Raw genomic sequence first — 68706 nt, forward strand, 5'->3', positions numbered from 1 at the left:
TCCTTCTTTCTCCCCTTTCTCTCAAGTCAAGTCAAATAAGCTTTACTGGCATGTATGCTGATGTTACATTGCTGATGCTAAATTACATATAATTGTTAATTATTTCAGTAAGCAAACAAAATAATCACAACACAGCAAATATCTTAAACAGAACACAACAGTACACACTTTGAGAATATACATTACTATTCAAACGTTTGTAATCTCCCACAAAGCTTGAGATATGTCAGATGTGTGAGAGGACTACTATAAATGTCTGAATGATCTTTCATGCTTTCAGCTTGTAGAAAGTCCTCTTTACAAATAGATGTTATTTAGTTTAGTACATGGAGAACAAACCGCTATCCAACGGTTCAACCAGACTGACAACTGAAAGAGCCGAAATAGACAAAGATCCGTCTGAGCAACAGTTCAATATTTATCAGCTTTAGTGGTGAGATACTGGGTTACTGTATTGGTGCATTTTAAGACCAACAAACAATTGAGTGTGTGTTGAGTTCTGGTCATTTCAGTCCAAGAGATAAGGCGGTTTTCTTTTTGATTGCGTTGAATATTTTGATGCTCCTGCATCTGTCAGGACACGGTGATTAAGTGGACTCTTTAATGTGTTCCTCCTGGATTTTTAAAGTAAAGTAGTGAAGTCATTTCCTTCTCTCTCTCTCTCCCTCTCTCTCTCCCTCTCTCTCTGCAGTAAGTACCAGTCGGTGAACATCAGCACTAACCTGTATGTGATCAGCCAGCCTTGGCTCTACACTCTGGCCTGGTGTGCCGGAGCTCAGTCCGTCACCACCAACTCCATCCACATCCTGTCCAACATCCACAAGCCGCTCTTCCTCATGGTGAGTAGATTATCAGATATTATGATCCCTGCTGTCCTGAATACGGTTCACATCATGTTTCCTAAAGGTTAGTTTAGTTTGGCTGCATGAAGCTTTAACTGTAATGTTACTGTGATTACTGCATTGGTCCATATTACTGTGGGACCACTGTCACACACTTTTTAATGGAGTTAATGAACTGACAAAGTACACAGAGATGGATACAAGCACAGCAATTTTAATAGCTTTTGACCTATTAATTAGGGAAATACCCGCGCTGACGTGCTTATATACACAGCCTTAAATACAGATCGCTTCCTGAACAGATTTCACGATCAGCAGATGGATTTATGAGTAGTTTAGCTTTTGAAATCATGCTAAAATCACATATCCGCTATCATAAAATCCTGTGGTTGGTTCATTTGCTTTCACACCAGCACAAATGCATCGTACTAACTGGGCAAACGGATCTGAGTTTGTTTTAACCAAACCAAACAGGTTGGGAGTGAAAGCACCCTTTAGTCTGAGGGTGTTTTGTGATTAAGGCTCCAGACTTGTACATTTATATTTTAGACGTCTATAATTTGCTCTGATCCGCTGTGACTTTCAATGAGTAGGCAGGTAGGAGTTGGGTATCGTGGGTGTTTTGAGGATTGAGCCTGTGACACTTTGGTTACATAAACATTCGCTCTCAACACCTACATGTCTGTGTAACTTCTAATGAGTTTGATTACGTTTTTGATACGAGTGTTCATGTCTAAGCCCAAATGAAATAATGAGATTCATGTTCACACTTTGTTCCAGTAAATGTAATCAACCCTCTCTCTCTCTGTGTCTCTCTCTGTCTGTCTGTCTGTCCCTCCAGACTCAAGAGGAATATAGTTTGATGTGGATTCTGACTGATGCTGTGTCGGCTCTCCTCATTATTGCAGTTTTCATATTCCATTGGTGCGTAGACACACACACACACACACACACACACACACACACACACACACACACACACACACACACACACACACACACACACACACACTTCGTCTCGTGATTATTATCCTTCCCTGCTAATTGTAGCGTCTGGTGTTGGGGTGGTGAAGCTGTGCACGGCTGAGTCATCCTGACTCCTGCTGATGAGGTTTCATTATTAATATGTAATCTGAGAAGTCATTGTGGCCAAATGATTTGAAGACAAATGTGTGCTTGATCAATGTAAGGACGGAGAGACAAGACAGGTTAGGGATAGTTTGGGTGTTTTGAAGTGGGGTTGTATGAGGGAATTGGCTTCAGTTCCCTATCAGAAAGGGCTGTCTGACAGCGAGGTAAAGTGGTGAAAATACTATAATATATAAATATATAAATATATAATATAGCGTAAACTTAAACTGATATTGATTTTTTTGGGTGTCTATTTTGCTGCTGCCCCCGTCCACAGCAGTACATTGCTTTGCTCCCGTGCTGGTACTCCTGTCTGTTTCTCCAAACTCCATCTACTCTTGGTAATACACTGACTATTGATAAGTACCTCATTCAAACCCCACTTCAAAACACCCAAAGTATCCCTTTAAGTCAGGGGTACACTAATAAACACATTGGAAATTCTTGTCTCAGTGTGTAAAGAAATCAGGTTTGTAAATTTGTCTTGATCCAGAATAAAACCTTAAATGAACATTGTGTACTTATAAACACACTCTTAAGCAGCCAGTATGTTTCAACAGAGGTGCTTGTTCGATGGTCAATCAGCTTTTTGAAACCTTCTCCCCCCTCACACATTTCCAATGTTGGAACTGTGTACTTCAATTTCTGTAACTTTCTGAAACAGACAATCTGACATTCACACCCACCTCACTCAGCGATTGGCCAGGTTTGCAGAAGTGAGACAAAGCTCTTTTTTTTCATTCTTTACATTGTTTTTTTTTCCTGTCACTTATCGCGTGTACAAACCAGTACTGAGGATCAGAGCTGGAGACTAATGGCGTCTCGTCGTCCCGGCAACGATTGAAAGTTTCCCGGATAATGCTGCATTTTGAACAACAAATCTGTGTTGAAATCGGCCGGAGGAGGACTAGTTAACTTTAGCTGTTAGCAGCCGGTGAGCAGCACAGTCCTGCTTGGCTAAATAACGGAGCTAACAGATAACGTTAACAGAAGTTGCATTGAGTTACATTATGATGCGTTCAGTATTGGGCGAAGGTAAATTATAACATTATCATGATGTGTATGAATGTATCTTGTAAAATGCAGTTTTTGGTGAGAAACTTGAGGCAGATCATCAGGGATTAATAATAAATTCATAAAAAACTATATGCAAACAGTAACAAAGGAGTGGATGTTGAAGTACATGGAATTTATTGTTTTAATTTAGTTTTTTACCGTGGTATCGAATTGGGTATCAATAATCGAGGAATTTCAATGGTATTAGTATCGACTACTAAATTTCTGGTATCGTGACATCCCTATTTGGAACAACTATAAACACTTCAGCCTTCTGACGTGATCGCACGACTCGTTGTACAAGCTAGTTGTTTTTTAGCACAACCAGGCCGTTAAACTGAGGATATGAAAAGAGTGTGAGCATGAATGTCAGTGAGATTCATCCAGATGAGGCTCTTCACCACAAAGGGCTCCATATTTTTTTTTTTTTTTGTGGATTTATTTTTTACTTTTATTTGATGTTATCTCTTCATCTCTTTCATCATCAGTCGCTCTCTTCTCCCTTTTATACCTGGGGCTTTAGTCCACACTCACCTGGACCCCCTCACACACACACACACACACACAGACACACACCTTCAGTGTACACATCAAAGCAGTTACAGTGGTACATGTCGTCTCAAAGCACTGTGGTAAACACAAAAACACACCTGGTTTTCCTCTACTGCTCTGATCTCTCTCTTTGGTGTGTGTGTGTGTGTGTGTGTGTGTGTGTGTGTGTGTGTGTGTGTGTGTGTGTGTGTGTGTGTGTGTCTGTGTGTGTGTGTGTGTGTGTGTGTGTGTGTGTGTGTCACAGGTGGCGAGAGAGAGGTCTGCCATTCTGGTCCGGCAGCCGTCAGCCTCACGAGAACGGACCGTACAGCAAGTTCAGGACGGGTATGTATTTCTAATAAATGTTAAACGTTTGTTTTCGTGATCTGCATCACCGGCTGATATTCACTCTGTTAACTGTGATTTTGGGTCCTTAGATATTAGGATATCTCGTCTCATTGCAAAAGGCATATAAACTATTAGAGAAAAAGCTGTTGATAGTTAGACAACCTACCAACATGTTTGCATCTGTTTTTTCTTTCACAAACAAAAGATAAAAAAGTAAAAACTGAATATAGTTTTAAGATTACTTGTGAATTTAAAACATTTTGTCTGGAACCAACAGCGGTACATTTTATATGTCTGGACTCGTAGAGAGAGTCTTGGTCAGCTTGTTGTACATTTTGGGAAATACTCTTTCTAGGAGTTAGATGAGAACATCAATATCAATTTAATCCCTGCTGATCAGCACAGATTTAGGGTTAGGCTTTAATGTATGTAGTCTCTAAATGGTCACAAATGTGTATTACATGATCTGAAAAATAAGATTTACAAATGTGTACTCGTACAGATTTTTAGCTTCAACGACACAGATTCACAATTTTAGCTTTGCGCATGGATCACCTGATATGCACGGATCAGGTTACATTTGTGTGTGGAGTTTTGAGACTATTTTCACATCTCCAGCTCCATATGGTTTATGGTTTGAATAAAAAAAACTGCTCGGTGATGGACTTGTTCTTCTGCTGGAAAAAATAGCCACTAGAGGTAAAAAGCGGATGCCGGTCGAACCTAATATTTATTCAGGTTGTGATGTGTGTATTTGTAAAACTGTTTTACATGTGTTCAAATTGATTGAACACAGATTTCTGAGTACCCCAAATTACGCACAAATCGTTTTTCATTTGTAGATCATGTAATACTGGTATTTGTGACCATTTTGAGACTAATTTCACTCCATATTAATGGAGCAGCTGGTCTTCATTAAAAGAGGAAAAACACTTTTCAACAGGTTTGAAGTCAGAGTCATATTTAAAAGTTTTATTCAGAGAAGCTGGAAACTGTGAGGACAGGACTTTTTAAAAATGCTGCTATTACAAACACATCCCTTAGCTAACCCTGACCCTCTCCACTGAACACACACAGATGTCCTTGATATTGATCTTGTCAGATGTCAGAGACATTATTTAATGATTATCGTCTTTGCATGCAGTGATGTCCTGCTGAGTGTGTTGTATGTGTGTGTGTGTGTCAGACTCTTCAGAGGTCATCTGTGTTCGCTGGAGCCCCCTCCACTCTGACCCCCCCGCTGGAGCCCTCATCTCCCTCCCCCTGGTCTTCAACCCATGACACCCTGCATGTCAGCCCTGCATGTCAGCCCTCCGGGAACCTTGTATGAACCCTGAACCCTGATTGAACTGTACAAGCTTTTATATTTACTGTAGAAAACTAGCATGAATAGAGAGAGGTGTGTGTGATTTAAACATCTGTGGGGATTAAGATTCACAAGGCAAGCAACAGCAAAACAATTGTACATAAAGAGCTGCAAGAGACATCACAAACTCCAGAAAAACTCCACTAGAGAACTACAGTAAATGGAGTCTGGTAAAAAGTCCCTACTACAGTATATGTGTCTTTGCATGTTGCTTCTTTTTGATCACATGGCTGTCACCTGGTTATTATTAATGTATACTTTACATCACCTGTGCTTGGCTACCTGCCTCCCCTCATATATGTTTCTGTTGCACCCTTTCCTGTCCTCCAGTATGGCCTCTGTTTTACCCACAATGCTCCTTGACATGTGAAGTATAAACTAACTCTAAACTATTTGACCTTTGCCCCCCCATCCTTTGCAGAGCTGAGTGATGTGTGGTCCATCTCCAGCGTCAACGTCCGGCCTGACCTACGGAGCACGCCCAGTTCACCCAGTACCCCTCACCTGCCCACCATCACAGAGGAGTGACTGGGAGAGAGAGATATATATATATAGAGAGAGAGAGAGAGTGGTGAAAGCTTGGTTTAAAATCTTAATATGACATGGTTGGTACCAATGGATTCCTTACGTATAGCTTTAAAACTGAGCCCGCTAAAACCTAAAATTCAGAAGTTGCATTTTAGAAATTAGTGGCGTTAAAACAAATTTGCGTTAACGTGTTATTATCGCGCTGACTTTGACAGCCCTAGTTTAACAGATAACAGTCTTCAAAAAAGATGTTTACATTACATTTTTCTTTATTTAGCTGACGCTTTTAACCAAAGTGACTTACAATAAGTGTGTTCAACCATGTGGGTACAACCCCTAAAATTGCAAGAATCACTCAAGTAGACCAAGAAGAGAACAGAGAAACATGTTGAGGTAAAGTAAGAGACAGCAGACCCTCTCGTCTTTCTCCACTTCCTCTCTCGTCCGAACTGTCCGAACTGTCCGAACTGAACCGCTGAACCGTACCTCATTCACTGATCAGCCATCAGGGACGGAGCAGAGAGACTCCGGAGCACCAGTGTCCCATTTCCACACTATAATCTCATAGATGCCATTAAAAAGCCTGGGCAGTGAGGACAGATGAACACTAGCCCCGAGGCTGACACGCTTGAGAACATTTTCATCACCAGCTGAGCTCATCAACGCAAGAAACTGAACCTCACAAAAGAAAGAAGAAACCAATGAATATATATATACTGCTGTAGTGATCCATGAGTCGCTTTCACTCTTTCCGTCTCGTGCTTCTAGTTGATAAAAACCAAAAGTTTGTCAAAGGAAGAGCGGCGGAGAAGCTGGAGCAGGAGACGATGATAAAATAGACTCCACAGACTAGGATCCACACTTTTTCCATTTCCAGCTGTACAGACATCAGGTGCATTAGACCAAACCTTAAACCATCTCTGTGTCTGTGAGCTGTTGGATGCGGTGTATGAGCTGTACACTGTTGGACTGACAGAATGAATGTAAACCCGAGGATTGAGACGGTATATTGTTATCTACTATTTATGTTTTGTACTAAAGTGAATGTATTATCAAGCAGGGCCATGTTTCTCAAAAGCATGTGAGGAATGGTTTTGCTGGGAGTCATCCCAGTTTGGCTACAGGTTTGTGCCAAATTTAGTATCAGCTGCTCTAAATAAAGATAAAGATGCTTTTGAGAAACCCGACCTTGGTACTCTTTTTACGAGGCAGTGAAATCTGCTTTTCCCTCAAATATACGCACACAGTACTTTGTGGAAGTATGACTATATGGTCCGTCTATGCTCTGTTGTCCTAACTGCTTTTAGATCTGAAATCTAGTGTCTTGTCTTATCTTGGCAGGTATAAAATCCATGATGAGGTTAGGGGCCTTGATTTTCTGAGAGGGTTTTGCTGCAAAGTATTGGAGATGGAGATGAAGCAGGACGTGCTGCAGTTAGTGCCATTAAAAAAACAAACAGCTTTGTTTTCATTCTTTAGAATCACTTTATTCATCCAGCACATGAATTTATTTAAAAAAATATAACAAGTTTCTGACAAATCTCCTTGGATGCAGGAATCTACTGCAATGAATCAGTGTAACAGTGTTCACAGTGCTCGCGACATTTAACCTGCAGTTAGGGCTGAACGACTTTGAAAAAAATATCTACTTGTGATTATTTTGACTGATATTGTGATGATATGTGGTGCCTTCAAATGAAACTCGTGAGCTTGTGTTTACAACATGTGAAGTCGTGTACACGATATGCTCGGCGTTCAAGTGGTTAAGTCGTGAGAACACCGCTGCTAAGCAACGGCAATATTAACGTTACTGTCGGCGCCTAGAAGCCACAGAGGCTAACAATTTAGCAAGCTAGCAAGCTGATAACATAATGCAGGAAATGCAAAGGCATAATGACAGAGGACAAAGATGAATATCAACAATTTCCTCAGAGATATTACAAAATTCCGAAGAAAAACAATATACGACTAAAATTACAATATATTGATGACTAATTATGCACCGAAAAATTTACTTCCAAGGCCTCCGCCATTTCTGACAACGTCAACAAACACGTCACAACTCGGTAACTCAGAGCTTTCAGAAACTTTGTGAATACCATAAGAGAGGGGTGTTCATATGGACTCTTCTTGAGAACACGGTAAACACGACTCCATTTGAAGGCACCAATGAACGGCAATATTAGAGGGAATGATCATTTTACATAGTTATTCTCATTTTCATTGAAAAACAAGTGATTATGGTGTGATTTTGCAGGGATCTGTACCAAACAAAGATTTTTTCTTTCTTCTTTGTCTGCAGAATATGATGTGTAGGTCAGGACATCTCTGCAGCACCACAATATTTAATTTAAAATGGTATTTGGACAAATATTTTGCCTTTATCAAATATTGTGCCTCCTGCAATGTTAAAATTGTTGTAGGTCATATTGCAATTTTGATAAATGTTGATTAGTTGTGCAGCCCTACCTGCAGTCTAGATGCATGTGCACATGATTTTACCCAACCAGCGTTTTCATTTAGCATTTAACCAACCAGTCTGAGTCATTCTTAGACTCAATGTTGGACTTTATAAGTTTAGGATGTATTTTGTCTGCCTGACTGAGGTGGAAACATATTTGGCCGCAATCAGAAGTTTCTGGACTATTTGTTTTGTCTTAAAAACACCTCTGAATGAGATCATGGTCAATGAATTCCTCCGTCCTGAAGTCAGAAAAATAAAATGAACATCTAGAACTGAAGTTAAGTCAGAATCACACGACTGTCTAAGACTGCAAAATGCAACTTAATGTACTGTATTGTATTGTAATAAGTGGTTAGCACTTAGTTGAAGTGTATTTGTGTTCCTGTTGAGAATATAGTAAGCTAATCATTTTAGCTGCAATCACTAGAGCTGCACAGCCATATTTATTCTATTGAATATGATGTTTCACACCGTTGGACCGCTCATTTTTAAGTGAGCGAGTCTGGTGACAGTGCAGCATTGCGCTGGAGATTTTCTTTTGGAGATGCGTTGCATTTCGAGCCTTGCATGTGTTTTATAGATGCTTTCTTAAAGTGAGATTTATTTGTTTAGTAACAGACTCTTAAATTGTGGTGAACAGCAGAGAAGTGGACAACATGACAGCAGAAAGTTTCATTTTTATCTCTAGCTATCATACACATTTGATAGCTGCAAACTCAGTCAAGCAAGAAAGAAAGATATTTTTGCAAACGTAGTTGACGCCCTGAGAGCAGAGGTTAAACCTCACATCTCTATATTTAAGACACCTCCACTCCAGGCTGGTGAACTAAAGTACTCGCTGCATGAAAAGATTCTCTTGTTTCTTGGCAAAAATTTAAGAGCAAGGTTTTGTTTGATGATCTTATCGACTGACCCAGTCATCATCAGTACAACATAATGTGCTTTGTTGTCGTGATGCCAAATATATTTTTTACAGGTTATGTTCGAGGTCAGTGCCTGTGTAATGGAATTATTAAATGGAGTCATGAATTTCCCTCCACTAGTATAGTTGGCTCCATCAGTGGTGGGATTTAGGATTCCTGGTTTGATACTGGAAGGGCCCTGACTGGAAGCTGTGGTCTTGTTCAACACCTGTGTGCCCTGGGATTGGCTCGTACACTGAGACATTGGCAGTTATCATGTCCTTTAAATGTGTACAAACAAGTAATGTGAAGACATGCACACCGCAAAAGACAATTTCAGTCAATCTTCTGTCTAGAAACCTGAAATGATGAGTGCAAGCACCAACTGTCATCTTCTCTAAAATTACAACACGTGTATAAACACTGAACATTGTCTTTGAACAATGAACTGCAGTACTTGGTGCTGAGGAAGCCTACGGTATAAATAGAATAATATAATATAATGGGTATTATTATAGTCCAGATGCCATTTTTTCAAATGGTTAAATCTCTGTAGCATTTTACATCTTGTGCTGTACTGAACAGCTATTTTTTAATTTTATTTTATAGAAGCATTCCCAATTCTTGGTTTCTTTTTTTTTTTTTTACTGTAACTTTTCTCTGATTGTAAATGCTACTGTCATCTGGTATTAAAACATTAGAAGAAAGGTTTGGTTGTTAGTAGAACTGCCTGTGGTGTCTTTTTTTAAGTGTGCAGACATACATTACATAGCTTATAGTGTGTTCTTTACAAACAAACAACTTACATTTCAGTGATTTATTACAAATAAATGTTTGTACAAAATGTTTCTGAGGGCTGCTTTTGGCCCACGGGTCGCACTATACTATGACTTTTTAATGACATTTTGTATTACACACTATACTATGACTTTTTTTATGTACTTTTTATGACATACTATGGGATGGCTTTTTTATGACTTTTTATGACATAATATACTATGAATTTTTAAATGGCATTTTGTGTGACATACTATGACACTTTTAATGAAATTTGTATAACACACTATACTATGACATTTTGTATGACATACTATGGGATGACTTTTTTATGACTTTATGGCATACTATAAAATTATATTTTTATGTAATTTTTATGACTTTATGGCATACTATACTGTGACATTTTTAGGTAATTTTTTATGACTTTATGGCATACTATATGGTGACATTATGTAATTTTTTATGGCATACTATACTGTGAGATTTTTTTATTACTTTTTATGACATACTCTACTATGACGTTTATTATGCCATTTTCTATGGTATTATAAAAGTTTTTTTATGACATACTCTACTATGAATTTCTAATGGCATTTTGTATGACATACTATATTATGACATTTTTAATGACATCTTTATGACATACATTTTTTATGATATTTTGTATGACATACTATGGGATGGCTTTTTATGACTTTTTAATGACATAATATACTGTGACTTTTTATCACATACTATAGTAACCTATGCCATTTTCTATGGCATACTACATTTTTTTATAACATAATATACTATTCATTTTTAATGACATTTTGTATGACATACTATATTCTGACATTTTTAATGACTGTTGGAGTCATTTCAATGGTGGCCAAGAAGAGGCGCTGTGGGCATGGCTGATGGCTGTGGGTAGCCATAGTCGTCTACAGAAGTGTAGAGGTCGTCTAGAAGGGAACCCGCAAGCTGGTTTCTCGCGAGAGTTTTTGCACGTTTTGCGGGCTACCTTCGAGACACGACCAGAAGCGTAGAGATGGTGATTTGACGCAGGTGTGGCGCAGAGTGACAGCTTGCTCTAATGGCGTTTGATCCTGGTGTTTTATTAGGAGAGATGTAGCTTGTAACTTATATTAGAATGTGGAGATCAATGGATTGACATCCCCGACTGTCAGTTTTGGCTTTTGGCAAGTTTTCTGGTGACTGCCATCGCCACCGGAGGACTACTGAGCAACGCGCGGTGGACACGTGGGAGCAGTGATGGACACCGGAAGTCGGAACCGGACAGTGGACAACACACCGGACAGTGTGGACGGCTGGACGCAGTGTGGACGGAGATAGACAGCGGAGGAAAGTTTCTTCTGGACCAAGATTAATAGGTAGGCTAACTGTTACCACAAAAGTAATGATGGGGAGATGAAGCTTCATGAAGCTTTGAAGCTTTCCATCAAATTGGTTCAGAAAAGGGTTCATTTCTCGAGGCTTCATGTGCACACGAAACCACTTGGTGGTCAAAGAGTGTAAAACAGGCAGATATGATCTTAACCATGTGATAAGATAAGATAAGATATTCTTTTATTAGTTCAAAGTGATAATTTATGTTAAAGGTCCCATATTATGCTCATTTTCAGGTTCATACTTGTATTTTGTGTTTCTACTAGAACATGTTTACATGTTGTAATGTTAAAAAAAAACGTTATTTTCCTCATACTGTCTGCCTGAATATACCTGTATTCACCCTCTGTCTGAAACACTCCGTTTTAGCGCATTTTGACGGAATTGCAACGGAATTGCGTTGCTAGACAACAGTGTGGGTCCATGTGACCATTTCATGAAAAAAAATTCATTAAAAAAAGTCATAGTATAATCTGTCAAAAAAATTCATTAAAAAAAGTCAGTATAGTATGTCGAAAAATTTCATGAAAATAGTCATAGTATAGTATGTCGAAAAAGTCATAGTATAGTATGTCGAAAAATGTCATTAAAAACAGTCATAGTATAGTATGTCGAAAAAATGTCATGAAAAAAAATCATAGTATAGTATGTCGCAAAAATTCAGGAAGAAATGTCATAGTATAGTAAGTCAAAAAATGTCATTAAAAATGACATACTATAGCAAGTCGAAAAATGTAATTATAAAAAATAATAGTATAGTATGTCGAAAAATTCCATGAAAAAAAAGTCAGTTTAGTATGTCGAAAAATTCATGAAAAAAAGTCATATTTTGGTATGTCGAAAAATTTCATGAAAAAAAGTCATGGTATAGTATGTTGAAAAATGTCATGAAAAAAAGTCATAGTATAGTCTGTCGAAAAATGTAATTATAAAAAAGTCATAGTATAGTATGACGAAATTTCATGAAAAAAAAGTCATAGTATAATGTCGATAAATTTCATGAAAAAAGTCAGTTTAGTATGTCGAAAAATTTAATGAAAAAAAGTCATAGTTTGGTATGTCGAAAAATGTAATTGAAAAAAAGTCATAGTATAGTCTGTCGAAAAATGTAATTATAAAAAAGTCATAGTATAGCAACTCAAAAAATTTAATTAAAAAAGTCATAGTATAGTATGTCGAAAAACGTAATTGAAAAAAAAGTCATTATATAGTATGTCGAAAAATTTCATGAAAAAAAGTCATAGTATAGTCTGTCAAAAAATTTAATTATAAAAAAGTCATAGTATAGCAACTCAAAAAATGTAATTAAAAAAGTCGTAGTATAACATGTCGAAAAACGTAATTGAAAAAAAAGTCATAGTATAGTATGTCGATAAATTTCATGAAAAAAAGTCATATAGTATGTCAAAAAAATTCCTGAAAAAAAGTCATCGTATAGCATGTCGAAAAATTTCATGAAAAAAAAGTCGTAGTGTATTATGTCGATAAATTTCATGAAAAAAAATCATAGTATAGTTTGTCGAAATATTTCATTAAAAAAGTCATAGTATGTCGAAAAAATTCATGAAAAAATGTCATAGTATAGTATGTTGAAAAATGTCATTACAAAAAAGTCAGTATAGTATGTCGAACATTTTCATGGAAAAAGTGATGGTATAGTATGTCGAAAAATTTCATGAAAGAATTTCATAGTATAGCATGTTGAAAAATGGCACTAAAAAAATTGTCCAAAAATTTCATGAAAAAAAGTCATAGTATAGTATGTCGAAAAATGTCATGAAAAAAAGCCATAGTATAGTATGTTGATAAATTTCACTACAAAAAAGTCATAGTATAACATGTCGAAAAATTTCACTACAAAAAAGTCATAGTATAACATGTCGAAAAATGTCATGAAAAAAATGTCATAGTATACTATATTGAAAAATGTCATTACAAAAAAGTCAGTATGTCAAAAAATTTCATGAAAAAAAGTCATGGTATAGTATGTCGAAAAATTTCAGGAAAAATGTCATAGTATAGCATGTCGAAAAATTTCAGGAAAAAAAATTATAGTATAGTATGTCAAAAAATGTAATTAAAAAAAGTCATAGTATAATGTCGATAAATTTCATGAAAAGTCATAGTATAGTATGTCGAAATATTTCATGAAAAAAAGTCATAGTATAGTCTGTTTAAAAATTTCATTACAAAATAGTCATAGTATAGCATGTCGAAAAATTTCATGAAAAAAGTCATGGTAGTCTGTCGAAAAATTTCATGAAAAAATATAGTATAGTATGTTGAAAAAAGTCATAATACAGTATGTCGAAAAAAGTCATATAAAGTCATTGTATAATATCTTGTAAAAAGTCATAGTAGTATGTCGAAAAAATTCATAGTATAGTATGTCGAAAAAAGTCATAAAGTCATAGTATAACATGTTGAAAAAAGTTATAGTATAATATCTTATAAAAAGTCATTGTATAGTATGTCAAAAAAAGTCATGGTGTAGTATGGCGAAAATATTTATAGTATGTTGAAAAATAAAAAATAATCTCGATTATCATTTTGGCCATAATCGTGCAGCCCTACTCAGCACCACTCAAGTCAAACAACAGACACACCGATCATAGCTGCAGTCACAGCCCAGAGACCTGCAGGTGGATCACTGGGAACAAAACAACCCCTTCTCATCCGTGAAATACGTGTATCTAACCGAGAAGACTTGTGCCTCGGTATCAGAAACCGAGGGGCGTGACAAAGCGGCGATATTTGACCACCTGAACGGGCTGCACACCCTGTGCACTGTTATTAGCTGGAGGTCACACCCCCACATTATACATTTTAACTATTTCGACATACTAATAGTATTTAATGACTTTTTAATGATATTTTCATGACCTTTCTTATGAAATTTTTAGTGGCATATTATACTATGATACATGGATGTTTTGCAAATCCTGAATAAGTTAGATGTTATCAGTCAAGTCAGGTGATGATGTATCAGGATAACCAGGCAACCACCCAATATTATTTTACTATAAATGGAATAACATGGCAAAGTTGACATGTCAGCATATAAATATATACTAGTGAACAGTACTGTTGTAGTATCCTGGTAAACATGATACTAGCACACAGTGCTACAAAAAACACAAAAGCCATTAAATCAGTGTCTCAACTGCTAAATACATTGTGAGCAACAGCATGAATAATTCATTCAGTTCAGTTAAGTCAAAACAAAATTTATTTATTTAATGTTTTATACAAAAGTGAGAGCACACATTACACAGACCATTGAAGCACTACAGGAAGTCGAGATAATCGAGTTACACAGTTCTAGACCATATAAAACAGGCAAAAACACAAGTTTGCATTAGTCCACAAAGAAAAACAACAAACTGAACATATCAAATGAATTGGTTGGCACTGTTGAAATACCAGTGTATTTGTTCATCATAAAAACAAAACAGTGCAGGTTAAGGGATGCAGGGTTCGTTACATCAACAGGTAGCTGTACAAGTGAGACATCGGCTTGGTGTGTCAAGGCCTTAAGATGCTTATCAGTGCCACAAAGGGTTAAAGTGAATAAGTAAACCCACTTCTTCCACATGTTAAAGCCTCAGTGCCACAATGGAAAAACAACTGGTCGTCTGTTTTTAAGCAACCATATTGGCGGTAAGGCCACTGGGTGAGCGTATTTCAAATATTCAAAAATGTTTTTTCAGCAGATATTCTGTCTTCTGGGGAAAACAACTTACTTTTTATATTTATCTCAGAAACTTTTAACAGACCAGGACCGCATGTATAAAAGGTGTTTTAAGAATGATACTGAACTTTGACTTATTTTTTTATAGCAACTGTAAGTGTGATTCTTCAGTGGTGACCCATCTCAGCCTTGGTGTGGAGGTATGTGTTCTCTTAGTACTTCTATTCTTTTAAAGTTACTTTAGGAGATCTATGAAGTACATTTTATTTGTAATGATTTGCTATCAGTTCGGTTTGTAAGTTTCTTAGTAAACAGGACAATTTTAGGCAACTGTGCTGAAAAATGTGTACTTTTAAACCAAAGACGGAAAATCTAGACCTCAGACCCATAAATGCATCCGCAAACTTCAGCATTTATTAAGACAAATGACATTTGCAAAAACAGTAAAAAAAAAACTAGACGATTGTTGAGTGTGAGAGTAGTCAAAATAGTCTCAACCAGATATCGACTTACTAGCTTTTTCCAGTGCTTTTTGACTGCATCTCATGGTTTTCATCACTGGATAGAGTATTTGTGTCTGATGTGAATGTCCAAACATATTATCATGATACTAAATATTTAAGACTGAGAGGCAGCTAAAAGCCCCAGAAAAAGCTAGTACTTGGATCTTATTTTGTCAAACTACAGGAATGTAACAAAAGCCCAATAAGAACAGCAGCAGCACTCCACAGGAATGCTGGGTAATGCAGTCTCAACAGAAAAAGAGAAACAAATAAGCCATGAAATGTAAAACTAAACACAAACAGCTAATATTAATCTACGACATTAAAGGTGCTAAATTCCATATTCGGAGCAAATCTATGATTGAGGGATTGCCTCCACGCGGCTCTCAACATGACGACGGCTAGCAGCTAACTGTGCTAACAGCACAAACAACGGCGACAGTGCTATCCTGGGGGGGGGGGGGACTGGAGGGTGGGCACTATGCTTCCGCGACAACGCTGTGGGTCGGGATGGCGCAAACCACCGTATGAGCGCAGTGCAGAGCGGCGCACTCACAATGACAGGCATGCACGGCCGGCCTGGATATGTCAATAAAGCAGATAGAAGCTCAGATTACAACACACAGAGAAAGAGACTTCATTCTCTACTCAGGTGTTTGCGCTATATTAATGCTCTGAATTTCAAATTTAGCACCTTTACACAAAAAAGGTGTAAACATAATCCATGAATTAAGTATTAAAAAATAAAACCTCCATATTAAACCATAGTATAGGCCATAAATAGCAAAGCTATGGGCTGGGACCCAAAACACGCTACAAAGTGATCAACTGTCGTAGGTCTGAAAACCATCAAGGGTTAACCCTAAAGTTACCTCACTAACACCAAATCCTGCTTCGTAGCACAGGCCTCTGTCTGTTTCTAGCGTGTCACACAGTTATAAATAAATGAGATTGGTAATTGGAAATGAGATCTCAACGCAAATTGAGTTACACTGTTTGGTTCCAAGGCCAGATAGATAGATAAATGTAGATAACATAGATAAATGTTTTTGTTTTTTTCTAAACCCAAACAAAGTTACTCATAAGTGATAAAAAGATTAACAATTAAAACCGTAAAGAAGAGGCGAAACCTGAACTGTTTCTGACCTTGTTTTCTGCGACAAAATCACAGCCAATACTTTATCTAAGAAAGAACGTAAACTCAACAACTTTTTGATTTTGTCAGTCTTTCAAGATGCACGAGGCAGGAAAGGAACGAGACTAAATGTCTATAGCTTCACTAAAGCTCCTGCGACACTCTAATGTTCACTACACACGAAACAAAAACTAAATAGTCGGATGGATGAAAACGTTTTGATATTTTTAGATCCTCATCACCGGTGCCACGAGTCAGGAGGGTCATGTTGTTACCCCAAATTAAACACGTTTACCTTCTGAGACTCTGTTTCAGGCTCAGCTTTACGTTAATGTCTAAGCTGTGCTTTGAGCTGAGTGCTAACGTTAGCATAGTAACAGCGTTTCTGCAGTGTTAACCAAATTAAATGGAAGACTTTTTAAATACTACATAGAATTAAATTGAATACCCTTTTCACAATCATACCGATCAAAGAAAGATAGAAACCAGTAGGGACGATAAGGTCTACAATTATTATTAAGTACATGTATTTATTGATATTCATCTGTATATAAGAATAATTCCTTGTAAAATAATTTATTAACAAAAGGCAGAGTGCAGAATGGATGGATTAACCAATTAAAACATAATTGAAGTTTTTGCTAAACTCAACACTTGTCTATTATGAGTCAATAAGCTTCCTAGCTACTGCGGTCCACCACTATCACTTGTAGTTTATAAATGTATAAAGTCCCATGGCAGCCCGCCAAAAACATAAAGTTTACTGATGTATTTTTAAGGTAGCAAAGTCCTTCAAATGTTCAAGATCTGTCGAGATCCGAGTGTCCTCAGTTCGATGTGAATCAGCCAAATAAGGACATAACATGACAGCAGTACTGACTGAACACTATTTCTTGTACAAACAGGTCTGGCTGTTGAATCCTGAACTAATCCAGGAAGACCCACCTGTGGACGGAGAGTTTGGAGGTTTTAAAGGTAGTCATCCTCACTGGATGGCTCGTCCTCATCATCATCATAGCTGTAGTGGTGATAATTGCTGGGGCCTTCACCGGGGTCGTCGCTGCTGGCGGCCGAACTCTCCCCGGTGAGCTTTGACCCTTCTGAGCTAGCAGAAGGACTGCGGCTCATCCTCCACAGAGTGTGGGCAAAGGTCCGCCCCCAGCTGCAGTGCTGGCCAATAGGGCGCAAGAGCCGGACGAGTTCAGCGGCCTCCTGCCAGTAAGAAGTTCACTTGCTGTGGCCCCGCCCGGAGCGCTGCTTGTTCATGGTGGTCAGCATCTGGCTGATGTAAGAGGTCAGCAGGTCGTCCATCTTGTAGCCCTGCAGGTGAGATGAAAATACACATCAACACAATTACACAGCTGATATCTTCAGTTTAATGATGCAAGTGAACTGTTTTTTTTAGCATGTTTCTTAATTTACGTCAACATGAATGTGTTTCAGATTTGTGCTCATTCATACGGCTGCATCTAACCTTTGTTTTAATAATCAATTAAAGGTGCTAAATTTGATATTCAGAGCATTAATATAACAGCAAACAACTATTTTTAATGTAAAGATATAGAGGGGTAATGTCTACCTTTACAGTATCTGTGTGCATGTGTGTTGCTGCCACCTACCAGCGAGGTCTCACACAGAAGTTTGCTTCCTCTGACCAGGTTGCCGATGGTGATGTGGAAGTAGGTGTTCCCACTGCTCCAGTTGGAGATCTTGGTGAAGGGGTGAGTGATCAGGATGTCCTGCACGAATACACAGAGAGGGGTAAGTCTTGGTTACCTTCAGGACCTCTGACTGACGTACCTGAGTGGTTAATGAGTGTAGCATCAATGGGACATGACAGAAACGGTACAGGTGATATAAAAATGTGTTTACTGTGTGCACAGTCCAAACTGAGCATTAGAAAAATCCTTTAACATCAGACAGGTGGGGAGTAGGGATGTCACGTTCCCTCTCTATCTCCTTCAACAACAGGATATATTCAAGTTTCTTGCCAAAAACTACATTTACATACAAGATTACATTGGAACACATCATGATAACGTGAGAATTTACCTTCACCCAATACTCATTTTTACTGAATAGAGCCTGAGCGCATCATAATGTCCCCTCGTCGGCAGGATGAGAGCTAGTTAACATTAGTTGTTGCAGCCGGTAAACAGCTCAGTCCTGCAAGGAGCTAACATTAACTACCTCTCGTCCTGCTGTCAGTTTACTGCGCCCCTAACACATTTTCTATCGTACCCTGGACGATGGGACACCGTTCGTCTTGAGCCCCAACGGTACCTACAGAATTTTTGCATCGACTTGGTACCAAAGTGTCGCTTCTCGTGACATCCCTAGTGGGGAGGGGAGCAATAATTATTTCTATACAAACACAAACCTTTGTCTTTGGGTCGATCAGACTGACTCCATGCTTGTTGATGGCGATTAGCAGGATCTCCGGGAAGTTGGGCTCTGTGGTTTGCTATAGACAAAGATTTATGTTGTTATGATGTCTAAATATCCATTGATCATCTATTATATCTTATTTATTTTTACATGTTGAGTAGTAATGTTTCTTTGCAAAGTTTGTTAAATATAAAAATGTCTCATTTGATCAATCAGATGTTTCCTTTAATCTCATATTTTCCGTGCATCTCTTCCTCTTACAGTAGGTGGTAGGGATTAACTAACATGAGTGGTGCTGCTTAACGGTTTATCAGTTTAATCCACACCATCTCCGACATCTGTTTGGCTGTAACTGTTCTCAGAAGCAGCTCCGGAGGTTTTCAAGTGGGCTCCATGAAGAAGTATTCAGATCCTTTTCTTAAGTAAAAGTACTGATACCACACTGTGATAAGTAAAAGTCCTGCATTGATTGCATTTGTTACTTAAGTATGTTAAGTATAATCAGGAAAACTAAGACATAAGAGAAGCATCCAGTAAGAGCTACAGACAGGAAGTGACAGGCTCAGGTGTGTTTACCTTGACCTCAAAGAAGGCGGAGCCAAAGGTCGGCCATTTGTAGATGATCTTTAGGAACATCAGTTTGGCTTCTTCTCTTGATTTACCGGCCTGCTTGTTGAAATATGCAACCAGCGACTGCAATCATGACACACAGAGTATTAATTATTAAACTCAGTTCAAGAATGAGAATGTTTATCTTGACTTACCCTTTTCCAGTCATCTGGTGACATCTGGCGAATGAGATCCTGGGGAACCAGCTCCCGAAGCATCTTGGGAATTGTAGGAAAGTGGGATTTGTCATCCTCAAACTTGACGCGGTAGATGAGCGCTGCAAGTTGGAAAACCTCTTCTCGTGAACACTTATGGTAGCCACGGAGGTACTTAGGCAGCTCCTAATTAAAAGAAGAGAGTGAGGGGGAAGAAGTGTCATTATTTACTCAAAGGTACAGTTCTAGTACAAATAAATTATAAATCAATGAAGTAAAAGTATTTTCTCCTCCCTTTAGACCGACCTGGTAGTAGTGAAAGATGGAGTCTGCGAAGGAGTCCTTCCCTGGAACTGTGTTGGTCCACAACTTCTTCATGAAGAACACCTGATAGGTCAGAGAGGGAACGATTCCTACAAGGTTGGATGGGGAGAGGATGAAATATAAGTGTGATCAACCTTAAAACTCTGGTGTAATATTAGTATGTTTCTAATTGCAGGTTTGTCCGGCCTCCTTCATAAGTCATGTTTCATAAACCCTACAGTTTGTGTTTTTACTTCCTGCATGTTACGCAAACTTGAATAAACAATAAGAGCTTGTGAGTAGTCAAGTGTCTACTTATGTGTCGTATTTCCAGTAACTGCCACCGTGCTCGTTAAGACAGCAAGAGGAGGTTTCTTCAGAGCACGCTAGGACACGTATGATTAATGGAGGTTTACTTCCACAGAGGTAAAACAGGTGCAGGTACCAACCTTCTTTGGCTGGTCGAGACTTCTTGATCCAGTCTGTCAAATGTCTGACAAAGTCAAAGAAGAAATCTCCCTCTGGCACACTGATCACCTGCAGACACACACAAACATATATCAGAATCCTGATTCATATTTGATCAGCGCTGCCTAGTTTGACTCTTTGATCAGAGTTTGCAAGTTTTGCATGCAGTGATTGACAGCTGCCCAGAGAGTCAGTAAATATTTCTTTTGGCATTGAAGTTTCTTAACTGAACATAACCTCCACAACAAATGCTTGGGTAGAAATGTATACATCAGGAAGATCAAAACCCCATGTATCCTTAAAATATGAATTATATTCAAAAACTTCATAATGCTTGTTTTAAAAAGTGCCAGGTCAGGTATATGCTTTATAAAAGGAGGTCAAAGAACATTTGTGACCGCACAAAATGAAGACACAAAAACACCTGAAACTCGAATTAACGCCTCGTGGTTGTATGCCTCCGCCAACCAGTCAAGTTGACATCCATGTCTGTCCAAAATGTCATCACTTCATCATTTTATCCTGTTAGACATTTGTGTGAAATTGTCATATTAATTCTTGAGTTATGGCCGGAAAACGTCAAATTTGAAGAAATTCCCTCAAGGTAGGGATGCTAATTTTGAAAAAAATTCTGATTCCGATAACCGACCCTTGTTAACCGATTATTCACCGTTAACTGACACGATAGAGATAATATATAAAACTTATAATGTCACATTAAGTCTCATTTTGTTGTGCTTCTGAACACTCCTTGACCTCCGACCTTGTCTGAGATCTTGACGAAGAGGCTGAATCCTTCAGGAGATTTGAGCAGCAGTCTGGTTGAGATGTTCTGGCAGAAATCCTTTGCTTTGGTGCTGGACTCCACCTCGAACGCCTGCAGGTTTGAGAAACAAACAATCTCAATTTTCGGACGCATTCTTGTTGACCAGTGTAAATTCAAATGACTATATGTGTGTCTTACTTCGTCCGTATCGTCAGGGAAGTAAACTTTGTGGAAGATCTGGGTTGTCTTATGCTGGATTGCCTCCACTTCCACCAGATGAGGGGGATACTTCCTGGCTCCGTTACTGTTACCATGACAACAATGGAAAAAAGGCAGTAGAAAGAAATTCAGTCCAGTACAATATTGGCTTCCAGCATAACATGGAAATCCTCAAGTAAAGTACAAGTACCTCAAAATTAAGGGGTCAGACTGGTGAACCTAAAGTTATAAATAACATTCAACAATAACTGAGACCCACTAGCATGTCAGGAAGGAGGCTAAATAACACTCCATAGTTAGACCAAAGTTTGGCGAGGAAAAACTGGCATGGCTATTTTCACAGACCTCTGACCTCAAGATATGTGAATGAAAACAGTTTCTATGGGTACCCATGAGTCTCTATTTATTTTCTCCTATTCTAAAAATGGTGTATCTGAATATTTCTACATACTGGAGTCCCTAAACAGTCTTGGAATTACATAAATTGGGTATCACCATAAAGCTGAGACTCTTGTGGATCCAATTATATTCATGTGTGATGATGTTAGTCATCATAGACATTTCACATAGTGAGCCCATTTTTTTAAAAACTTGACCTAACTGTATAAAATGACCTGTGGTGACCTCTAGGATAATCACAGCCTCATGAAACTTTACAGCCACAAACTAGAGACCTAGAGCATTCAGAGGATGGGAGGCTTTCCTAGCTAGATTGACAATAAAGGGCTTTCTGAGCAGTTTACACAACAGAAGTGCTCACCATATAATCACAGAAAAAATGCAATTCTTGCAGAAATCTCCAAATGTTAAAAGTGTTTGAAACCAAATCACAGCATGGCTTTTTCGATGGTGTTCCTCAAGGTCTTGGTGTCTTAATGTGGTATTCTGGAGGGATTATTGATCATTTTAATAATTTCTGGAGTGGTAAAAAATGGTTAAATTTAGCACCAAATCTGCGTAACAAATGGTATCAACCCAAACATTCATCAACATCATAAGTGAGCATGTATATACTTCTATTATAATGTTTTAAGCTCCTATACACTCTAATTAATTCATGTTTATTTATGATTTTTGACTAAAACAACTTGACACACAGTGCTGACCTGCATCTCAAATTAATCTCAAGGTTCAATGCTTTCAGATGATGTACACCACTCCTATGTGACATCTACTGTTAACCTGCTATCTCCCCCTAAAGACCTCCTGTACCCCCCTAAAAAAAAGACAAAAATGTGTCTATGTTTTACCGTAGAGCTTTGTGCAGCCTCTGCATGCAGTCTCCAGCGAGCGGGTGGTGTTTCTTGGACTGGAGGAAGCGCTGGATGTGCGGCAGCAGCACGTTACTGGGAGGAAACAAACCAGTACACAACCACAGCAGCTCCCAGCCTTTCTCCTCACTGTACCTGCAGCAGCACAAAACTCATGTTCAGCTTCTGCTTTTAAACATCTGCTGGTTCTGCCTGCTGTTCTACTGCAGCCACAGTGATGACTGGATGATTAATGTATGCTGAATGCAACAAACATCTTCATTCTGTGCTTTAGTTTCTTCTACATAATGCCACACAACACCCCTTTTGTCATTTGTATAGATTTTAGAATTAAAAAGCGAGTCACCTTTCCATAATATTTAGTCTAATGTTTTTTACTGTATATACTGGCAACAATTTTCAATTTTGTGAAAACATTTGGAAAAATGGTTACCATCATATCTTTCCAATAAGCCAAAAGTTGCAGTTCTATACAAAGTTTATAAATTTGCAATTAAAGTCAAAAGAGTATTTTTTTTAAAAACATAATATTTGGGGTTGGGTTATGTTTCAATATACCTCAGTATTAGATTCATGAAAATCCGGCGAGACTTGATGGAAAAGTCTTGAGATACAACTCTAAATGAAAACTATGAACCGTATTATTATTCTTATCTTATGAAGTGCAGTGATTAGATTGATTATGGCGTCAGTTTACTCACTTGACGTGGTTGTCAGTGAGCTGTTTGATGATCTGACAGTAGATCTCATCTTTCACAGGTTCGGCCTTCAGCGCTCCTTCAAAGATCTGGTCTGTCAACTCGTTAACGGAGCGCGTCCGCTTGGACGGGTAGTCGCCCATGTACTTCATCATAGGTGGGACAAATGTCAAGGAATAAAACTTCGTCAGACAGGCTGCAGAAAATGTTGAAATGGTCAAATAATCATTCTTAAACCGCGTCACATCAGCTGTTTTAAAGGATATCTATGAAGGACATGCAGGCATCCTGAGAAAGCTCCTCGTGGTTGACGACCTTCTTCAGCAGCGCCAGCTTCAGCGGTTCTCTGGTGCAGCTCCACATCTTGTCCTTGCCACGATTCTTTGTGACCATCACCCTGCTCAGGGTATGTTTGGGAGGCGGCCTGGAAGGAGCGGGTTACATGTGTGACATGTTGACATGACTGCGTGTCGTTCAAAATCGAATTAGTCGATCAAACATTTTGCCAAATGGCGAGGTCAGGTGAGATTAGAAAAATGCAAATTTGTCTTTGACATGGCTCACAACATATAATATACAATGGTTGTACAAGAGGGATCAAATACATGCAGGTGTAGAGTGAAAAGTCCTTCACTATGTGTTTATAATGTGAGATGTAATGTAGGAGATCTGTGAGCCTCAATGTGATGACATGAGGAAAGGTTCTCTGGACCTGTGATGATAACTTCTGAATTTTCTGAATTTAACTGAAGGAACTTTCCAGATAGATAATGAACCTCATGCAGGAAGTGATACAAGAACAAATTTATGCCTGTGAATGATTTGTCTTAAAGGTAAATGAAGAACTGTAAAAGTCCGAGGACTGATCCCTGAGCTGCTCCATAACTGAAATGACTTCAGGAGGATTTACAGTTGCTTGTAAGGTGGGAATAAACCCTAAATCTAAAACAGTAAGACATTCAAAGTTAGATTGTTTTTTATCCCAGTATGTGTGTGTGTACCTGAAGTAGTCATAGGAGAACTCCTCCAGCGTGTAGGGTTTCATTCTGTCGTCACCCTCTGGCAGGACGAGCTGCGAAACCCGAACAGACTCCTGTCGCTGGTCCGGTGTCATGGTTACCAGCGCCTGATTGGTTGGATTACATCGGATTACGTTTATTTGACAGATTTAAAGTGATGTACAGTTGGTGTCTTCAAACAAAAAGGAAGAGCCAGATGTTGTCAGATTAAATCAGATTAGATAAACCTGTTGTCACAGCAACATGTTAACAGGTTTTCAATGTTAACATGCCAGCGTTTCAGTCCAAAATACAGACAACAAAAATGAGATTGCTGCTGGTGAAGGACACACAACGTTCCCTTATTTTATTACATAAAAAGTTCCTTTCTCCAGTGCAGAGAAATCTTTGATACACTATTCAAAATACAGTAATTATGGTGTGAGGGAAAAGTAGAATAACAAAAGCATCACAGGTTTGAACAGCTTTTTTTGTTTTTGCTTTGTTTAATGTAGTTTCCTTGTGGTTCTGTTATTCAACTTTCACATATTTTTGTTCCTGTTGTCTGCCATGGACTTAAACTAATATAAAATCTCTTCATTGTTCATTTTGGTCCACTACTTCTATGTGTTTCTTTGGATTCAGTTGGCTTTTGTTGTTACTGATATTTATCCTAAAACAAATCTCACTAATAATCAGATATTTTGCTGAAGTGGTTCTGAAACTACTGAACTTCTGGTTAAAGTGTGGCACATTTTACTCGAGCTAAAACTACTTTTTGAAATTAAAAAAATGCTGAAATTAAGTTCCAGCATCCTGCAGAATGAGCTGTGCCAATAACATGAAACGGCGTATCTCCATTAAAAATAACGAGAAGAAGAGGAAGTCTCCTTCTGACAATAAAGTTCATGTCATAAAAGCCCTTTGATGTGTGCGTTTTTTTCTCTCACCACTATTTCTGGCTGAGGTCGGGTCACGGTGGGCAGGACATAGACGCAGTCAGCTGGGAAATCTCCTCTCTGATTGGTTCGTTCGTTGACACCGTGTGCCCAACCAGAGTTGAGCACCTGCTCGCCGGTGTCCTGGTCCAACAGGATCAGGTCTCCCTTCATGAAGCTCAGAAACGTGGACTCTTCCCCAGCTGTGGGGGAAAAAAACACAGTTCGAGGTGAAATGACTAACTGGCATTTCTAGTGTAAACTTCTTTCTTCTGTTCTGTATGTTTACTCAGGAAAAGAACAGAATATTACTGAAAAGGGGTTGATGGAAATCTGTCTAACATATAATGTACTCAAACAAGGCTATTTTAATTTAAACACTTATTGAGAACATTTAGGGACAAAACTACCAAAATACTTCAGTCCTCATGTTAAAAAACAGAAACAAATCCTTCTTAAAGTTAAGAGTTAAAAAGAGGATCACAGCCACACACGAGTCAAACCACCAGGTACTTAGACTATAGACGATTAGTCAATGAATCAATTAGTTGATCGAAAATCAAATTAAATCAACAATTTCGATAACTGATTGATTTTTAAAGTTATTTTTCAAGCAAAAATGCCAAACATTACCTAGTTTCAGCTTTTTAAATGTGTGCATTTGCTGTTTTACTTTGGCATATGTGATACTAAACTAAATATCTTTGGTTATTGGGCTGTGCTTTATATTCTTATTCTATATGCACAGACAAAAAAATTATTTCATTGTTGAAATAACATATGACATTTTAGGGCATTTTTTTTACCCTGAATTTCAAAATGATAAACTTTGATTACATTATTCTAAGTAGATTTAATGTATGTCACATGTAGATTTTCAGTAAGTACCTACAAAGTAATACTGTGAACATACAGTACAACATATTTCCGTTTTACTTTAACAACAGAGTAAAGAATTTTTTGTTTTGATTAACTTTTAAAATCTGAAGAAATGTGAACTAGAACAAAACCTTTCAGACCTAAAAGGATGATCTGAACTTTTAGTTATTAAGTTATTAATCATGTGCCGACGCGTGTCTTCCCCCCTCAGACTGTCACCTGAGTAGCTGCTGTATAAAATACTCATCATAATCCATAATGTTGCCACTCTTCCAATCCATTTCTTACATTTTGAGGAAACAAAAAAATAATACACAAAATAAAAAAAAAAAAAAAAAAAATCACCATCACCATTCAGGACTTACTGGGGTTCGGGTTGTCCTGCAGCGCGACCACAAACTTCGACCTCTTCCTCAGGCCTTCCAGGAAGGTCACCACCAGGTCGCGGATGTCCTCTGCGTTGTTGGAGGTGAAGGTGTACTCCTCTCCTTTGATGGTCGCCAACGTGAAACTCTGACTCTGTAACTTTCCTCCACTGAAAGAACAAGAAAGTCCTCCAAATTAAACGATAAAATACGTTGATTGTCAGCGCTCTCCAGAACAACACATAATCAAGCATTTTTCTGATCAGCAGGACGACATCATTTGTGACCATTTCCTAATTTGACACAGCTGCATTAAGGTTTGGTTAAGTTTAGGCACGAGATGACTTGGTTAAGGTTAGGGAAAGATCATGGTTTGGGTTAAAATAACTACTTGGTCGAGGTTAAAGGGCCTTAACGTCATGATTCAAAGAAGCAAATGTTGACTTCTGTAGGAAACTGACTTTGTGGCTTTATAACAACGTCACCTCACGAGTTTTAATCCCCACAGCTGTAAAAGGCTTTGACACTTGAATGAAAACAAATGGGCATTTGCTGAAAAGACAAATACTGCTGTTGTTGAAAGAGTAGAGAGAAAGGGGAGGATGTAGACAAAAGAACATGTAGAAATGGAAACACATAATTAACAGAGAGCCAGAAATGTAGAAAGAGATAGCCGGAAGTGGATGAAGGATGAATGAAATAAAGGACAGGGAGAGATACCAAAGGTTAAGTGACTACAGCTCCCAGCATGCCTCACCTGCTGCTGGAAACTGCAGTGATTTCTGGGAAGGAGAGCTCTAGGAGGACCTGCTCCTGCTCATCTACAAAATAAACCCCGGTCCAGTTGACGGCGACGATCAGGTCATTTTTAGGCAGACTGGGACCTGAGAGGCAGAGAGAAGAAGAAGAAGATATGATTCACTGTCACAGAACCAAGAAGACAAGATTTATAAATATGTTCAGTAATTTTGTATTTTATGGGTCAGCGTATTAACCCCCATCCCATCCTATCCAATACTTAGAATAGATTTGTGTGTGTGTGTTGCGTCTGTAGGTGTATTAAGAGGTCATAGACTCTCACCTGAGAACTTGAAGGCTTCGTAGAAACGAGAGAAAAGCAGAGGCCACTTGTGGCGTGAGAAGTCCACCACTTCCTCCTTCACCTTCTGAGGGTCAAACCTCTTCTGGGTGTAGATGCCCTGAACAGCCCGAGAGAGAGAGATGTTTTATTATGTTTAAGTGTGAAAAGATCTATGAGGTGTCTCAGTGGCAGATGGTGTTACATGCAGTCAATTCTTTTCTTTTTCTTAATTATCGCCCTCCAATATGAGTGCAAACAAACTGTGCAGAACATCCCCTGAAGATTTAAAGCCCATCAAAAATGGTTCACAAAATAGTAAAATACTGTCAGGGTTTTTGATTTATTATTCTAGTTTAGATGGCAAGCAGAATTGATTGTGTTAGTGTTAATGTTTGATTTTATTTAGATATTTTATATATTTATTTTGCTACTATACATCTCAGAAATTCTCCTCGGACTCTGAATTAAAAGTAAGAGGTGTCTCTTATGATTAACTAGATTACTACGTCTTACTGAATTCATTTTCAGTTAGCACAACATGCTAGGCTTCATTACATTAGCCTCTACCTTTCTTGCTTTTCATCTCATTTTAATCTAATAAAAAGTTCAGATACATTTTTTTTAATGAAAATGCAGATCTGAACCAACCAAAGGTTAACTCTACCAGTTAGATCATTTGTCCATCACAGAAATGTTTGCATAATGCAAATAAAAATAAGTTTTGTGTGTACTCGACAATATTTACAGACATTTCAAAATATACAAAAATGCATTTCTACATTTAAATTACATTCATTAATCTACATGCATGCATCACCAAATGACTTCCAATGTGCCACAACTCAACATATTGTCAAGTTCCCATGAACAAAAATGTATTTCCTTTCTAATAAGACTACAGCAATACTGCTAGCTGCTCTTGTGTATAAAAGCAGGTATAATGTTTACCATATTCGACATCTTAGTTTAGCGTCAGCATGCTTAAAAAGTTCACATTTCATCCATAAAGTTATGCTGTTGGTGGCGCTAAAGGGGAAGATAATGGATCACCAAACTCAGTAGGATTCTTCCTCTGAGGACCATGAATGTCTGTACGTTTCAAGGTAATCAATATATTATTATAATTTAAGTCTGACCCTAAGTGGTGGACCCTTTTAGATAAATTCACTTGGAGGACGCCGACAGATTTTGTCCCACTGAGGAGCACCTTTTTGTGCGCAGCCATGATGAAATGAGCCCATTTCTCCACCGTCCTGGAGGTGCTGATCTCTCTGTCGGGGATGTAGGAGGGGATGAGGCTCAGCAGGCGCTCCAGAAGGATCTCTGAACCGTAGTCAACGTAATACTGCTGAGAGGCCAGTTCTGCCAGATCATCCTGGAGACACAAAGAGACAGATATGCTAAGTTTGTTTGGACTTGGTGTTCTTACCCAATAAGGGTGCAAAAAAAAAGTAAATGCAAGGGAAATGTAAATAAAGAGAAGCAGACGGAAGGTAGAGAAGCATTTTTTAGGATCTGAGGCAACTGAGAAAAACATTAATATGAACTTATTCTATGAGATATTCAAAATGCCCTTTTAACATATTTTACTGTAAAAGAAAGTGCATAAGTGTATTTCCCAAAATGCCAAACTACTCCTTTAAAATAAAGAACGAAACAAAGAGAAACGCACCCGGTCGCAGCGGTACTCTCCGAACTTGACGCCCCTGACAGTTTGCTGGTAGATGAGGTTGGTGGCGACCTGGTCGTCGGCGGGGTTGTGCCAAGGCGTAAAGATCTCCTTCCTGAAGAACAGCCTCCAGGGGGCGTTCCTCTCCTGGGCTCCCTGCTCCTTCGCGTACTGCTCGCACTGCGACACGGCGTCCATCACATGGTCGTTCCCGCTGCCTAAAGACGAGACCTGCAGGAGAAAATACATTTACTTTTGCAACTACATACAAAGATTTAGTTTCACTTGTGCTAAATGTTGTAATTGTAAGTTTGTAATTATTTTTGCCAATTTGCACTTTTTAACTCAGGGTTTTTAAAATGTATTTGTGACATCACAAAAGCATCTCGCATGTCCAGGTGTTTGACTCAGATGTAAGGTGAGCAAGAATAAACTTTCCACTTTCATCAGATGAATGTGAAAACAAACTGCACGAATGATGAAGCTCAAACATCACAGTAAAGTGACAATAAGGAAAACATATTTTTAACCGGATAAGGCTTTAAGGTTAAGGGCTCGGCAGTGCCAATGATGGTCCTCACACGCGAGTGCCCACCTTGTCAAACAGTGCGATGTAGAGCGAGAACCCGAAGCGGTCCTGCAGGTTGATTTTGTCAGACAGGGCGCAGCACAGCTCCTTGGCTGTGGTGGCGGAGTCCGTCAGCAGTGTTTTGGTCGTGCCGTCCATGAACGTCACCGGCAGCATGATGGGCTTCTTGGACTTGGTGGCCTGGAGATAGATTTCACAACTTTAGCCGAGTTGGTTTCCAAATGAAAAAACCTGTTGCTTTAAGCTACAGAATCAATTTCAAGAGATTATTTATTACATTACTATCTGTACATACAGTGTAGCATGGGTGTGGTCCCATTATTAAAAACCATAAAGCCAAATTTCTGCTCGCTTGTGAGGAAGATTTTTTATATATGCATGTGTGTGTGAGCATTTCAAGTTTATCACCTTTGATTGGAGAGTTGTACACTGGATATATATACAATTATAAACAGGAATACAATTATGTAACATTGACGGGTGTGTATATCTAAGAACACTGTGATGATTTATAACATTGAAGCATTCAGGAAAAACAGACATAATTCAATGAAAACATGACATGAAAAGCTAATTTTACAGAAAGGAACCTTACAATAAATTAAATTATTTTTGTTAAATCAATCCGCTCTGTGTGTGTGTGTTTGTACCTGCAGTTCCAGCCAGGATGGAGGTTGTGTTCTCGTCCCGTTGACAAACGTTCGCCTCAGTCTCTCTTCACAGTACGGAGCGTAACCCGGCGGCCCGCTGTTGATGAAGTTCCTCAGGTACTGTAGGTAAAAATACAAAAAAAAGTTTGTAAATTCCTGAGGTAGCATCAAGAGGGCAAGATCAGAAAAAAACATGATTTACTGTAACTGACAGATTATTGATACATACTGTAGGATCAGATTGTACACAAATTTAAACATATTAGCTTTGTCAGAGAAAAACAAAAACAAACCTCAATTCAGGAAGCAAACAAACTAACGTTTCCCTTCTGTGTATTTAAATTGAAAATAACTTAAAAATTAAAAACTTTTAGATGCGCTTACCTTGACAAACTTGTCTGAAGGGGCGAAGCAGCCGACACACAGAGAGATAAGGATCCAGCCGCGAGCGTGAGAACTCTTGGACGGATTCTGACTCAGCTGCTTACAGATCTGACAGTAGATCTCATCCCTAACACGCACACACACACACACACACACACACACACACAACACACACAAGTTTAGATAGGTTATATTAACACTACACTTATATATTAGGGCTGTCAAAGTTAACGCGAAATAATGCATTAACGCAAATTTGTTTTAATGCATTAATGCAACTTGCGATTTTTAGGGTTGTAGCAGGCACAGTTGTAAAGCTAGAGTGAATATATTGATATATGAAACTAGAAAAACCTAATGAATCCATTGGTACCAACCATGTCATACTAGCTTGTTGCAAAGGAGGCTAAATAACACTCCAAATGTATGCTAATTTTTGGCGAGAAAAAAACATGGCTTGCCCATATTCAAAGGGGTCCCTTGACCTCTGACCTCCAGATCAGTGAATGTAAATGGGTTCTATGGGTACCCACGAGTCTCCCCTCTACAGACATGCCCACTTTATGATAATCACATGCAGTTTGGGGCAAGTCATAGTCAAGTCAGCACACTGACACACTGACAGCTGTTGTTGCCTGTTGGGCTGCAGTTTGCCATGTTATGATTTGAGCATATTGTTTTATGCTAATTGCAGTACCTGTGAGGGTTTCTGGACAATATCTGTCATTGTTTTGTGTTGTTCATTGATTTCCAATAATAAATATAAACATACGTTTGCAAAAGCAGCATATTTGCCCACTCCCATGTTGATAAGAGTATTAAATACTTGAATCTGAAATGTTTTGATTTCTTCTTCTTTTAATTTCAGGCAGACCAGACACGGGAAGTGCATTGCTGCCTCCCGCCGGTTTAAAACAACAACGTATTGATGCAACGGAAATTATGTACATGTTTATTTGCATATAGAGCGGGGAAGTGAGATCCGAACACAAGAGGTCGCTGGAAACTCATTCTAATGCCAGAGCTGTGAGCTGTCCACTTGTGATCGGATCACCCAAGACGCATATTAATGCCAGGAGTGAACAGGGCCTGTGTTTGTGTGTACCTCAGTGCTGGTCTCAGGATCCCGTTGCCGATGATGAAGTGAAGTTTCTCCAGGTTGGATGTCGGCCGGTCCTCCAGCATGCTGTTGCCATGGAGACCGTACTCACCATCGTTAAGGCGCTTGGTGACCTGAAAAGCATCAAACTGTAACTTTTCTACTTCTCTAGCATGCCATCTAGAGATGAAACCACCAGAAAAGTAGTTTGTATTATCCCCTTGCCTCTCTCTCACCTCCTCAGTGATCTTGGATTTCTTCTTCAGGGTGAGAGACACCAGTTTGTGTCGGACGCTGTTCTTCTTGTGGCTGTCACTGGGAGGCGTCTGAAGGCAGAACAAGACAGGAAACAGCTCATAGACTAATCATAGATGCTCCTGCTAGCAGCTATCAGTCTTCTTCTTCTACTGGTACTTTGCTATGTTTCTTGGTGTATTACAGCCACTAACAGTAGTGTGAAACTATGTGGAAACTGGTGAAAATTAAAAGTTTTGATGAATCTAGTGGAGTCCAAATTCCACATTCTCCAAAATCATCATCATTGTTTCACTCAAATTCAAAGTATGAACTAACAGCAGCAGAAAACAGAGCCGCTCCAGTTAATCATTTATAAACTCATAAACTATATAAATCTCCTCCTCTTCCTCACCTCGCCTTCCCCCTGCAGCGCCTGCAGCTCTCTCTTGTAGGTCTTCTTTCCCAGCGTCTCGTAGATTTTGGTCATGACGGGGATCTTCTCGCTTCCGTCGCTGATGGCCGTGTGGTACTTGGGCTCCGGCAGATCTCCCATGAACCTCAGCACAGTGATCCACACCGCCAGAGCAGCCTGGACAGCGACATAGACGATACATATATATCAAGTTTATCAGGTGAAATGTTATCTACAGAAATGAATGTTTTGCTTGTTGCATCTTTACTAATATCACTGCTCTCCAATGGTACCTAATGTTTGCAGTGGTGGAATGTAACTAAGTACATTTACTCAAGTACTGTACTTGAGGAAAATTCGAGCTGCTTGTACTTTACTTGAGTATTTCCATGTTATGCAACTTTATATTTCTATTCCACTACATCTCAGAGGGAAATAATGTACTATTTACTCCACTACGTTAGTGTGACAGCTTTAGTTACTCGTCAGATTACAATATTTCATCCCCTTTCTGTCCAGTGAAAACAAAACAAAAAAATATTTTGAATGTTTATGATAACCCTTTGATGTCCTCGCTAAGGAAAGAGCAATGGAAAAATGTTGTCTTTGCATTTTTTATGTCCCTGGGGCAACAATAACAACAATCAATGTTTTTTTATTAAACAGGGCCCACAATTCTTTTAAATATACGCCTCCACCAAACAGTTGAGATGACGCTTCATGGTAAAAGAAAAACAGAAACCATGGTACTGTTATTATGCTAGTAATAAAATGCTAATGTAGAAAATACTAGTTTATCCAAATATGTCAATTTGTTACCATGAACTTCGTAGTATTACCAGTACTAGTATTATTTTCATGTATTTACTCTAGTCCTCGAGTCCTCATGTCTGGAGCTATTTAAAGACACAGTGATATCTAGTGGATTTCTTTTTAGCATAACATCAAAGCTGACCTACCAGCTGGTCTCCCTCGTCGTCGTGGAACAGCAGAGGCTGTTTGAGAGGCCGTCGGACGTAGGTGTGCGTGGTGGTGCCCTGGAAGTAGGTGGCGGCATACTTGGCAAACTTGTACTCCGATAAATCCTCCTCTTCGTCGTCCTCGGGCAGAGGAAGAGCCTCGTCCAGATCCTCCTCCTCCAGCTCCTGATGGTGATGGGTCCGCTCCAGGTCCTGCAGAGGAGACAGGGCTTTCATGTGTTAAACCTCCAGACTGAAACTTTGGTGACTGTTCTCTAAGTGAAGATTCTCGGACCTCTCAGACAATGTCAAAATAATGCACCGTCATAGCCCTGTTAATGCAATACGGTTATTAATTCAATTTCATACTCTCCCAAACTATTTACATGCCATACATTCTCCCAAATAACTGACATTTCTTTTCACTCCTTCTCATCAGGCATCATGCATACATAACCCCTCTGTGCTACTATCTGCTTACTTTGAAGTGTTTTTATTATATTATACATATACTATGTTAATGCACTTGAGAGAGAGAATTGTTAATTTTTTACCTTATACAGTTAGAGCAAAACCTTTTGTCGACTCACCTCAAAGCCGGCGGGGGCTTGTCCCTCCTGGCCCGGTAGAGACGTCGTCGTCCCCAGGAAGCCGAACATTTTGTCCACCATGTCGGAGTCGTTGACGGGCTCCAAACGGGCCTTCTCCATCTGCTCCACCATCTCCTTCTTCCTCCGAACCTCCTCCTTCTCCTTCTTCTCCCGCTCGGCGTCCTCTTTGGCCAGCTGGGACAGACGCTCCTAGTGAAATAATTATATCACATTTGTTTTACACGTTTAGTTTATTAATAATAACAATAATATCTGTAAACAAATAGGCGACTTGGTTCCCTCTGATGTTTTCACATCACAGACGATGAACAAAGACATTAAAACGTGAGTCTTGCAGAGATGGTTGCCATAAGAGTTACTGTACAGAACTATACTGCACTGATACTGGGCAGAGGTGTCTCTGTTAAAGTGTGTCTCTGTTAAAACATACTGAATAAGACCAGGGAGATATTCTACACAAGAAACTGAAGATATTCTGAACTTGAATAAGGCAATACAGTTCATTTTAAGATGATACATAAACTGAGGTTTTGAAAATGTCTTCAAATGTCTTTGTTGAACTCCTACCTGGTGTTTGCGTTCAGCTTCGGCCTTCGCTTTCTTTGCAGACATCTGATTCCTCAGTTTGGTCTCTTCAGACAGGCGCATCTTCTCCGCCTCCAGCCTCCTGCGATACTGAGGGGGGAGAGAAAAGAGTCCACTGTTAGAAAAGAAGTTACCAAAACAACCCTGGCTCAGCACCAGTGGGCTGTATTGCTGCTGCGTAAACATGTAAAAGAAGCATTTCAATGTTGTCACTTTAATATTTTATATACTGTTCAATCTAAACTAAAGCTGTCAAATAAATGTAGTGGAGTAAAAAGTACAATATTTCCCTCTGAAATGTGGTGGAGTAAAAATAGAAAGTATCATAAAATGAAAATAGTCAGTACTAGTACAGTACTTGAGTAAATGTACTCAGTTACATGTGTGTGTGTGTTTACCTCTCCCTTCAGCCTCTTGTACAGCCGGCGGGCGATCATGCCTCTGGTGTAGGCCTGGACGGTGATGACGGCCCACAGCCGGTGTCTGAACGCCCGGCGCACCAAGAAGCCCCGACAGCGACCCTGGAAGCCTGTGATTCGCTGACGGGCAACGTGATACGACGCACACAACTTCCTGGAACGAACCAGAGCCTGGAGGCGAGAGAAACCCGCTCGCATCTGAAGGGACACAGAAACAAAAACAAGAGAAGAAGAAAGATTTATTTTAAACCTTTTCTGATCATAATGAATTAAGCATCTGCACTTTTGTTTACACGTTTCTATAAATTATTTGTTGTGTTTATGTGCGATAACACAGCGATGCTCCTCACAGCTCCATAGTTCTTCCTACAGTGATAACCTCTCCACGTCTTCTGGATCAACACAGCCGACTTCCTCATCTTCAGGAAGTTTGATCTGATGAGAGGGAATTAAAAATCTGAAATTACTCTTCTTTGAATCTTTACATGACAAAACATTTTAGAAAAGTACATTTATCAAAATCTGATCAGTGGTTTTAGAGAGTGACACATGAGACTGGAATCAGGTTTTTAAGGCCTACCTGTCCTTGAAACCTCGAACGACCTTCTGGATGAGGATGACCTTGTCTGTGATGGCCTTGTCTCTCTCGATCTCCAGCAGCATGTCGTGATGATCCTACACAGCAGGAGAGAGAACTCATAAATAACAAACACAACTGGTTCATTAGTTTTAGAGTCTAATAACTAAATATCATATTGTATCTGCACAAAACCTTTGAAGTTTTTAAACCCTTTTTGCAGAAACATTATGTTCAAACTTTGGATATTTTAGCTGGCCAGTAAGTACAGACAACAAAAACCCAGCAAAAGCAAATACTGCGCTTCTGTTTCACAATTCAATTAGACAAATAATTGAAAATGGCCAACAGCTGCCTAATTAGATAACTATATAACATTTAAAGAGCTGTGGGCAAAACAATGTCCTGCTGTGGTGCAAACTGACAACTAACAAGTCTCCAGCCATGCTGGCAGCTCTGAGAGGCTGATCTTAGATACAGTGGTGCTTTGAGCTAAATGCTAATTTTAGCATGCTCACAAGCTCACAATGACAAAGCTAACATGCTGAATTTTAAAAAGGTATAACTTGGGCTGTCAATGGATTCAAATATTTATTTGCAATTAATCGTATGATTGTCCATAGTTAATCACGATTAATCGCTAAGAAATCACACGTTTTTTATCTGTTCAAAATGTACCTTAAAGGGAGATTTGTCAAGTATTTAATGACTTTATCAACATGTGAGTGGACAAATATGCTGCTTTATGCAAATATATGTATGACATGTATGTAGACTCGTGGGTACCCATAGAACCCATTTTCATTGACGTATGTTGAGGTCAGAGGTCAAGGGACCCCTTTGAATATGATCATGCCAGTCTTTCCTCGCAAAAAAAGTTATTTAACCTCCTTCTTGACAAGCAAAACTGAGCCCACCACAACCTCAAAATCGCAAGATGCTTTAATACGTTAAAGAAATGAGTGGCTTTAAAAATAATTTGACAAACTTTGACAGCCCTAGGTATAACGCTTACTAAATTCCCGATCTAAGCTTTAGCATTTTAGCATGCTATCATTAGCTAATCAGCACCAAACACACAGTGCAGTTGACGCAGTGTCATTAGTATTGCAGGTATTTGGTCATAAACCAAAATATTGGACAAATTAAAATGTTGACCTGCTGGTGGCGCTAGAGGAAAAGTCAGGGGATCACCAGAGTCATTAGGCTTCACCCTCTGGAAACCATTAATGTCTGCACAAAATGTCATAATAATCCATCCAATAGTTGCTGAGATATTTCAGTTTAGACAGCATTAACACCCCCAGAGCCACGAAGCTGACATTGGCTAAAAATGTGGATATCTGCCTTCCCAAAATGTTGAAAGTGAACTTGTTTGTCATTCTGAAGTCAGGACACGGTAAACACAAAGCTACAGCAACAGCACTTTTCTCCCTGCATGCTTTAATCTGACAGCTTTCCAGTTTGCTAACATGACACCTAAAAGAACATAAACTTCTCTATCTCTTCCTCCTGTGATCCGTCCATCCGTCCTGTCGGGGGAAGTGTGGGTACTGCCCTGCCTTCAACCCCCTGCCCTTTCTCCTTCCTGTTCTGCTTCCTGTCCAGCCGAGCAGTAAGAGCTGACAGAGATGAGCATTAAATCCAGAAGAGCCAAAGATTTGTGTGAAAATACGCCTGACTAATCAATGGCAGTGACTGGTGAATCCAAACTAACCAAAGTAAAGTAAAGTAACCAAGTAAAGGCAACCGGTTTTTTTCCTGACAGCGTTTTACGATTATATTTGGGCATTTTTGCAATTATTTAAAGGCTGGCAGTGTAGAGACCGACAGGAAACGAGGGAGGGAGAGAGCGGTATACTGTACCGAGACACCTAAAGCTTAGCCTTAAAGTTTAAACTAATAATAGCTGCAGAGTGAGATATTAAACTACATGTTATCAGCCAACTGGAGGCCAAAATAAAACCAAATTACTCTCAAGGTATAGAAGAAGCTTCAGAGTACAACATGTAAACAAACTTTAGTGTAAAACACTGTCTCTCCATGCGTCTAACTCTCGATTTCGCTTGATCAGAATATAAACTAAAGCAGCTGTGGAAACACAATGTTTCAACAGGGGGCGCTGTACAGGAGCCACACTGTGAAAACAAACTGCTGAGCCTAAATCATCATCAGCTGATATTTTCCTTTAACCTCTGGGGGAAAGAAGTGACAGTGTCACCATGGCAACCAGCTAACGGATGTGCCTTTACCAGTGACCTCTGGACAACATCTGGCCTCACTGGGCGGGAAACCAAAACACACACACATATATATGCAGTACAAATACTCATATAACGTTTAATAACACACAGAAACATGTACACACCTGATGGGAACTAAAACAACTCTCTTGTCCACTAACACACACACACACACACACACACAGAGCAGAAAACAAAACACACACACTTTCCCATCAGCAGACATGTGACTAGAAACAATCGCAGCAGAGCCTCACTACTGGGATGAACTGGTTCATTACCAGTCAGCTGCAGCTCAGCAGCTTAAACAAGGACTTCCTCTGTATAATGTGTTGAACGCTCAGAGAAACAACTTAATTATTTTTATATTTACTATAATAATGATATAATAAAAATCTCTTTCTGAAACAGACTACCAATCTTCTTATCCAGCAAGATATATAACTTTCCTTCATCAGACAGTTGATATATAGAGACATTGAGGTTACAGGAGTGAGAGGATGTGACAAATTTAACAAAAGTACCCCGCTTGAATTTAACTGCAAATGTGCAGTTAAATGACATGTGTCTAAACCACCAGGACGCCAGATTTGGATTTTCATGTACTCACTACCCTCCAAAATGAGATGTAATAAATCTCTTCTAGTGAAGGTAATTTAAAAAAGCAGAGTTGGGGGTAAATTAATGATTAAAAACACTAATAGATGATTGATATTTATAAAAGATAAATAAACATTTTCCCCAGGATGCACCCAAATTTCTTAGGGCCTGTGTCCAACAAAGCGTCTTTTCCCCAACTGAAAACAGAACTGCCCTTTAATGCAGGAGTACCTTGAGGAAGATCTTGGTCTTTCCCATCTGCCAGTCATCGTCTCTGCCGAGCACGGCCACAGCGATTCTCTGACAGGTTCCCCTCAGGTCCTCCTGATGGCCGAGAAACACAACAACAGAACGAGAGAGAGAGAGAGATAAACATGTGGGAACTTTGAGTGTGCCAGCAGCCAGCTAGCAGCTCTGTGAGGCTTTGAGCTAAATACTACTAAATCTCTAGTACTGAGTATTTTTTCATTTTAAGAACTTGAACTTGAATAAACATAATAAAGAAATTATGGAGAAAAAAATAAATAAATATAGACCTAGCATATATCACCATTGAGACAATATGGAAAAGTATATATGATACACATTTTTATATCGTTTTGATGATATATATCACCATATTGCCCAGCCCTATGACACGCACACACATACACAGCAGCAGAGGGAGGGAGGAAACATGTCAGGTCCAAGGAAAACAGACTGCTGTTGGGATTGTGGGAAAAACTACATGGTGAGTAAACACAGTGTCACATGTGGTGTCATCTGATCTGATCTGTTCCAGGCGTCAGAAAATACCGTATCACAACAAACACACACATACACACTCTGTGTCTTAGCTGGTTTAGCTTCAGTTTGGTGTACAATGATTTAAATCCTATTAAATCATTCTGGCTTCTGAGGGCGCTTTCACAAGCAAACATTTAGTCCGTTTTAATTGAACTCTGCTGCGGTTCGTTTGGGCAGTTGTGAACGCAGTAATCGTACTCTGGTGCAGACCAAAACAACCGATTCGAGACCGCTTGCGAAGGTGGTCTTGGACCGTTTCCAAGCGATGGACACAGGTAAACGACAAGTTAACATGAGTCGGAGAGGATGAATTGATGTTTGTTTGACTGGGCCGAAGAGAACATACAGAATATTCTAAATAAAGTCCACAAAAATAGTGACGTTTAAAAAGTAATTTGAGAAAAATTGGAGGAGAAGGGATTCACAGAAGATCAGCGCCGAGTCAAATTGAAAAAAATGTTGACAGCAATATTTCAAAGTCTGATTCCCTGCGTAGAAGTGGCAGCTCTCGAGATGACACACGCCCCTCAGCAAATTAATCTTTCTATTTGGTCCATTTTAATTTATGCACTGTGAAACCGAACTGGACTAAATATAAAACGAACCAAAAGTATCTATTTCACTCTGATTCGGACTAGCAAAACGGACTACGACTGGTGAAACCGCCCCTAAAACATATTTCTGTACTGACCCAAAAAAAAAAAATATTTTGTCTTTCTGAGCTCATTTTCTGTGACGGTGTTACTCCTCAGCTGCTTGACTGATGATTCAGTCCACAGTCTGTCTCTGCAGTTGAAACTTTGGACTGGTTTCCATCAATTTATTTCCTTTTTAGCATCAAAAAGCATCACATGAACCCTCAGAAGCTCCTGCAGACACGTCGCCTAGCAACATAAAACAACCCATAATGCAACAGTCTCTGTAAGAGCTTTACAGCGGTACTGTCTCTATTCAAAAACAATATCTGCTGTTGAGAACACATAACTGTCTAGTCCTCAAAAATGAGACAACATTCACTTTTTCAAACGTAATTATTTTGAACAACAACAACACACACACACTCTACCTGTTTGTACGCCGGTTTGACTCCCGGCATGAGCACCCGGTAGCGGTCGACAAACTCCACGAAGGTGTAGCGGATGGGATATCCTGCGCGGCGGATACGAATGGTCTCCATCATACCCGAGTACCTCAGCTGTCGCACGCACAGCTCCCTGTCAAACAACTACAGACACAAACTCTGTGAGAGGAAGGGGCGAGTTTACCGACCTCCAAAAATCAGGTGATACTTCAGATGTTATCTCAAAATGGATTTTGTTTAAATTAGAAGAACTTTGAAGGAATACTTCACCCCCAAAAGCACCATTTGTATATCAGTTACTCGCTGTGTGTTACCTTGAATTCTTGAAGAAAACTTTCTGTTTTTCTTCCATGCCTCCGCAGTGAACGCAGGATAAAAAAAAACCAGAAATGGCGAGATACAGACGAGTAGCGAAGTGTTTTAAATAGTCAGGCTTTAGCGAAGATGCATGTGTTTGGGAAGCAGTGAGTATACGTCTGGATAAGTTTGTGTTTTGTATTGTTTGTTGTGTATTTGTTGTTGAGTTTATGTATTTTAAAGGCCCATCTAGGGACAGGCATTGAAAATTATCTTTGGCTATAAATGCTGTGGTGTGTGGCGTTGGTTTAAGCTACAGTACATGTTTGTCCTTATACAAATAAACATTAAAAAAATGACTTGAGTTGCTTCCGAAATTCCATACTAACTAACTAGCTATTTGGTACGCTAAGACAGTATGTGAGATATTTTAGGATGTCCAAACCCTTAGTATGAAACCAATAGTACCTGAATTACATACTATTTCCGGTGAAATATTACAATATGCAACGCTGGACACTACGGCGGTATAAATATCCCACAATGCAATGCGGTAGTGGCGACAATGTTCATAACGGATGTTGACGGACAACTCTGTAACACCAATGAGGCTTCAATTTAACTATAAGTATAAGATTTCACTTTGCTAGGCGTAAAAAATATATTTTTAAATAATTCAGACGTTGATTCTCACAATTTTGGTCACAAGGTTGACACAGGTTACCATGGTTACGTAGTACACATTCAAGGTAACTCGCGGTGAGTAACTGATACACAAATGGTCATTTTGGGGGTGAAGTATTCCTTTAAAAGTTATATAATTCTGAACCACTGGATGAAACTTTCTTTATTTTTATTTTTTAGAAAGTATTATTTTTAATGCATCTTGGGACTTGATTGACTTGGAACATCTTCACTTGTAAAGTTGCATGATCAACAGACTCCAGTTGGTGTTTTAATCCCTGTTCATACTGAATTTGTAGTAACTGGTGAAATTACTGATGAGAAAACACTGTTTGTGGCACATTTGTCTTCATTTAATACACTTTGATAGTGCTTTTATTGTTCATGGAGAAGAGATTAATGTCAAAATAAAAAGCATGTTAAACTTTTTATGGATTAATTTTATTCTGCAACCTCATATTAGTGATACAGAGAAATTATAATTACTGATGATGACCTCCCCAGTTACAAATAACTCAAAAATAAAATGCTTGACTTCATCTTTTGCAACTGAATACATCTTAATTTCTCTTTAACTGTTCTCACATTTTGTGACACTGCAGCCTGAATTCAAGGTTTGGGCAAAATAACAGGAAGACGTGCAACGTGTGGAGGAACCAGTTTAACACCCGATGAAAAACAGCTTTAACACAGACAGACGTGGGTCAGACTAAATGTTAATTAGCTTCAATTTACAACTGTTTGCCTTAAAATGTTTTCATTCTAATGTGACCCTCCTCTGTAGCGGAGTTGTCACTGTGCATTAAGTCCATAAGATTGAATGTGTTTACATTATTTTGTCTACACCACATAACTCATAATTAATTTTAACATAGTTAGTGAACATGCTGAGAAATGTTTCGCTTGCCAGCGGCTGCAGAGTCAGTCGAATAGTAGCCAAGTGGTTTTATTTCTATTGCAGTAATCCCTATTATTCTATTATATTCTACTGTATTCTATTTCCATACAGAGAGCAGATACTCACCATAGGTTTCTTGTATTCGTTGGGTTTGATGCAGCGAACGAAGAAAGGCTGACAGACGCTCAGAGTCCTCATCAGCAGCTCCAGAGATCTTTTAAACTGACTGCTCAGAGTGGGCGAACGCTTCCTGGTCTCTGCCCCCTAAACACACACACAGTCACACACAGTCACACACAGACACACACAGACACACACACACACGGTAGAAAGTGAGACAGGGTAGAAAGTGTCAGGGTCAGAAACAATGAGGATTCTTTCTCTCTTCCTGAGCTCTGACACTGAACCTTTTTCCTCTTTCTGTCTCTAAATGTAAAAGTATTTGTTGGGCTGATGTTGCCGGTTCAGCATAGAGCTGCAATGATTTTATAGAACAAACAACTAATCGATTAATCGAGACACTAATCGACAGATTAATTGGCAATGAAAAATAATCATTAGTTGCAGCCCTAATTTAGAATTAAATACCAATTAAAAGTGAAGCTCAGTGGTGAAAGAAGTATTCAAATCATTTACTTTAATAAAAGTACTAATACCACACTGTGAAAATACTCCACTAGAAGTCCTGCATTCAAAACCCTTGTAAAAGTATAGAAGTTTTATCAGCTAAATGTACTTAAAGTATGAAAAGTAAAAGTACTCATTGTGCAGTAAAATGTTCCCTGTCAGTGTTTTACTATTATATCTGATGTTTATGGATTAATATTATACTGCTGCATTAATGTGTATGTTGCATTTAACTCCTTTCTATCCTGTTGGGTAGTTTAATCTACAGCAATGCATCATATTTTATAAGATTATTATATGAGGAAAACTGTAATCTAAGAGTAACTAAAGCTGTAAGACAAATGTAGTGGAGTAAAAAGTACAATATTTACCTCTAAGATGTAACTTTACCGTGTAAACTTAGTTGAGTAGAAGTACAGTATGAAGTTACATAACATGGAAATACTCAACAAAAGTACAAGTACCTCTAATTAATACTTAAGTAACTAAGTAAATGTATTTCACCTTAGTTAACATTGCACCCAGTAGACCACTTACACACCAAAAAACTGATAATAACCTGATATTTTCAGGTGGATTTCATTCATTCATTCTCACTGTGCAATATCATTTTCCACTTGTGCAATTTTGTTAAGTCTTTTTATTGTCAATACTGTATATACTGCTCCTATTTTTATACTTCCTTCTATTTAAATGGTTCATATTTTGTTACTTTGTTTAGCTCTTTTTTACTGTTAGCTGATGCATCTTGTTTTTTGCACTATCCTCTTTGTTGCTGTACACTGCACATTTCCCCACTGCAGGACTAATAAAGGAATATCTGATCTTACCACTGGTTGCATCTTAAATAGGCTAATTTAACATAATCTACCATCTATATCTAAAATATCTGCTTTTTTCAGTTCAAATGTCACCACAGAAGTGTCAAGAAAATATTTAGGATTCATGTAGTTTGAAGGTTTTAGAAAAATACATTGAACTTTGTATACATGTGCTGATCTTACCGAGAGTTTGATGAGATGTTGCTGCTCTCTGCACAACCTGCGACGTGCTAATGCTAACGTTAGCTTAGCTTAGCGCAAACACTGTAAATCACTAGAAACAGCGAGCCTAGCTCCACCAAAGCTGCGTTATTTATGTCGTATATGTGTTTATTTAACACGTGAAGAAATAGAAAACAAAACATTTGGTTTAGCGAGTAGTTGACTGGAGTAAAGAAGCTGTTTGTTGACCAACAGCCGCTAGAAGAAGCTAGCTTCACCACATGGCTTTACCTCAGACACACGTCATCAGAGTTCAAGGTGTTGGTGTTACACCGGAAACTGTCCCCGGTAGATTATGTGTTCCCCCTTTACGTTAATTTAACTCCGGATATACAGACTTCTGTTAACTAGTTAGCTGACTGACATTAATGTAATCAAACATCAACATAAAAGGACAACAGAAATTAAACAAAACCAACTTAAAATTAAAAAAGACCACGCGAGAGTATGACAATAATTTCACTTAAAAACGTTAAAGATATTGCATACATTCATTGTTTTCATTGCTTTTTCGTTTTGTGAGGAAGAAATTGTTGACAGATATAGATCCATTTCTTTCATAAATACAAAGAAATTAGGCTTGTTTTTGGTAAATTTACACTTGTGAAAACATTTTTTTTCAACAACATTGCTACCACTTCCTTTCAAAATAAAACAGTCGGAAATGATCATGTAATTTTCTAGCAGCGAACGATTAATCATTATTTCAAATCGTAATTTATGTTGTATTCGCAATTTGAAAGGGTGTACTTTATAAATAGCAAGACCTGCGATTTTTAACTTTCCTAGATTTCTTGAGAAAAGCTGAAATAAATTGATCACACATAACATTGTAGTTCTGAATTTCCAGTATTTTTTATACAAAGCTGTCCGTCGTTATGCTTAAGTTTCCTGTTAGCTAGCTACGTTGTTTGTTTTATTTTGAGAGTTTTCACCGGAAATGGTGTCAGTCTTTACACTGGTGGAGCTGAAGGTAACGTGTGTTTGCTGCCCTCTTGTGGTCAAAGTGAGGAACTACACCAAAGTGAAACGTCAAGTTAGACACGATAACATAACAGCATTGATATCACTTCCGGTCAATGCTTTCAAAATAAAACAGCCAGAAATGTAGCGAACGGTTAATCTTTATTACTATTATTATCATAATTTATGTGTGTATTTAACACGTGAAGACATATAAAACAAGATATTTGGTTTAGCGTTTAGTTAACTCGAGTAATGAAGCTGTTTATTGACCAACTTCAGACATACGTCATCAGAGTTCAAGGTGTTGGTGTTACACCAGAAACTGTCCCCGGTAGATTATGTGTTCCCCTCTTACGTTAATTTAACTTCGGATATACAGACTGTTGTTAACTAGCTAACTGACTAACATTATTGTAATCAAACATCAAGTCAACAGCGCTTTGGTGTTTCTTAGCCAAGTTAGCAGACATAATGTTATTCGAACAAACCGCTGCCGTTTGTTTGTCGCATAAATGGCGTGTCGTTTGTTTTATTTTGAAAGTTTTCACCGGAAATTATGTCTGTCTTTGCACTAGTGGAGCTGAAGGCAACGTGTGTTTACTGCCCTCCAGTGGTCACAGTGAGGAACTGCAATACAATACATTCGTGGTGTTATCAATAACCATTAATATGTGTACAAGTCATTATTAGTGTAATTACTACAAATAGCATCTGTATTAGTAAAATATTTATTAAGAAAACGTGTTTTAAATACAGTTTTCTGGTCTGGACATTATGCTACATGGAGTTGATTGTAGAATGAGGAGTGTATACTGCCCTCTTGTGGTCAAAGTGAGGAAGTACATCAAAGTGAAACGTCAAGCTAGACATGATAACATAACACCATTAATATCACTTCCAGTCAATGCTTTCAAAATAAAACAGCCGGAAATGATCATGTACCAGTAATTATTTTTCTAGTAGCGAACAATTAATCCTAAAAGCGCACTTTTAAACCCGCGAGTTTCCTGTCAGCTAGCTACGATCACAGGGGTTGGTTATGTAGAAAAAAATCGCCACTCTTGTTTATCAATGGTAAAAAAAAAATCATTTAAAAAAATCATTAAAAATTTTACAGAGTGATGCATCTTTCTTCACAAACCCATCTTTGGTGCAGTCGGACACCAGTAATGTGAAGAAGTCTGATCCTCCTTCAGATTTAATACATTATTTAAATGAATTAATAACGTGATTCACACCTAATGCATATCAACCCGATTACTTAATAAACAATAAATAAATAAACACAATAATTTCTGTTAATTCATTTCTGATTGTTTCAGTTGGGTCACGGGTTTATTTTGATAGGATTGACCGGAAGTGCTATCATTGTTATTATGTCTACCTTTATGAATCTCATTAATGTAGTTCCTCACTGTGACCACTGGAGGGCAGCAAACACTCATGATTCTACATGTTAACAGTCAGCAACACAACACAAAACTATTTTGGTATTTTTAATTATTAGTTATTATAATAATAATAATAATAATAATAATAAGAGATTTAGGACAATTTACACTAAATCTAATTTTGGTTTAATCTGATCCTGATATAACAAACAATTTAAGAATAAAACATGAGGAAAAAAGCAAAAGAAATGAGCTTTTTCAGACCACTTCTGAATTCACATGCCATTGTAACAGAAATAAAAATCAAGATGAGAAAGATGAATAGACGAACAGATGGAGAGCGTTTGGAGGGACTGGGACGTATCTTTTATTTTTACCTTGGGGGGAGTTCTGGCACGAAGACCTACTGAACTACCAGGAGAGTAACCACACAGAAACTGGCAAGAAAGCAGCACACGGGCATACAGAGGGAAGACAGAGAGGACAGCACAGTTAGCTTTGAGCTGGACTTTACTGGGAAACATGCAGAAGAAGGAAAGGGAGGCGATACTCTTGTTGCATTCTAAACCGCTTACTTTTCTTTTTACTTTTAGTACATGCTGCAGCTGCCCTCACAAAGTGGACAAATTTAGGACATATGTACCACTTTGTCATAATCATTGCACCTTGAACTTTGACCCTCTTGCTCATATGATGCCTTCAAAAGAAGCTCGTGAGTGTTTACAACATGTGAAGTCGTGTAAACGATGTGCTTGGCGTTAAAGTCGTGAGACCACCGCTGGTAAGCAACGGCAATATTAACGTTACTGTCGGCGTCTAGAAGCTACAGAGGCTAACAATTTAGCAAGCTAGAAAGTGGGTAACATAATGCAGGAAATGCATAATGACGGAGGAGAAAGATTAGGCCGTTGGGAATATCAACATTTTCCTCAGACGTATTATAAAAGTATGAAGAAAAACAATATACGACTAAAATTAAAATATATTAACTTATTATGCACCAAAAAATGAGTTTCCATGGCCTCCGCCCTTTAAACAGGTGTGTGTGTGTGTGTGTGTGTGTGTGTGTGTGTGTGTGTGTGTCTGTGTGTGTGTGTGTGTGTGTGTGTGTGTCTGTGTGTGTCTGTGTGTGTCTGTGTGTCCGTTACCATAGCGACGTCAGCCTGGAAGATCTGCTTGATGAACTTGTTCTTGGAGGAGTGAACCAGCTGGATGATGTCACCGTATAAAGTGTCTCTGTTCTTCTCCAGGAAGCCTGCAGGACCCACACACACAAACATCACATTATAATAACATAAATAGTATTAACAGAAGGAAACACATTGGCTTCATTAAATATACGATATGTTCATACAGTAATAGAGGAACATTTTAATGGTGTGAGTGTGAAGTGAGTCGGACCTCTCGTTTCGTAGTAAACCACTCCAGCAAAGTGTTGGATGCCAAACTGGGTCTCGTGGTTGTTCTTTGGAGGGATGTAGTAAGTGTTGACTTTGTGCTGAAAGTTCAGCTTGTTCAGCATGGTGGTGTCGGTGCCCTGCAGGACGCAATACAGACAAATGTACTACTTTTAAGTAAAAGTTAAACATCTTCTTCCACCACTGATGGTGGATGCTGATGACTGACCAACTCTAACATCTTGACAGTGTTGACCTTCGAGTGAATGATGATCAAATTAGCATCTGAGTGTGCGTACCCTGGGGAACCTGCTCTCCTCGTCGATGAGCGAGATGATGTTCATGGGTTTGATGGCGATCATGTCCAGCGCGTCCTGGTTGTCGGTGAACTCGATGTGCTGCCAGTTGATGTGCTCCAGGTTGTACTCCTCCTGCTCCAGCTTGAAGACGTGACGGACGAAGAACTGCTGCAGGTTCTCGTTGGCGAAGTTGATGCACAGCTGCTCAAAGCTGCAGGACGGAGGGCGAGAAAAGAAGACTTTCACCCTCAGTGGCTCATCAAGTAAAGAATGAGTGACAAGAAGGTGAGAGGAAGAAGTTTAACTTGACATTTATTGAAATCCCGACAACAGCCGCTTTACCTCGCCGTCAGACAGCCCTTTCTAACAGGGAACTGAAGCCGTTATATTCCTCTCTTCAAAGCCACAAGACTCCATTCACAAAAACAGTAATTGTACCTCGCAGAACATAGGACTATAGATACAACCCCACTTCAAATATCTGAACTAACCCTTTCAGTTATTTCCAGACTTTGACTCAGGTAGTGCTAGAATTCACATGATTCACAACCTTATTGATTAGCTTCGATTAGCTTACTTTGGTACCCTACGTCACTGCTTTTTGCTAACGGCTGAGTGGGCGTTTCCATTTGAAAAAAAAAACAGAACGCATATGGACCTTTAAGACGCCATAGAAATGAGAAGGAAATAGCAAACTCTCTCTCTCTGTGTGTGTGTGTGTGTGTGTGTGTGTGTGTGTGTGTGTGTGTGTGTGTGTGTGTGTGTGTGTGTGTGTGTGTGTGCGTGCGTGTGTGTGTGTGTGTGTGTGTGTGTGTGTGTCATACCTGTTGACCATGAAGTTCTCAAAGCCAAAGATGTCCAACAGTCCGATGGAGCGTCTGAGATGTTTGGGCTGTGAGGACGTAGGCTTGTAAATGGCCGCATTGATCTTCTCCACGATCCACACAAACAAACGGCCGTAAATCCCCTGCACACACACACACACACACACACACACACACACACACACACACACACACACACACACACAACACATACAAACACCCACAAGTCAAGTCACAATTCAACGCTTTAAAGGTCTCCTGCATAGTTTCAGACCTCTAGTAGAGTGGAGCATTTCTTTTCGTCTTGTGCATGCCGGTAACATAATTCATTATTCCACTGATCTACGGGTGGCGATGATGCGCTAAGAAGTGCAGCAAAGGCAGGGAAGAAGAAGACTGCTAGCTCTAAAACATGGATGTAAACAAAGCAGAATTTAAAATATTTAAAATTACAGTGTGTCGGACTTGGCAGCATCTAGTGGTGAGGTTGCAGATTGCAACCAACTGAGCACCCCTTCGCTCACTCCTCCCTTTCCAAGACTGTGGTAATGTGAGCTACCAAGTGCAAAATCGTGGTAATGCCGTTGGCTTCGCTCAGAGTATCACAGTTTTGCACCCTGCGGCTCACGTTACCGCAGTTTCACAAGCGATCGGAGAACTACGGAGACTTTCAGGTAACTGGGCTACTGTAGCAACATGGTGAACTCCATGAAGAGGACCCGCTTCCTATGTAGATATGAAGGGCTCATTTTAAGCTAAAAAAAACACAACGATTCATATTTTCTTTATATTCCATTTCTGCTGAGAGATCCCCTGAAATGCTACATACTGGACCTTTAAAATATTGGCTTTGCAAATTTTGATGAGGAAAGAAACACATTCAATACATTGGTCGAAAAGAAAACTCCACAGTGCACCTTTAACCTCCTGTGATGGATCTTAGTTTCTGGCTCATATTTAAGGCCATACATGATAATGTGTTGATTATGTAAGAAACAATAATAAAAGACGTCACCTTAACGAAAGCGTCCCGTACATCCAGAGCTTGTTCCATGCTGAGCGGGGTGGAGACGGTCTCTCCTCTGGTGATCAGAGTTCGGCTGGTCACACAGTTCATCAGGTCCTTCCCATCCACCTGAAAACACACACACACGCACACACATACACACACTGTTTGATCTTCGTCATCCTCAACTCATCTTCTAGAAGTCACACTAAAATGAAGTGTGTGTGTGTGTGTTACCTCCAGCAGCGTAGCAGCAGTGGTGAGGTGAGTGCTGCGGACGACCTCGCAGGCATCCAGGTTGTCGTAGGTACGAGCTGCGGGGTCAAAGGTCAACAGAGTATATAAGAAACACACAAATAAAAATAAGTTTTATAATTGAAGGCATTCGCTCAGGTGGGCTGTGGTGGCTGGACGGGAAGAACAATGTTCAGAGAGGGTGCAGTAAGAAAATCAACCTGAAACTATAGACGTGAGGAGGTGCAGAGAGAGACCTAGAAGCACAGAGGAACCGTGAACTGGGAAACACACCAGAGCAGCAACAAAGTAATATGTTGTGTTGTAAAATTTTTTTTAAATTTTACCTTCATATCTGAGGTTTCCCATGTGTAATATAGCAGCCAGCAGTTTAGAAATCTCCCAGTTCTCTTTGTCTGTGAACATTAGTACCTGCAGAACAAAGCAACGCAAAACTGTAAATCCTGATTGAAATTTATCAGTTTCTTTCAAATAAGAGTAACATTTAATCAGTTAAAGCCTTTAAGTAGCTACTAAGTGATAAAGTTACACCTGGAGCTGATGTCTCTTTGCTGTCAGTGTGTGGTTTTAATCAGTACCTTCATTGCAGAGCGGATGTTGGAGTACTCTTTCAAGTCGTCTCGGCCATCACACACTGTACATTTACCCTGCAGAGAAACAGAGAGGTAATCAAATATTAAATATCATCAATTTGTTGAGGCAAATACGTTCTTGTGAGTATTTTGTCCTTTTATATTTCCGACTGTTATCAGGTCATTAAATGTACGTTATCAGTGGTTATAAGCCTCATAGATGTGAGTCAGTAGGGCTCTGCTACACCCATTAGTAGGTTTTGTTGTCTATTCGCATGGTCGATCACCGAAAGAAGGAATAAGTGAGGAGGATAGTGACCTCTAGTGACCGTACTAATTATAACCGGAGCAAAAGCGGAAGTGAGGCGCTGTAGTATAGACAGCGTGAAACTCCATATGGATGAGATGATTGAGGATGTGACACAAAACACAGGGCTGTTTTTCCCAAGTGGTTTTGTTGCCTAAACCTAAAGAAGCTGTTTTGTTTGTATTCACAACGTAACGTTTCATTCAGTTTTACATGTTACAAAGTGTTGTTTTTAAGTTTCGCTTTCACTTTTACAACGTAGTAGGCCCCTACTGACCCACATCTATAATGCATATAGCAAGAAATAACGTACATTTAATGGCCTGACAACAGTCGACTCGTGTGCTACATCAGTGAAAGAGCCCTCGCTGTTTGACGTTAAAGGACAAAACATCCTTGAAAACTTTTCAGATATCAAACTCGTATTTTAGCTGGTGGCCGTATCTCAACTTCTTATCATCATCTCTCTTTTTGTCAGTGTTTAAGGGTGAAGTTTCCCTTTAAAGCTGTTTGGATGTCCTAACAGTTGTCCTGACTCAAGTGACCATTCACTTACTGCAAAGGTCAAAGGTCTCAACAGCTAACAGGTTGCTAATGACGTGACTGACACAGCTTACACGAGGATGAAGGTGACGCGTTAACTCACTATGGTCAGGTAGGTGTAGTCGGTGGCTTTGCTCAGCCCCAGCTTCTTCTTCTCGTCTGCAGTCATGCCCTTCAGCATGCAATAGAAGACGTGGTAGTTCCTCTCATCGCGGGCCTGCAGAGAGAGAGGACATCATCATTACATCTGATTAAATATTACATTCACATGTTACAGCAGCACAGACACGGGCTGAGAGGAAAGAAAACAGATACATAACTATTTAAATGAAATAAAAATAAAATAAGTATTAGAAAAATATATAGATATGACATATAAAAAAAGCATTATACAATAAAATACTCTGACTATAACTTAAACTTAGGTCCTAGATGGACCAGGTATCGTCCCTACAGTGACGACACAATAGCTTCTACATTTAAACAGAAAAATGGAAAAAGATTTCAAAATATTTAAATCGCTGTGAAAATTTAGTTTTTTTTAAAGAGTCAAAAGTTTGAGCAGGTGGACAGGTGTTATCGTACCTGTCGACAGACTCTGGATTTCTCCAGCAGGTATTGCTCTATCTTGGCTCCCTCTATGGCTCCTCTCTTGTTGAAATGGATGTCGATGTATTTCCCAAAACGAGACGAGTTGTCATTGCGGATTGTTTTAGCGTTGCCAAAGGCTGGAAGATAAAAACAATAGAAACCAGTGATGATGATGATGTAATATGGATGCATGGATAAATGTGTATGAATGAACCCAGTTTTGACCGGTGAAAATAAGTTGAAGGTGGAACAGGTGTGCGAAACTTCGCATAAATAGAGCCGGGGCGGGCGTTGTTTTAAACATCTTCTTTGGGAAAAACTGAAACAATCTGATGTTCGCATCGCGTCCACTTAGGAAGAGATGTTAGAGTGTAAATGATGCCTGCATCCCTCTCTCTTCCCCATAGAGAGTATGTATACAGTATATATATAGAGAGAGATATATCTCTCTCTAGATATAGATAGATATACTGTATATTGTATGCACATAGGATCACTGGGTGACCAGAACATTTTATCATCTTGTCCCAGACTTCAACCTAAATCGAGTTTTTTTAAGAGCAGAGCCAAGAAGCATGCAATAACAACACATTCTCATCCCGACTCATCACAAACCACCGCTTTGTCACGCCCCTTGGCGTCCCTTTAGGTTTTCACATCAAAAACCCTTAGTTAGGTTTAGGAAAAAACTACACGGTTGGGCTTAGAACTGCTACGTTTATATAGTGAAAATTAAACTGAACATTGTGAACACAGGACACAAATGAACAGCTGATTGTAAAGTGAAAGTGAAATTTAACGCACGGGACACAAACAGCGGTCTCCTGGCTGAAAGCCTTGTTGTTTGTTGAATGCCGATGGCTGTGACAATGCATTGGTGTTTGACGCCCTGGTAATGAGAACGGGCTGGCCATGAAAATGCAAACCGTGTGTGTGTGTGTGCGTAGGTGTGTGTGTGTGTGTGTATGAGTTCCTACCTTCTAGTATAGGGTTGGCCTCCAGGACCTGCTGTTCTATCCAGGAGTGTTGACCGCTGATGGCCGCCAGGAACTGAAGGATCAGTTTGGTGCTTTCTGTCTTCCCTGCTCCAGACTCACCACTAACAAGTCACAAATACACACACAAGCATTTTATTTTGGTTGGTACATTTGAAAAATTTGATGCCCAAGGTTTAATTAAATCCTCTCTCCTTTCTGACCAGTGAGTAAATGCTTACACTGCACCACCAGAGTGTGTGATAATGCCACTGAAGATTTCTAAAGTGACTATTCACTCTGAAGTCATACTGCAAAGTAGATACGGTGCAGGTAACCAAAAGCAGAACTGAAAATGTCTGCTTCAGTGTGATTTGGGTAACCAGTGTCTCAGAGGTCCACTGTCTGAGTTTTGCAGGTACTTGATCATAAACCAAAATATTTGACAAATTAAAAGTTTGACCTGATGATGGTTCTAGATGAAAAGTTAAGGGATCACAGAAGCTTGCAAAGACTGAAAACATCTGCACCAAATTGCACGATAATCCATCCAATAGGTGTCGAGATATTTCTCTCTGGACCAGGGAGGTGGACCGACCGACTGACCGACAGTCATCGTGGTTAAAGCTGAAATCTTTGCCACATATTAGAGATTTGAGCCGCTTTTACCTGCAGAACCTGAACTCTTTTGTATACCTGATGATACAGCATTGGTCGCGGTTGTTCCTCTGCATGTTGAAGTAACAGTTGTCAGCAATGGCAAAGATGTGGGGCGGCATTTCACCAATCTTCTTATTGGTGTAGAGGCGGATCTGGTCGGCCGTGTAGATGGGCAGCAGCTGGTAAGGGTTGACGGCCACCAGGATGGAGCCGGTGTATGTCTGCACACAGAGAGGAGAGGATGAGCTGTTTTAGGGCTTTTTAAGGCTGATGTGATGTTGATTTTTTTTCAATGAAGCTGCATGTTTGAGCAATTTCATGCAAATTCTTAAGACATAGTGGACAGCAGGGTTGGTAGAAGTATTCAGATCCTTAAAGCTGAAGACTTCCTGAAACCTACAAGTCAGGAAGGAGCATGAACCTTAATATAAATTATCAATATTATCACTGATGTACGGAAGCCCTAAACGGACATTTTTTTAATGCCCTTATCTCGAGATCACAAATTAATTATGTATATGTATATGAGTAAAAAGTACTATATTGGTTTCCAAAATGTAGTGGACTAGAAGTATAAAGAAGCACAAAATGGAAAATACTAAAGTACAAGTACAAGTACCTCAAAATTGTACTTAAGTACAGTAATTAAGTAAATTCCACCACTGAATATTTCACTGTAGAAATGTCAAACTTTTATTTTGGAATTGAGGAACAATGTGTTTAATAGCACCTCAAGTATTCAGAAATGTAGCTCAGCTATTTCAAGGTGCAAATCTGGGACCTTTACTTTCAAATATCTCTAAATTGATACAGTAAAAATGCTGGATTTTGTGTCTGTGTGCAGTCAGAGATGTCTTCTCTCGGGCTCGGGCTGGCGGAGGGGAGATGAGGTGACGCAGGTCTCGTAGCTCAGGTGGTGAAGGATGACAATGAGAACGGATCAGTGTTTCGCTACGAGAGAACAGACGGCCATGTTGGAAACAAATCAACATGCAACAACCAGGCTGCAGCGCTGAGAGAGTCAGTCCCATAAAACACGACACCGCCAAAGCTTCAACGATTAAAAAAAGTAGCTCTTTTACCCGCCAGGTCCATCTAGTTTTTAAGTCATGACATCCATGATTTCTTTTTTTTTCAATTTCAAGTTTATGAGGCAGAACACTGCTAACATGAAACCTTCAAAACGTGCAACATACATGCAGTTAACAGATACAGTTCAATAGGAAATATACTGCATGTTGCTGTTTTTGAGGCCGTGCAGGTGTTTGCATTAAATACATGTATTAAGTGCACTATTTTCCGCTGAGGTGGGATCTGTCTCCAGCCATGCTTGACGTGCAGCAGCTGACTTACCCTGCCACCACAGTTTGTCTTCAGAGGAAACAGGAAAAGGTGAGGAAGAAGGAGGAGGAGGAGGGCAAGAGGGAGAATAAAGAAGCAAGAAGTTGAGATGAGAGCAGAAAAACAGCCAACAGTAGACGTCTGAGGTTGGATTTGTGAGATAATACTGAGGGAGTGTTACTGTACACCTGTCTGCCACAAATATATATTTTATTTTATATTTTATATATGTTATATTTGATCCCTATATTTTAAGTTCTGCACTATTTTATATCTTAGATTCTCATTTTTACTTGTGTTTTTTTATTACATATTTAATGAGTGTTGTTGGAGGGAACCTGAGATATAATATTTTTTATTGCCAACGACTGCTCCGCTGTAATTGTTGTGTATATGACAATAAACTGCAACAGTTAGCAATCTAGCAGTTTTTTTTTTCTTTATCGACATAACATCCACAGAAAGATTGCCCTTGTCTTGTTCTGCCTTCGAGTCATGACAGAAAATAGCAGAATTAGTAGCAGAGTGCACAAAAATAAGCCAACAATATGGGAAATAATATGCATAATGTGTGAATTTAATACCGTATACTCAATTTAAATCCTCAAATAAAATGCTTCTTCTGGAGCTGTATGACTCTGATTTACACCGTGGTATTAACTTGCAATCTGTATCTGGTTGAGAAAAACATGTTAATGCAGGTGTAAATATGTGCAGAATGCAATTTGATCATATATCAAATGCAATCTGTACAATTTAAAGAAAAACTCCAGGTCACGTACAGTAACTCTATGTGCTCTAATAGGTAGTAGTCTGCCAGAATTTGGGTTGTATTGAAATAATGAGAATACTTATTAATGAAAACACTGGTGATCAGATGAGTTTTTCTCAGTATCTGATGAGCAGGTTGTATAGAACAGTATCAGTGTGCAGCAGTGGTATAAGAAGAGCACTGCAGTAATACTCACATATATGAGTTTTTCTCTGTATCTGATGAGCAGGTTGCGGAGGATGCCAGCTTCGTTGAGGTCTCCCAGGCGGATCATGTCCTCCACACCGTGGATGGAGGTGGGATGCATGGGCTTGATGTTGGTGGCATTCTGGGGGGAGATCCAATGCTCCTGGTGGTGGTGGTGGTGGGAGGGGTGTAAATTTCACTCTCATAACTTGGATAATCAAATAAAATGGTGGAGGTTTATCATAGTGAACTATATAGTAGTATAAGGCAAATTTCAGACACAGTCTAGCAGGCTCCCCACAACATAAAAAACAGTGTTTTTAAAGGTACAGTGTGTATGATTTGGCGGCATCTAGTGGTGTGTTTGTAGATTGCAACCAGCTGAGTACCCCTCTGCTCACTCCTCTCTTTCCAAGACTGCGGTAACGTTCGCCTCGCTCAGAGCCCATCCTTACCATAATAACACTACTTTAGGAGCGACAGAAGTCTGATGGCGGGTCGCGGTACCACGGTTTAGCACTATGCAGCTCACGTTACTGCAGTTTCCAAAGTGTGTCGAAGAACTACGGAGGCCTTCAGGTGATGTAAAAACGTGAAAGTCGTTTGGTTCGTCCGTTCTGGGCTACTGTAGAAACATGGCGGACTCTTGAAGAGCACCCGCTCCCTATGTATGAAGGGCTCATTCTAAGCTAACGGAAACATGAGTCTTAGTTTCAGGTGATTATACACTAATGAAAAAATAGTTGTGAATATTATATTCCATTTCCTTCTAATAGATCCTCCGAAATGTTACACACTGGACCTTTAACTGAGTGTAACACAAAAGTGTTTCATCACTTACGTTTCCTTCATCGTCCAACACCTGGATCTGTCCCGAGTCACAGAGTTTGACCACTGCGCCGACCGACACCTCAAACTCCCGACCGGTCTTCAAGTCCAACCAGACATAGTCGCCCTGGAAGGAAATAAAAAATGAAGGTCAAAACCAGGATAAGGATTGGGATCATAATTTAGTTTAATCACTGTCAGAGAAAGAATCACAATTTCAAATCAAGGTCAGAATAACAGCAATGAGGACAATCGCATGAGGAATCAGACCCAGAAATGAACCATGACCTTATTACAGCATGCAAGTTGATTAGACCCATGATTATAATACATATTTCTGTGTTTAAATATCTGAATCATAACAACCATTTTCACACTGCACCAGGCTTAATACAGTCTGGAGACATGTGAACTGTGGGTTAAATAAGGCCTCATATCATCTTACTCTACAGCTATGGGCTGACCTTTACTTCCTTTACTACGTTAATTGATGCTGTTACATTAAGACTCTGCAGGGTTAGTACATTAATTCTAGTATTTGAATAAATGGTGCAGTGCGAAAAGGGCGAAATGAACCCCGGATGATCTCCTGGTCCAGTCTGGACTGGAAGCTTCTGGAAAGGACAAAACACAACATGTGTACCAATTTGTCGAGGTGGACGGGGAGGACATCTAACCAGCAGACAGTCGTTATGTAGGAGAGGAAAGAAGGGTTAGTACAGACGGCTGAATGAACGCCATCAGCAGATATCGACACATCAGAAGCATTTAAATACTTTTATATCAGTATCAACCCTTCAGCCCCTGTAGGCCTGAAAGGCGTCTCTGAAAAGTTACTCCGTCCTGGATGCAGGTAGTCGGTTACAATAACAAAACATACTGCTGTTCTGAATGTTTTCCAAACATCTGGAGAAAAGAAATCATGTTTGTCGTTCGCAACCAATGCTAACATGTATAGGTGCGTAAAACAAAGATATACAGCTAACCACACCAGAACCAAACAGAAACAGTGTTTTTGACTTTTATTTGCGGAGTTTTTCAGTGTTAAGAAAAGATTGAGTATACAGATCATCAGAGGAGAATTGTATTATGCTGCAGTAGCGGTTTTAGAAATCTCTATGGATGTTTTGATTCAAGTTTTTTCATGGCCCCAATGCATCAAGCTTTTTTAAAGTGCTCAATACGAAATTCACAGCATATCTATTGGCTCCACACAGCTCTCAACATGGTGACGGCTGAGCCATCGGCAAAAGCAGCAAACAACGGCAACAGTGCTGACAGAGCGTGTTAACTTGGGGGGAAACCGGAGGGTGGGTGCTACGCTTCTGCAACAGCACCGTCGGTCAGGACGCCGTTATCAGCTCACAAGACCAGCTATTTTTTCACACAGAGGTGTGAACTGGAGGTGCTGGTAGGTTTGTTACCTTTGTACAAAGCCAGGGTAGCTGTTTCCCCTGTTTCCAGTCTTTGTGCTAAGCTAAGCTAACCAGCTGCTGTAGCCTCACACTTAATATCAGAATGATATCGATCATCTCAACAAGCTCTTGGTAAGAATAAGCATATTTCCCAAAACGTCTAACTTTTCCTCGAAGGAAGAGTAGAGATAAGAGTTTGCTTTTGTTGCTCACAAACAAGGCCGCAAATTGTCGCCTTTGTGCCACACAAACACACAAACACACACACACACACACACACACACACACACACACACACACACACACACACACACACACACACACACACACACACACACGTACGCTAAAAACTTAAACACAGTTTTCAGATATACAATTATGATTCATGACTCCGAACAGATTCACAACTGAAAACCACATTCCTGTGATTCATGGATAATTATTTTAACACACAGTTCCGCAATATTATAGATAAGACAGCATCTCTCTCTCTCTGTCTCTCACACACAAACACACACACACACACACACACACACACACACACACACACACACACACACACACACACACACACATACACACACACACACACACACACACACACACACACACACACACATACACACACACACATACAGATATCACAAACCACACAGAAATATAATTAATATTTGATGCATGAAACAAGGGAACACACGCACGTATCCTACGCAACACAAATCCCACAGAGTATAAACATACAATTATGACTCATGAAACTTAAAACACACACACACACACACACACACACACTCAGAGTTGCGTACCGGCAGCAGTGTGCTCTGTTTCATCACAGTGTTGACGTTGCGTAGCAGAGCCCATTTGGCCAGATCCTTCTCATAAAGTTCCACATATTCCCGACGCTTGTACATCTCCACGTGCACAGTCCCAACTCCCACAGTCTGACAATGATATCTGATGTGAGCAGACTTCTAGTCTGCACAGACATGAACAGCAAATATCCACAAGTACAGGTGGAAAGGTGTGTAAAAAGATTTCTTCCTTACACACACGGGTGGGCATGAATTTCCAAATATCCATGTAACATTTGCTGGCTATAAAGCTGTCATAAAAACACTGAGATGGTTCACATGGTTCAACTCCAGCAGATCACCACATGTCACCTCCGTTTCTCTTCCCTGTGTTCATCCAAAGAAAGCTTTAAGTGATGATGTCAAGGAAAACAGGTCCAATATCATCATCTTATAATCTAACAGGGTCAAACATCCTGGTTGACCTTCAGTCCCGTCTCTCTGGATCCACCTTGATATTGAAAATATCTAATAAAATCCAGCCTTCTGCTAATTTTCAGATCACTTTGAAGTTTCCAGTGCATCCAGTAACATTTTTGGGACAATCCTCCTGCTCTCTCTCTCTCTCTCTCTCTGTCTCTCTCTCTCTCTCTCTCTCTCTCTCTCTGTTAACCCAGCCCCCCAACAACCTCCTCTGTCGCCCATGGCAACAAGATGTCACTTCCTCCTCAGGTGTGTCCTAATGTTTGGTGTTGGATTTCTGTACAGATAAATACACTACAGGCTCTTACTGCGATGTACATTCTGAAACATTAAGGACATTATTAGTATACGACAATACTGATACTAATAATAACAATTATAATCCTTTGCAATAATGTACACAACAATGTGCGTATAGGTACTGAGGAATGACCTGATGTTTAATGAATCGTTAATGAGTTCCTGAATCAAGGACTAAATAGCTGAGAATGACGAGTTACTAGAGAAGAGGCTGGGAGATACTTTATTAATGAATTATTAGGTGATGATTAGTTAATAAATATCTGTGAATCAGAACCACTTTCTTCATGAATCGCTCTGTGTTCCCTTCAGAGTTAAATGTTGGAGATCCTGAGGGGGACATGAATGTCTGGACAAGACTTCATGGTAATCCTTGTTGAGATATTAACAATATTTTAGACCAACCCGGTCAATAAATAGCACAATATTACACAGATATTCCACGTGTCATGAAGACGCGTTTTAGGCTGTGCTTTGGTTCAGTGTTAATTAGCACATTTTTGCATGCTAACACAGAGAACCTGATATACTGTACATCATATTCGCGTAACATCAGCATTCTAGCATTGTCATTGTGATGTTGCTTGTATTTAGCTTTAGTTCTGTCTTTTTTTCGTTGTTGCTTTCCTTCCTCCTCTGAAAGAAGAGAGAGAGAGAGAGACGGGAAGAACGCTAGCTGAGATGTGAGGTGGTGACTAAGGATGTGTGTGTGATGAATGGTGTTTGAGTGTGTGTTACATATATGTCTGTTTAATTAAGTAAATACTCTCTCTGGCAAACTGAGCCACCTGAACATTACACCACCAAGCACCTGTCACACACACACACACACACACACACACGCACACGCACACACGCACGCACACGCACACACGCACGCACACAGCCTGTGACGGAGCAAAGAGGAGCGAGCAGGGCCAACTATCAGAAACCACATGTTGAATTATTTAACACAGAGGATCTGTTTGGTGTCCGTCTTTTTGCCTCCTCTTTTATTATTTCTTCTTCTCTCTCTTCTTCCCATCGTGCATCTCTTACATCTCGTACAGTTCATGTACTGATGTGCAGATGGATATAATTCAGATGAGCTCGGTAACTGATCAGCACTGGACTTTATTACCTTATTTGTTATGCATACTGTCAGGTTTGAGTATACTTTATGGTGTCACCTTTACTATTTTGGTTCACTATTTAGCAGCTGGATAATTGGTGGAAACAGAAACTAAAAGAAGAGTGAATATCGGAAATTAATATTTATCTGGTGGGCACAACTCCAAATGAATGATAACGTCACTCTGTGTCTACTGGATGTGTGAACAGACAACTGTTTGCTAACATGGAAGCCAAATCAACTTAATAAGGTGATAACTGAGTTGTGTTTCGGCTGAAGAAAACAAACAACAACAAAAAATAGTACGACAACAGACCTTGAAACACTTGCGGGGACGAAAGGATAGGTCAATTCCTATAGAAATAAACTTTAAAAAGTCATTAACTAAGAGCTGATACTGTATAAGCGATTGCTTCATCGCTGACTGACCTGAATTTGCCTCAAACAAACATTTAGCTCTTTCATGAGAGCATTCTTCCATCACAACCATCAGTCTTACATCGAGAGAGAGAGTTGTTTTAACTCACAGGCCTTTAGAGGCTTTTTACACAAGTCATTTAGAGATCGATGAAGCCCCCGGGGTCAACTAACCAGACACCGCAGCAAATGGAGACGGTCATGGTAATTCATGACCCGCTGATGGTCAGAGGACTCGGTAGAGTGGAGCATTTTTCAGCTCCCAGGCTTAAGAAAGTAAGTAAGAAACTCTCTGCATGTACCTCAGATTCTAGCTCTGCACTTTGTTTTGTATTTACATCTTTATAGCAAAATGTATTTCTAACAGGTCCTTTTGAAATGGAGGTCTCTAATAGAGAATCAAACTAAGCCTATTCAATAATCTCCCTGAACAATATTGTAACCTCTAATTTCATGCTGCTAAACATGTGAACATAAAGGTTTTTCCCAGCAGTTTGCAGTACATCTGATACACAAGATAGATTCAGAGAGAAGGACTTCCACCATGGCTGCTAAGACTGTAACCTACTATAATCTCTCACACATCGTGCTTTGGACAAACGTGACTGAGACGAGCCACAGTGTCGTGCGGTGTTAGCAGCACAGCAGTGATGTAATGTCCGTGCTGCCTGCAGTGGATGAGTGTCTGTTCTCATCATCTCTTTCTTCAGGTAAATAATTCAGGCCAGACATGAGCCGGGTATTCACTTACGCCTGCTAATGTCACTCCTGTGTGGAAAGGTAACAAACCACACAGAGGACAGATAGAAAAAGCGGTTTCGGGTTAAGACGCCGACCATGAGTCTTTCTCATCTCTCTCCCTAACTTCCTGTTATATTATTACTAATAAAAGGCATAAAAAAATGACCAAATATACATTTAGAGTCAACAATTAACCTGCATGTCTTTGGAAACCGGAGAACCACAGCAAAACCAACGCTTACACAGGGAGAACATGCAAACTCCGCACAGAAGGGATTTGAACTTGCGACCGTCTTGCTGTGAGGCGACAGTGCTAACCGTGCAGCCCTGATCCTATCTTGTGTTTGCAAAATGTATCTTTGCCACCCAGTTGCCAGAAAAGATGTTGGCATTGTACGTTTCTGCTTCTCTTTGCCCTGTGATAGGCTGGCGACCCCGCCTTCGCCCAATGTCAGCTGGGATCAGTTCCAGCGACCCCGGATGGGATAAGCGATTACGGATAATGAATGAATGAATGACAGATAGGATATGATATGATAAAAGATATGATAATGCTAATAATTAATCAGGATATTGCACAAGTTATTATTATTTTTCAGGAAGGCTCTATAACAAATATCTCACCAGGTATTTAATAAACACTTAAATGGATATTCATTATTTTAAAATGTGTGTTATCATAGACTGGTTTGATTTAACGCCAACAAAGGATCATGTTGCAGATTCTGTCATTTCAGCTCAGTCTAAGGTCTCACTAACTGCAGCTTTGCAGTATCTTGTTACCCTCAATGTGTACTAGGTTTACTACAAGTTATGCAAGCTCCCTCCCTCCAGAGTCTGTAGGTGTACGCTGACCACAGCTCACCACTTCAGACTGCACAATATCTGTCTGCAGGTGAGAGCTCTTCTTCAGGTACGGGTCTGCCCTCTGCTGGTGTTGTTTATGACACATTTTATCACCACTTAAAAAACTCTTAACTCTTAATAGTTACATATTTTGCAGCAGTGTGTTTCCAAATATTTTGTTCCTATGAGAATAAAACAACATCTAGTAGAACATTTAGACCATCGCAGGACGCTGAAACTCAAATTAATCCAATTACAATGAACTAAATATTTGAGTTAGTAGCGTTTGAAGGCAGAGGAACACAAGACGGCTATTAATATGATTAATAAAGGCACTTCCAGCTCACCTCATTTGCATTTAGATTGATCATTTCGATAAGTCAAAGGGTGAGAGGGCGAGATATAGCGACAAGCTAATTGTGCTGGCATTTGTCACTGAATAAACTCGCCCATAAAAACACAGACGGACCAGCTCTCCCTTCTGCTACGGTGAACAATTAACATTTACATTTGGTCTGTATTCGGCCTCCACAAAGACGGCAAAAGAACAAAGCAAGTAGGCACAGCGAGTATGCTGGGAAAACACTATTATTGAAGAAATAGTCAGTAAAAGTACTCTAGTAAAACACTGCAATATAATAACACTTAATTACAAGTCCTGCATTCAAAATCTAACTCAAGTCAAATTACAGACTTATTATCCGCAGGGTTATTATTATAGTAAACTAAAACAAAAATGAAAAGAAGCAGTGAAAAATGTTTTTAGTAAACTGAAACTAAATAACTATATCCTTTAAGAAAAACTAAAACTATATTAAAAACGAATTAAAATTAAATAAAAATGAACGAAAATTAATTTAGTTTGAGTTTTTTAGCAATAATATATCACTACCGTAAAAAAAACAACTAAAGTAATGCAAAGATTAAACATTAAACGTTATGGCCATTCCCACATAGATCTCTAACCATATATTCTGTACATATATATAGCTACTGTACATACTTCTGAGACAAAATACCTGGTCCTAACAATAACAAACTAAAACTAAATATATAAAAACTAACTGAAACTAAATTACAACTAGCAAACACACTCAGAAATGTAACGAAAACTAAACTAAAGTTAAATCAAAAAGTCAAAAATAAAATAAAATAAAAAAACTAATTAAAAAATAAAAACTATTATAACCTATAACCTATAGCCAGATTGACCCTTATCAGTATAGTATATTATAACTGTATATTGGATCATTGGCAATTTTTTACATGTGTGAGTAAAAAAATACAAATTTAACAAAAATAAATGTGATTATTTCTTGTGTGAGTTTTGCATACATTTGCTATTATCATGACATTTATTATTGGAAAATGCTAAATATCATGATATTGATTTCAGTCATATCGCCCTGCCGTACTGATACTGCTAATTCTTCAAACATTGCTGTGTAGTTTGAATAAAACCGTCCTGTTTCAGAGGCAGATATGTTTTGTGTGTAAAATGTGAATCTTCAAAGTAACTACTACATATAGGGGTATAGTAAAGTACACAGGATCATGTTGCAGATTCTGTCATTTCAGCTTAGTCTAAAGTCTCACTAACTGCAGCTTTGTAGTATCTTGTTACCCTCAATGTGTACTAGGTTTACTACAAGTTATACAAGCTCCCTCCCTCCAGCGTCTGTAAGTGCACACTGACTGCAGACCACCACTGCAGACTGCACAATATCTGTTTGCAGGTGAGAGCTCTTCTTCAGGTACGGGTCTGCCCTCTGCTGGTGTTGTTTATGACACTTTTTATTGCCACTTAGAAAACTCTCACTCAGTGCTCTGAAGTTACTAAAGTAAAGTACAAGTACCTCAGATATGTACTTAAAGGAACAATGTGTAACATTTCATTTATAATATTCATAACTATATTTTCATTAGTGTATAATCACCTGAAACTAAGAATTGTTGTGTTTTCGTTAGCTTAGAATGAGTCCTTCATATCTACATAGGGAGCAGGTCCTCTTCCTCTCCATTTTGATCCGCCATGTTTCTACAGTAGCCCAGAACGGACAAACCAAACACCGGCTCCAGAGAGAGACTTTCACATTTTTACGTTACCTGAAGGCCACCGTAGTTCTCTGACACGGTTGTGAAACTGCGGTAACGTGAGCAGCAGAGTGTTAAACCGTGGTACCGCCAGCCGCCATCTGACTTCCTTAGCTCCTAAAGTAGAGTTATTATGATTAAGGACGGCCTCTGAACGAGGAGACCAGTGATACCACAGATTTCCACTCGGCAGCTCACGTTACCGCAGTCTTGGAAAGGGAGTATTGAGCGGAGGAGTACTCAGTTGAATGCAATCTGCAACCACACCACTAGATGTCACCAAATCCTACACACTGTACCTTTAAGAACAGTACTTGAGGAAACTTTTCTTCACTGGAAATAGCCAACAAAGCGGTGAAGTGACAGAAGCAACTGTGTTTGTCCTTTGGCCCTGTATGAACTACTATTTAATTGCTGACTCACACAAACACACACATCTCATTGTTGTCCAGTAAATGAGAGAGAGAGCTGCTGAATGAATGAATGAATGAATGAATGAATGAATGAATGAATGAATGAATGAATGAATGAATGAATGAATACCAGCTGTCCATTGCAGTGGAATGTAACGCGGCACTGAACACAGCGGAGGTAGAAAACATCCTCTAAACAAAACAGATAAACAACAAACAAACAGGCTTTGTGCAAATATAACAATGTTTTCTAAACTAATTGAAATGACAGTCAGTATCATCACTTGGCACAACATCTGCAGCAAATATGAGAAGAGGAAAAACCAACAACGATTAAAATATCTCCTGAAGGGATCACGTGGCTGGCAAAGAAGTAATTTTTATATTTCATTTTGTATTAATTGTTTTCTTAACCTTATGGATGGATGCATAGCTGCTGCTTTTACATACATTTGAAAGTTTAAGTTTAAGTTTGTGTTTTGTAGTGTTAAATAATCAATTTTTTTTTTTTTTTTTTTTTTATGTTGCAAATTTAAGCTATTGTGAACTGAATAATTAAATTAGCTAAAATCATAGACGTGATCAAATCATAAGAAGTGGACGAAGTCACCGTGACGTCACCCATTGGGTTGTGGACGATGGTTTTAAAGCCTTGAGTTTGGCATTTTGGTTGTCGTCATCTTGGTTTTGGGTGGAGCTAAGTACAACCGAAAGTTGAATAAGACATTTTTAGGCGACCAAAAACGTTATATTTAACTTTTAAACACCTAAACACACTGTGAAAGGGTTAAAGTTCTAACACGAAAACACAGACAACTACCAGAGTTATACCCTGCATACCCTGCTTGATGGTCTATTTTACTCTAAATGGGACCATTAGGTAAGGTAATATAATAATTTACTCACAAATTGAATGCTTTTTATGGAGTTTATTAATGCATAATTTAAAATCCATTAATCAATGTATAATATATTTCAATTCATAAATGTATTGGGATTAAACACTATAAAAGTGTATAATTATTCTGGTGGTACTGGTGGATTAATGGGTTCAAACTTGTGTAAGTGCTACAAAGTGAGCATACAGTATATGTAACATTATCTTTACTCTCAGTTCCACTTTCAAAACCACAAGCTGAAACAAGTAACGATACTTTATTCAATTTAATTCATTTTTTTTTTTTTTTTTTTGCTGTATTTGCTGTATTGTTTTCAACTCAACAAATAAAGCAAACTAAAGCTTCAGTGTCTGATTTTAACCTGTTCCTGCTGTAAACCCATCTTGAACCCTTCGTCCTGTTCTCCTCCGGGATGAAATAGTTCACCTTTATTGACCCCCTTTACACCTGGCATTAAAATGCATTTTGGGTGATCGAATTGCAATCGGATAGTTTGACCGTATGATAGTACAGATGTAAATGCATCTAAACCAGTGAGGACAGATTGTGATCCGATCGGCCAAACCACCTCCGGAGGTGGTCAGGGACGCATTGTGACCACATTGAACACAAGTGAAAATGCAATTGTGTGGGCGGAAATACGTAATTACCCACGACTGTTCCAAACCAGTGAGGTAGGCAGCCATTAGCCGGTTAGCGAGCTAAGCAACTAGCAAGAAAGCAGTAAGAAAGCTTGTCAAAATGGATATTCAAGACCGTCGTGGATTGAGTCAAGAGGAGACCAAGCGTCTGCAACTGAGCCATTTATGAAGCAATAAGCAAATGGTGGATAACGGCTGAAACCGGATGTGACGTTCGGTTGTTTGAGCTTCCTCTCCTACTCATCACCCATAAATTACAGTATAAAGTTGAAGTTCATTCCATTAAAAGCCCAGATCCATGACTGGATCCAAAACAAAACATATATGGCATCAGTAAATGTGGTGACTTTACATCCACAAACTACATTAGTGCAGAGTCTAAATCGACCCCTGATACGCTGTGTTTAAAAAGTTAAATCCAGCTAAATTCTTTGACAAAATTATAAAAGTCAGTGGTGTTCAGAAGCTCCCTGTCCTCTGAATGCAGCCTGAGTTTACCTGGATGAGGGTGTTGTATCTGTAGCCGAGACCTTGTACATTGTCCAAGTCCTCCAGCGGCGAATCACATTCCTTCCTGTTCATTTTCATTGTCATGGTTACCACATCCAGTTAGGATCTGCACACCACTCTGAGTGTGAACAGCTAAAAACTAAAACATGAATGCTTCCTTTTTGTTTTGATGTGTCGATTGGTTGATATTATTTTGTAAATTGGTGACAGCAGGTCTCCCGAGCATAGCTGTTATTCATATTTAAAAAAAAAAGATCCACAGAGACTTCCAATGCAAAATATCCTGGGCTTGGTGGTAAAAAGACAAAATTGTTTCAAACAGAGCAAGAGCATCTTCAGAAACGCCTGAAGAAGAAAAAAAGCTTCACTTTTTCAAATAAAATTCCACATGAGCCACAAACGTTCAGTCGTCACAAAAACGTCATCACAGGAACTATTCTTCAAACTGGTAATAAAAATGTTCTTCTCCTGATCAAATATCCTCCACAGTCTTCTTGATTAAAAGTTGTTGTGTGATCCAGAGGCAACAGAGTTTGATAATATCTGAACAGTTTGGATAGAGGTCACAGTGTGTGTGATAAACATCCACAGAGAGGGCTGAGGGCTGATCTGTGTGTGTGTTGTTTGATTGGCTCGTCCCATTCGGGCCTCCACAGCGGGGGAACGCTGTCAGAGCTGATCAGTCGATCAGAAAGGCTGACAAGTTCAGCAACGCATTCACTGAGTATCAAAAACACCGACACTAAGGCCAACGCATGCTTGCACACACACACACACACACACACACACACACACACACACACACACACTACAGAGAGGATTCAGTGGAAACTATGCAGCGTAATGAGCAGCTGATTCTTAATGAACGTTGTTACTGTA

At 39.3% G+C, this 68706-nt stretch overlaps 2 protein-coding genes and 1 long non-coding RNA gene across 4 annotated transcripts in view; 2 read left to right on the forward strand and 1 right to left on the reverse strand.

Moving 5' to 3' along the window:
* gdpd4a (glycerophosphodiester phosphodiesterase domain containing 4a) overlaps positions 1–6638 on the forward strand; it is a 38797-nt gene extending 32159 nt beyond the window's left edge. Inside the window, exons 14-18 of one of the 2 annotated variants that reach the window (XM_074641046.1) lie at positions 692–839; positions 1684–1766; positions 3826–3905; positions 5095–5232; positions 5696–6638. In XM_074641046.1, coding sequence (XP_074497147.1) covers positions 692–839; positions 1684–1766; positions 3826–3905; positions 5095–5189 — 406 coding nt within the window. In that variant the 3' untranslated portion in view covers positions 5190–5232; positions 5696–6638. The remainder of the gene's footprint in view (positions 1–691; positions 840–1683; positions 1767–3825; positions 3906–5094; positions 5233–5695) is intronic. The other variant, XM_074641045.1, reaches the window with a different exon arrangement.
* Positions 6639–11230: 4592 nt separating this feature from the next.
* LOC141771120 (uncharacterized) lies at positions 11231–20417 on the forward strand. The gene is made up of 6 exons (XR_012594677.1): positions 11231–11321; positions 15177–15228; positions 17572–17992; positions 18325–18387; positions 20119–20238; positions 20318–20417. It is a non-coding gene; the product is annotated as an uncharacterized LOC141771120 (long non-coding RNA).
* Positions 16578–59983, reverse strand: myo7aa (myosin VIIAa). Its single transcript, XM_074641054.1, has 49 exons — positions 59388–59983; positions 57180–57293; positions 56349–56501; positions 54076–54260; positions 53383–53504; positions 52400–52542; positions 51918–52031; positions 50971–51039; positions 50719–50803; positions 50375–50451; positions 50147–50266; positions 49132–49274; positions 48308–48518; positions 48013–48148; positions 47760–47866; positions 42711–42848; positions 40691–40849; positions 39070–39162; positions 35999–36093; positions 35769–35853; positions 35398–35616; positions 34982–35089; positions 34394–34603; positions 33804–34016; positions 32845–33021; positions 32432–32521; positions 32202–32329; positions 31097–31223; positions 30713–30832; positions 30069–30242; positions 29477–29704; positions 29012–29179; positions 27805–27922; positions 27481–27607; positions 26724–26893; positions 25492–25682; positions 24545–24669; positions 23810–23967; positions 23547–23700; positions 22825–22980; positions 21554–21659; positions 21353–21466; positions 20571–20658; positions 20125–20231; positions 19819–20004; positions 19631–19747; positions 19047–19130; positions 18286–18405; positions 16578–17986 (listed from the first exon to the last, which is right to left on the reverse strand). The coding sequence occupies exons 1-49, from the start codon at positions 59490–59492 to the stop codon at positions 17894–17896; spliced, it is 6630 nt and encodes a 2209-aa protein (XP_074497155.1). The 5' UTR covers positions 59493–59983; the 3' UTR covers positions 16578–17893.
* Between the last annotated feature and the right edge of the window lie 8723 nt (positions 59984–68706).

The sequence above is a fragment of the Sebastes fasciatus genome, chromosome 7 (genome assembly GCF_043250625.1).
Source record: "Sebastes fasciatus isolate fSebFas1 chromosome 7, fSebFas1.pri, whole genome shotgun sequence".
NCBI classification, from domain to species: Eukaryota; Metazoa; Chordata; class Actinopteri; order Perciformes; family Sebastidae; genus Sebastes; species Sebastes fasciatus.

Bases quoted from the DNA above. Each gene is read 5' to 3' on its own strand.
- myo7aa (XM_074641054.1), bottom strand. From the start codon at position 59,492: ATGTACAAGCGTCGGGAATATGTGGAACTTTATGAGAAGGATCTGGCC. The intron at 50,804-50,970 runs GTACTGATTAAA...TTTGTTCTGCAG, and splicing joins ACATCCGCTCTGCAATGAAG to GTACTAATGTTCACAGACAA. The intron at 35,854-35,998 runs GTAGGCCTTAAA...CCCTCTCATCAG, and splicing joins GTTCGAGGTTTCAAGGACAG to ATCAAACTTCCTGAAGATGA.